General features: G+C 42.9%; 4 protein-coding genes and 1 pseudogene across 4 annotated transcripts in view; all 5 read right to left on the reverse strand.

Moving 5' to 3' along the window:
* Positions 1 to 13,483: 13,483 nt before the first annotated feature.
* On the reverse strand, positions 13,484 to 14,519 carry LOC129640228 (melanoma-associated antigen B4-like; annotated as a pseudogene).
* Positions 14,520 to 23,951: 9,432 nt separating this feature from the next.
* LOC129640229 (melanoma-associated antigen B1-like) lies at positions 23,952 to 26,507 on the reverse strand. Its single transcript, XM_055565435.1, has 3 exons — positions 26,460 to 26,507; positions 24,167 to 24,804; positions 23,952 to 24,102 (listed from the first exon to the last, which is right to left on the reverse strand). The coding sequence occupies exons 1-3, from the start codon at positions 26,505 to 26,507 to the stop codon at positions 23,952 to 23,954; spliced, it is 837 nt and encodes a 278-aa protein (XP_055421410.1).
* Positions 26,508 to 33,794: 7,287 nt separating this feature from the next.
* LOC129640230 (melanoma-associated antigen B5-like) lies at positions 33,795 to 34,936 on the reverse strand. Its single transcript, XM_055565436.1, has one exon. It carries the CDS (start codon positions 34,934 to 34,936, stop codon positions 33,890 to 33,892), a length of 1,047 nt encoding a protein of 348 aa, XP_055421411.1. The 3' UTR covers positions 33,795 to 33,889.
* Positions 34,937 to 39,858: 4,922 nt separating this feature from the next.
* Positions 39,859 to 50,448, reverse strand: LOC129639500 (epidermal growth factor-like protein 6). Its single transcript, XM_055564652.1, has 4 exons — positions 50,223 to 50,448; positions 48,043 to 48,135; positions 44,141 to 44,260; positions 39,859 to 40,836 (listed from the first exon to the last, which is right to left on the reverse strand). The coding sequence occupies exons 1-4, from the start codon at positions 50,248 to 50,250 to the stop codon at positions 40,607 to 40,609; spliced, it is 471 nt and encodes a 156-aa protein (XP_055420627.1). The 5' UTR covers positions 50,251 to 50,448; the 3' UTR covers positions 39,859 to 40,606.
* A 12,330-nt stretch (positions 50,449 to 62,778) lies between these two features.
* Positions 62,779 to 71,059, reverse strand: part of LOC129640231 (ADP-ribosylation factor-like protein 13A) — a 20,554-nt gene continuing 12,273 nt past the window's right edge. Inside the window, exons 4-8 of the mRNA XM_055565438.1 lie at positions 67,485 to 67,740; positions 66,521 to 66,626; positions 65,836 to 66,020; positions 64,853 to 64,943; positions 62,779 to 62,823 (exon numbers count right to left, since the gene is read on the reverse strand). Coding sequence (XP_055421413.1) covers positions 62,779 to 62,823; positions 64,853 to 64,943; positions 65,836 to 66,020; positions 66,521 to 66,626; positions 67,485 to 67,740 — 683 coding nt within the window. The remainder of the gene's footprint in view (positions 62,824 to 64,852; positions 64,944 to 65,835; positions 66,021 to 66,520; positions 66,627 to 67,484; positions 67,741 to 71,059) is intronic.

A 71,059-nucleotide genomic window follows, 5' to 3' on the forward strand; every position in this document is an offset into this window, starting at 1 on the left:
AAGTAAGTCAAATCCTCAGCTGACCTTGCCAATCTCAGGAGGGTGTGTGCTGCTACCATGCACTCGTCACAGTGGCAGAATCTCCTATACGCAGAAGTGCTAACTTACACAAAGTGACAAGTCTCAATGTGTCATATCTGAAAATTAAAAAAGCTTATCTTTTAGGAGATAAAGTAGGTATTTGTACTTATTGTGCTTTCAGATGCCCCATTATAGCCAAGATGGTTTTGCACAATCCCAGGATCTTCATATTGACTGCTGGCAGGACCTGGAAATCATTCCCTTTCTGGTGTGAATCCACCCCTGTCCCCAACCATGCCCCACACCATCCCAGCAGAGTAAGTGAAGGGGCTCCTTAGCCTGACGGTTCTCACTACGGGCTTAGTTGACTGCAGGGGCATTGCTCCAAAGTTCTGAGGTGCATTTCTGTCCTTCGGTACAATTTTTGGGGTACTAAGTTTTCCCTTTTAGTCCCTGTGTGATAGTCTTTACCACCTCCTATACCTTGTTCTGAACCATCATCTTTTTAGTTTTTCAAGCAGTCTTCCACCATATCATATCCCTTGAAACTATTCCTCACCTCCACTGTATAATCATAAGGAACTTGATTTAGGTCATATCAGAATGGCCTAGTGATTTTCTCTACTTTCTTCAACTTAAGTCTGTATTTTGCAGTAAGGAGCTTATGATCTGAGCCAGAGTGAGCTCCGGGTCAGGTTTATGCAGATTATGTAGAGCTTCTCCATTTTCAGCTGCAAGTTATTCCTTTACTTCCTACTTTTCCATTTCAGTCCCCTATTATGAAAAGGACATTTTGGGGGGATGGTAGTTCTAGGCTGTGATGTACATCTTCATAGCACCACTGGACTCTAGCTTCTTTGGCATCAGTGGTTGGAGCACAGACTTGGGTTACTGTGATGCTGAATGCTTTGCCTTGGAAATGAGCCAAGATCATTGTGTCCTTGTGCACACTGCACCCAGTACCTGCAGTTCACACTCTTTTTGACTATGAGACTGCTCTATTTCTTCTAATGGATTTTTGCCCACAGATACAATGGTAATCTCAATTAAATTCACCCATTCCTGTCCATGTTAGTTGTCTGATTTCTAAAATGTTGACGGTCACTCTTTTTTTTTTTTTTAGTTTTATTTTATTTTTAAACTTTACATAATTGTATTAGTTTTGCCAAATATCAAAATGAATCCGCCACAGGTATACATGTGTTCCCCATCCTGAACCCTCCTCCCTCCTCCCTCCCCATTCCATCCCTCTGGGTCGCCCCAGTGCACCAGCCCCAAGCATCCAGTATCATGCATCGAACCTGGACTGGCAACTCGTTTCATACATGATATTTTACATGTTTCAATGCCATTCTCCCAAATCTTCCCACCCTCTCCCTCTCCCACAGAGTCCATAAGACTGTTCTATACATCAGTGTCTCTTTTGCTGTCTCGTACACAGGGTTATTGTTACCATCTTTCTAAATTCCATATATATACGTTAGTATACTGTATTGGTGTTTTTCTTTCTGGCTTACTTCACTCTGTATAATAGGCTCCAGTTTCATCCACCTCATTAGAATTGATTCAAATGTATTCTTTTTAATGGCTGAGTAATACTCCATTGTGTATATGTACCACAGCTTTCTTATCCATTCATCTGCTGATGGACATCTAGGTTGCTTCCATGTCCTGGCTATTATAAACAGTGCTGCGATGAACATTGGGGTACTCGTGTCTCTTTCCCTTCTGGTTTCCTCAGTGTGTATGCCCAGCAGTGGGATTGCTGGATCATAAGGCAGTTCTATTTCCAGTTTTTTAAGGAATCTCCACACTGTTCTCCATAGTGGCTGTACTAGTTTGCATTCCCACCAACAGTGTAAGAGGGTTCCCTTTTCTCCACACCCTCTCCAGCATTTATTACTTGTAGACTTTTGGATCGCAGCCATTCTGACTGGTGTGAAATGGTACCTCATAGTGGTTTTGATTTGCATTTCTCTGATAATGAGTGATGTTGAGCATCTTTTCATGTGTTTGTTAGCCATCTGTATGTCTTCTTTGGAGAAATGTCTATTTAGTACTTTGGCCCATTTTTTGATTGGGTCATTTATTTTTCTGGAGTTGAGCTGTAGGAGTTGCTTGTATATTCTCGAGATTAGTTGTGTGTCAGTTGCTTCATTTGCTATTATCTTCTCCCATTCTGAAGGCTGTCTTTTCACCTTGCTAATAGTTTCCTTTGATGTGCAGAAGCTTTTAAGGTTAATTAGGTCCCATTTGTTTATTTTTGCTTTTATTTCCAATATTCTGGGAGGTGGGTCATAGAGGATCCTGCTGTGATGTATGTCAGAGAGTGTTTTGCCTATGTTCTCCTCTAGGAGTTTTATAGTTTCTGGTCTTACGTTTAGATCTTTAATCCATTTTGAGTTTATTTTTGTGTATGGTGTTAGAAAGTGTTCTAGTTTCATTCTTATACAAGTGGTTGACCAGATTTCCCAGCACCACTTGTTAAAGAGATTGTCTTTAATCCATTGTATATTCTTGCCTCCTTTTTGACGGTCACTCTTGCCATCTCCTGCTTGACCAATTTCCATTGATTCGTGGACCTAACATTTAAGGTTCCTATGTAGTACTGTTTGTTACAGCATCGGACTTTACTTTTACCACCAGACACATCCACAACTAAGCGTCATTTTGACTTTGGCCCAGTCTCTTCATTCTTTCTGAAGCTATTTCTTGGCTCTCCCCCAATAGCATATTAGACACCTACTGACCTGGGGGGCTCAGGTATCTCCCCCTGGTATGATCTCCTGGTATCATATCTTTTTGACTTTTCATGATGTTCATGGGGTTCTTGAGGAAAGGATACTGAAGTGGTTTGCTATTCTCCTTTCCAGTGGACCGCATTTTGTTAGAATTCTCCACCATGACCCGTCCATCTTGGGTGGCCCTGCAAAGCCTGGCCTGTAGCTTTTGAGTTACACAAAGGTGTGATCCACGTGATCATTTAGGTTAGCTTAGTGTGATTGTGGTTTTCGTTCTAGAGGATAGGGCATTGTAGTTCTTCTGTCTGCCCTCTGAAGAATGAGTTTAAGAGGCTTGTGGAAGCTTGCTGATGCGAGGGACTGTTTATGAGGAAACCTGGCTCTTGCTCTATTGGGCGAGGTAATGCTCAGTAAATAAATAAATAAAGCTTAGAAAAGCATAAAGAAATATGTAATTATATCACTATGAGTAAAATCATCAATGACATTCATAGCTGTTAGTTTGTTATTGAATACCTCATTAAGGAGTTTGAACACAGAGAGAAATATGTGAGATGTAGCTAATATAGAGGAGGATGAAACTTCCCTCTGCCCTTCTAGGTTTTTGTGGGTGGTCGAAGAATTAAACTGATGTGAGACAGATTAATAGGATAAAATAAATGTATAATAACACAGAGCCATGAGAGAGACCTAGGAACTGAATAACTGAATAACTCATCAACATGGCCAAAGCCCAGAGCCAAAGAGAAAAGATAATTTTAATGGTAGTTCTTTGGGACTTGAAAGGATAGGAAGGCAGTTCACATGGAGATGGGAAAGGGAATGTTGGTAAACGAATGTTTTCTGTGCCAGGCAGAGACCCCGGGCCACAGAGTGGACTCTCATCTCTAGGCCCTGCCAAGACTTTGCCACCACACCTTGCCCATAATCTTTGCAGCTGTCTCTGGTCATAGTTCTCTTCAGGGAACAGGACCTTTGTCTATGTTCTTTCAGGCAGTTAGGCCAAAGGTCAGATTCCTTTCTGAATCTTTGGCCTTGATTGTTTTCAGTTAGAATAATCTGTGTATCAAAAGAGACATTTTGAGAAGGCATGTTTTGCTCTCCCATACTAACTAAGATAGTAAAAACAATTGCAGTAAAGAAGAGAAATTTAAAAAGTTATTAATCCTCGTTTCCTTTGTATGACATTTACATTTTGAAAGATACATGTTAACATATAAAAACACTGTGAAATAACAGCCTATGAAGGAAAAATCTGGTTTACTTTGCATTGTTCTTTGGAAAGTCAAGGAATATTTAAATAAAAGTACATTTACAGTCACTGTTTAGAGCCAAAGGCAGCAAATATTTCTTTCAATATGTTGCTTTACAATGTTGTGTTAGCTTCTATTCCACACTAAAAATAATCAGACATACATATACATATATCCTCTCACTTTGGATTTCCCTCACATTGAGGACATCCCAGTGAATTAAGGAGAGTTCCCTGTGCTATGCATTATATTCCCAACAGTTGTCTATTTTATACATAGTATCAATAGTGTGTATGTGTCAATCCCAATATTCTAATTCGTCCCACCCTAACCCTTTCTCCCTGGTACCATACATTTGGTCTCTATATCACTGTCTTCATTTCTGCTTTGCAAATAGGGTCACCTATGCCATTCTTCTCAATCCCACATATATACGTTAATATTCAATCTTTGTTTTTCTCTTTCTGACTTCCTTCTCTGTATGACACTCTCTAGGTCCATCCACCTCTCTAACAATGACACAGTTTTGTTCATTTTTATGGCTGAGTAATATTCCACTGGGCTACCCTGGTGGGTCAATGGTAAAAAAATCTGCCTGCCAATGGAGGAGCCATGGGTTCAATCTCTGGGTCAGGAAGAGACCCTGAAGAAGTAAGTGGCAACACACTCCAGTATTTTTACCTGGGAAATCCCAAGGACAGAGGATTCTGGTGAGCTACAGTCCTTGGGGTCTGAGAAGAATTGGATACAACTTAGCAACAAAATAACAAGAGCAATATTCCATCACATATGCCTTCCACAGCTTCTTTATACTTGCATCTGTCGATGTACATCTACGTTTCTTCCATGTGCTGGTAGTTGTAAACAGTCCTGCAGTGAACATTAGAGTGCTTGTCTCTTTTTGAATTATGGGTCTGTGGTCTCTATGGCAGAGTTAATGCTGACCTGTAAGAAGGCTTACACCAAGGAGGACCTCTAGGACTGCTTCTGCCAGTGCCCCCATCCCTGGGGTGAGCCCCAGCTGACCCATGCCTCCACAGGAGACTGTCAAACACTTGGAGGTAGGTCTGATTCAGTCTCCTGTGGAGTAAATGCTCCTTTTCTCTGGGTCTTGGTGCATGCGAGACTTTGTTTGTGCCCTCCAAGAGTGGTATGTCTGTTTCCCCTACTTGTCTGGGAGTCCTATAATCAAGTCCCACTGCCCTTCAAGGTCAGATGACCAGGGAATTCCAAGTCCTTTGTCAGAACCGCAGGCTGGGTTCCTTGATGTGAGGTGCAGAACTTTCACAATCATGGGAGAACTTCTTTGGTATTTTTGTTCTCCAGTTACCTACTCAGGGGTATGGGATTTGAATTCATTGTGATTGTACCCCTCCTATTATCTTGTTGGGACTTCCACTTTTTCTTTGAATGTGGGGTATCATTTTTGGTGTGTTCCAGTGTCCTCCTGTTGATAGTTGTTCAACAGCCAGTTGCAGTTATGGTGCAGGAGGAGACGGACAGACATCCTCCTACACCACCGTCTTGAAACAGAAGCCTCTGAAATACAGTTTGGAGTAGTGAGATGACAGGAGAACTGAAGGACACTAGGTCTGCCTCAGGCTGGGAGGAGTGGAACAGTGTAGCCTCTCGACAGATGCAGACCAAATGTCTATTTCCAGCTCTGTCACAAATCTTGTGAACTTGAGAATATTACCAAATTCATAATCTGCAAAGTGAGTCTTCTAAACCTTATTTTGTAGAACTATTGTAATATATGTGATATTTATAAAGCTCTTGCAATAATGGATTTCAAAGAATGACATTTATTCCTCTGATAATTATGACCACAGACCAAAGTATCAACTTTTTGTGATTTTTTTTTTTTACTTGCATGAGGTATCAGAAATATGTGGCACTTTTGGAATGAACCCAGTTCTGCTTAGCAAAACTAAATAAAATTTCCCCATTTGTAAGTATGCCATTTGAATGTAGAGGAATCTCCCGTGCCTGGATGCTACTCAGAACTTCTAGAATTTGTGTCAAGGACAAAGATCTTCCCTTCCAGTTGTCTTTTCACCCATTCCACCACCCCCCATTTTCATTAATTTCACCAGCACCAAAAGTGTAGCCTTCATTTGAAGTTCCCCAAATTATGCTTAAAATAGGTAGTAGAACATTTCTGTACCATAGTGGCCTCTGACCCCAGTGTGGAGAGTGCTGTTACAGTGGGTATTAGATATCTCAGTTCAAGGAAATACCATCCTTTTTTCTGGCAAACACCCTGGAGGCAGTGGGGTTAAATCCCCAGTTTGTGCACTGTGTTTCCCTATACTGGGGCAGGAGCACAGAACCCATTTTATTCCTGTCCCAGGTGGAGAGTCTCTCTGTTTTACCCACAGTCTCAAAGTAAGAATCAAGGGTAATCTTCCATTCCGTTCTTCAACTTCTCAACTTAAACCCCGCATTTCAGGGTCACCCCCCCGCCCTCAATTCACTCAACCTCATTTAGCCCACCAAGCCACCTAACTTCCAATTACATCCTCAAGGGAACTGCAGTGTTCTAAAGCGCCCACATTTGTCACCTCAAAGCATTTACTTTTGACTTGCTCTAATCTGAAACCTCCTCTTGTTCTCATTCCTTGTTTCAACTTGTCACATGTTTAGGTCGCAAAGGGTGTCTCCCCATCTTCTTGATATGGCAGCAACTTATAGACACTTAACTTTTATGGACAGTGGCTCAGGCTTCTTTTTATTACTACCCCCAGTTCTGCCATGGAGCTTTCCAAGGAGTAGATACTCAATTAGTGGTTGGAAATACGAGTGACAATGATAAAGTTGTCTACTTTATTACTATTTAATTTCTCCCACAATCTTGAATAAACTCAGGAAATACTTTTACTAAAAAGGAGTATTAAAAGAATTTAACAAAACCAAAAACTTACCAAAATTTACTTTTTCTTTTCTTTTTTACTTGACCTAAGTTATTTTACCACAGAGTCTCTTCAAATTTGCATGAAAATCCCCCTTCCATTGCTGTGTTTTCTTGTTCTAGATCACACAGCAATCAAAAGTTTCTAAATTTGCATTATAAAATATAAAAACTTTAACTGGAACTTGATAAAGAGTAATAAATATGTGATCCATATTTTCACCAGCGGAACACTGATTTCCTGTTTTTGTCCTCCCAAAGAGAAAGAATTTATTGGAGAGACAGGGCAGTTTTAAGTAGCAGTTTTATGAAACAGCAAAATTACACACCTGAGAAGGATGAGAGCAGGCTGTTGAAACCAGAAGCGGTCCTGCCATGTGGTAGGGTCACGTGTGTCCTGTGACATTTGACTGACAAATTGATGGACAGTTTTAGGTTATATAACTTTTCTCCTAGTGTGCAGGCAGTTACCCATAAGGACCCAAGCAAAATCCATGGAGTGGGAGGGAAGACAGAAACCACAGTGCTATTTTTTTATAAATATGGCATCATGAACCCTGGGTTACATTAGTCACCATTTAGGTCTTGGTGCACCTGTGACACCCCGTGCTGGCAGTTTTGTCTTGCTTGGTCCTGGCATGGCTGGAAACCTAGTGGTGGTCATTGGCCAGAACAGGGAGCCTCTCTGGGTGTGCTCTGATCACCAGTGTTCAGGTGGGGAAGAGGAAGACAAAGCATCCCTGGCTGCTAACCTGGTTCAAGTATTATACTCCCAATTAGATTCTGAACAGGGACCAGCCATCATTCCCATGGGAAATGGTTGGGAGTTTGTCATGTGATAGCTGTCTCCCAGCTGAGTGCTGAATCTGTATATAGTTGTCCTTTCTGCCTGAGAGAGTGTCTGAGCAAGGATGATATAAATGTCCTTCTGGGTTAATTCAAAAGTCATAGATGTCTAAACGTGACTAGATATTTTTTGGGGTCATCTGAGAATTTTCCCTAATCTTGTTTTATCCAACTGAGATCCTGCATGGAGAGGGGAACTCAGATTCTTATGGAAGTCTGGTGGGCCCTATGACTTCCTGAGGTGGATAGAGTTTAAGGAGTTCTGGAGCCCCAAGTTAGAGGGCAAAGCATTGGTGATGGGGGCCGGGAGTAGTGGTGTTCAATGCTGAGTACAAATGAAGAAGAGGTCTGTGGTCCAAGAGGCTCCTTCTTTTGTCCAGAAAGAGTTCCTGTGAACAGGGCTCAGTGGCTGACTGATGGTTAGTATCATCTGGAGAAGGGGAAGGGCTTTTGTAGGCAAATTTAGCATTGCCAAGCCAGCAGAGTCTACCTGGCAAGTCTTTCAAAGTTCAGAATTTTTCCTAAAGGCAAGGAAAACATGGACATAAGGGACCTCGCTGGAATCCTAAGGGCAAATCTTCAGCAATGGACAGTCAGTTACCCATCTGAAAAGGAAATGACGAATGCTCATAAGGGGCTTCGGGTGTCACTGAATTCCCTTATGGACTTTTCCTGGCTGTGGCATCCCTCACCTGTGATCTTGCTGGGCAGAATGTGGTTCAGTTCTCACCCCAGGGGCCGTTGTGGCTTCCCTGAGTATTTTTTTAAGAGATTATTTATGTGTTTAATTTTGGTTGCACTGGCTCTTCATTGCTCCATGTGTGTTCTCTAGTTTCGAGGAGCAGGGGCTACCCTTCATTGGGGTGCACTGGCTTCTCATTGTGGTGTTCTCTTACTGTGGAGCACAGGCTCTAGGGCGCATGGGCTTCACTAGTTGCAGCAAGAAGTGGTAAAGTAGAAGAAGTGTTAGGAGATTGCTGTTGTTGTTCAGTCTCTAAGTCATGTCTGACTCATTGTGGCCCCATGGATTGTAGCCCTCCAGGATCCCTGTCCATGGGATTTTCTGGGCAGGAATACTGGAGTGGGTTGCCATTCCCTTCTCCAGGGGAACTTCCCAATCCAGGGATCGAACCCCGGTCTCCTGCCATTTCAGGTAGATTCTTTACTGTCTGAGGCACCAGGACAGCCATATTTCAGAAGGTAGCCAGAAAATTTTTAGCTCAATGTCTTTTCTTTTCTTTTTTTGTCCATTCTCACCCTATCCTGTAGACACTCTCAGCTTGAATTTTATAAACACAAAGTGGAGGCATTCATGGCATAGAGTGTCTGGATTTGGACACCCAAAGGCAAAGATATTGGGAGTCTAGGTGCAGAGAAATGCAGAAGAAAGTGACTTTCATTCTAGCCCTATGAGCCAGTTTAACAGGCCATAGTTTAAAATTTTCGAAAGGGGTGGCATGGAGACCTCCTCTAGCTGAAACCTATCACATCAGGTTTTGACTCAAATCCACATGGCCAGGACTCCAACCCCCCAAAAATCCAGTTTGGGACTTGAACCATGGTCTTTTAATTAGAATCACTCACCTGGTAGTTGGACTTAGGGCAGCTCAGGTTGTGTCTCAGCACAGAAGGAATTCAGCAAGAGGCAAAGTGTTAGGCAAGAAATAGATTAATTTATATAGGATGCTTGTAAGAGATGCAAGCAGTCAGGTGACGGAGCTCTGCCTGGAGGATTAAGTGGAATACATTCTATAGTCAATGGAAAGTGGAGGACTAGGAAAGACTGCTTTCTTTGAGTACAGGTCAGGCTTACATCACTGCCTCCCAATTCATTTGGAACAGGAGAGTGTCTGACCTTATGAGGTCAAACTTGGATTATTATAGAACTTCTTCAAATGGATAGAAGGGTCGTGACATTCCTCTTTTACCTAAAGGCCCAGGGAACATCTCATGTATTATTTATGGCTTTATATTTAAACAAACCTGCCTTCTTCCACTACATTCTGATTCCTTTCTTGAACAATGTTAACTTACAATGGTCTACAAATTGTTCCTATGTTTCTCTACCTCTATTCACCTCCTAGACTTCTAGATCTACCAGTCTGTCTGTCTGTGGTCAAGGCCTCATTCATGTCTGACTCTTTGCAATCCCATGAACTGCAGCACTCCAGGCTCTCTGTCCATGGGATTCTCCAGGCAGGAATACTGGAATGGGTAGCCACTTCCTCCTCCAGGAGATATTCCAGGACACAGATCAAACCTTCATCTCCTGCATTGCATGTGGATTCTTTTCCACAGAATCACCTGGGACAGCTACCTGTATCCTATGCTATTCTATCCCTGTCATATGGAGGCAGGCTCCCCGAGCCAAGAGCTGTCGTTTCTCTTGGTGGGAGCCTTCTAATGAAGGTCTCCAGCTTGGACTATTGTCTGGAATTTAGTGAGCAATTTTCTTCCAAACAAGTGGAAGGGGAAGCTATGCATGTGCAGAAACATCAAAGGTAAACTTTCCTAGCAAGGACTTGAGGGGAGGAGCACGCCACTTGGTTTGAAGCCTTCCTTCAATTCCCTTTATCATGGAGGATTGGAAGGACAAAAGCCCAGGGAAATCAGTCTGCACAGAGTAGCTGACCCACATATGAAAGAACTGTCTTTCCTGCCACATCAAGGGTTACCTGAAGCTCCTCTGGAGAAATGACCAGGGGTCCTCTGGGAACTGTTGGGAGGTCTTGAAGTTCCTATTTACCTGAGGACATGTGCTCAGAGTAAGGCCCCCAACTCTCTGAGACCCAATAGAAGAAAGTAGAGGTTGCCTAACTTACCACATCTACCTGTGGTCTCAGGACAGAAAGCTGTGACTGGAAATTGAGGCCTTCTGATGGCTGGCTGCACCTGTCCTGTCAGGCTCCTAGAAGACCTGTATTACCTCCGTCTCTTCACTATTACTGTCCTCTCTCCAGGTCCTCACACTGACTTCCCATCTCCTAACGAGACCTGTCCTCTCATGCGACAGCCTTAAATTCCCTGAGACCTCCTCGGAGGATGTGAGGGCTGCCAACCTGTGGTCACTCATGGCTGACCTGAGGGGAGGGATTCTATAAAAGTGGTATAGTGTGAGTGGTTCCTTTAGTCCTCATGGTCCTCTACTTACTCTTGGCATGACCTGGAATTCGTCCTGAGGTTGACCCCTGAGCCCCAGCACCTCACCTCCTGAGATGCTCTAAAAAGAAATGTGTGGGGGTGCATCATGCCACATTCCCAAATTTGCCAGTGCGAGGTGTAGAGGGGCAGGGCTGTGTTCTAGGTGCAGTCCCTTTATTCTCACTTGGAGTCAGTAGCTTCCACTCTGTACTGAAGTGAGGCTTCTCCCAGTAGACCAAGGCTCTCACCTCCCTGAGACGACTCCAGTGGAAAGAGAACACTTCAGCCAGAAAGCTTTCTTCTGGGTCTCATAGGGCTGATATCAAGGGTGGGCCTCCACACTCTCCCTTGTTCTGGGCTGAGTGGTCCTCTTGCCCCTCGTTCAGAGACCTCATCCTCACTCCTGACCAGACCTAGACTGCAGCCTCCACTCACCTGAGGCTGTGCTCCTCAGAACAAAGGCATTACTTTCTTGGAAGTTCTGGATTGGAAGACAGGATGAACCAGATGTGTGCAAAGCTACTGGGGCCTTCTGAGGAGGAGAACATTCTAGGGCTCCCCTCTCTTCTGGATTCAGTGGTCCCCCTGTCTTAGATCAGGTTTCTTAGCTTGACTTCTGGTAGCATATGGGAATCCACCCTCTCTACTGGCTGAATCAGCTGGCCTGTGGCCAAGGCTTTCGCCTTCTTGAGACAACAGCAGGGGAGATGAGAGAGCTACTCCGTGGCTACCCCTGCCTGTTCCTCTGTGCCATCCTCCTTGCTATGGAGGGGTCCACTCATCAGCACCCAGTGTCCTGACTGTAAATCCTATGAAGGCCTGTTAGGATCTCCTACTTGGGCAGAATTGGAGCTGCTGCTGCAAGACCAAGATGCTCAACTCCCTGAGAACCCCTCCACCTTTGCCCTGCAGGAAAGGAAGGCACACCTCAGACAGACTGCTCTCCCCATGGCCACACAAGGCAAGAAGCAGGATATAGTTTGTGGGACCCCTAGTGTCCTAAAATCTTCCCCTTGATAAGTATCAGAGGCTGGGACTCTTCCATCCATTGACCTGAGGACACAGCGCTTAAGCTAAGGCTTTTATGTCCCTGAGAATCAAGAAAGATAAATGAGGGCATATTGATCTTTTCAGGGTATCTGATATTGCATGTGTTCATGACCACATTGTCCCTGAGTAGTTTTGTCTTCTTTCATACCATTCATTTATCAGCATTTTTTAAACTTTATTCCAAATCAGTTCTTTGGGACAGGGCCCCATGTATCCAACGAGACACATTTTTTTGGAGTGTTTAGAGGAAAAATGAATGAAAAGACATGATGTCTGGCTTAGGCTGGGAGAAGTGGCACATTGTGGGCTCTGCACTAATCCAGATTGGGGGACTAGTCCTAGGAAGGTCACTTCATCAGTTTGTGAACTTGAAAATTTGCAAGTTATCCATGCATAAATGGAGTCTGCTAAATCTGATCCTGCATGAATGCTGGAATGCATGTTCTACATATAAAGCAGTGGCATACTGATTAAGTATTGGTTTGTAATAAGTGGAAGTTATGATTACTATGAACCCCTCAAATACCACCTTCCCCTCTCAGTTTACTTTTAATCCAGGAGAGAGCAGAGAATATGCAGTGAATTAGGACAAAAGAAACAAATATTCTTAAATGAGCTAAATAAGTCAAAGTATTTTTTTTTATTTTTACTAAAAGAAAGTTTAAAAGAAAGAAGGTAAACCACAACTTAAAGACTTTTTACTGTATTCTTTTCTCCATTTTCTTTGTGATTCTCTAAAGTTTCTGTGGTCTTCATTCACATTAGCATGAAAATCACACTTGCAGTGCTATGTTACCTACTTTCAGATCATAAAGACAATACAGATGGATCCTGAATTTCTTTTATATCTACCAAAACTGTACCTTTAAAACGTTTAAAACAGCAGTGAATATAACAGCAGTATCATTACCAAATTAATACTCTGAGTAAAACAACCTCTTAGAAGTAAAAATATTTGGGAAAAAAAAAAAAAACAATGAGACAAATAATATGTAGAAGTTACTCGTGTGAAACAGAAAGAGAAATGTGATCGAAAGAAATGTGATCTAACCCCCACTACCATGCACTCTTTAGAAGCTTGACTAGTCTTCAAGAAAAATTCTCTTCTAATGCCATGTTATCTTGTTTGCATTGTGAACAATATATTCAGTACTTTCAGTGTGTTTTACAAATACCCAAACTTTTAAAACATTAAAACAGCTGGAAGCTATGATTTATATGATTCATACATTTGAATTCTGAAGCACAATAAACCTTATCAAAAGTAAGCACATTTGAAAATACTAAACACCTCCTTCACCTCTTTACATTTCTAATTTAAATCATCGTTCATTAGGTATTTCTCATGTGAATACAAGAAAACAGATATATATTTTGTTAAAACTAGACCTAAACTTGCTTACCATTTAAACTGTAAGAAGTTATGGGTTTTGTTCCCTCCACCCCTACTACTCTGCACTATTTAGGAGGTTGACTGCTCTCTTCCAACACAAAGGGAACAAAGTGCCCTGCCCCCCTCCCTAAATATGGGAGGAGCTGCAGGACTTGGCCCTGGAAGGGGCACTGGCCTCAGCCATGGTGGGAGCCCTGGCCGCACCTCTCCACCTTGCTCTCTCCGTCTGATCTCTCAGAGCCTCGTCATAAAGGTCTGGGAAGGAACTAGGGACCCTACCGTGGAACTTGGCTAGAACCTCCAGTACCTTCATCTTACTGGTCTCAGCACAAGCTCTTGGGCCCCACAGGAGCTCGTAGCGTGGAAGATCACTATTGGGTACCCGGCGGTAGTTCAGGTACTCCTTCTGCACTAGATCTTTGGTGATGAGCCTTCTGGGCTCCCCAAAGATGCAGTGCCTCCTCCCAGCATAGATCCCCAACATACTGAGGAATTCCCAGATCTCCTCCTCAGTGGCGCGGTTACCATTCATGAAGATGACCCCCAGGAGCACCAAGAGGAGACGGGACTTGGGCAGCGCCCCCTCATCACGCCAACAATCGTTTCCCCCGAGGTTGAGCTTCCTGAGGAGGATGTAGATGTTCCCTCTATGTAGGGTCGACTTCCTTCATCTCCAGGCCAAAGACCAGCTCCACACTCTCATGGGCTGTACTGAGTATCTCAGGGAAGTGCTGCCTGTACTTCCTGCTGACGATTTTCATCAGGGCATTCTGAGTGATGGGCTCCTGCTTGGTGTACTTCTCCAGCAGGAACTCCACGAGTATCCTGGCCTTCCTGGCCAGAGGATCTTTGCGAGTGCTCTGAGTGGCAGGGGCTGCCTGGGAGGCACCTGCACTTTCCTCCTCGGGGCCCTGGGCACCTTCATCAGATCCTGCACATGAAGGCCCTGCATCAGGAGAGCTAGGGACCATGGCTCCCTGAAGCTCCTGGCCATCGCCAGCAGCAGGGGAGCTCGGGGGAGAACCCTGAGGGGCAGAAGAGTGGGAGGAGGGGCACTCCTCCTTTGGGGCTGCAGCAGCACTGGCCTGGGCCTCCTGAGTGTCCCCCTGGACCTCGTGGCATTTCCCGCGGGCATGGGACTTGCTCTTGTGCCTCCGAGGCATGGTGACAGCAGGTCAGGGACCGCAGGTGGGAGTGCGGGCAGGAAAGCAGGCAGGAAGGCACCTGGAGGAGGGACAAGGACATGCTGTGAGAACCTTCAGCAAGGAGAGTCCTCCCTGGCTTGAATGGAAGCCGCCTCTGAGGGGTCCTCGAGGCCAGTGCTCTAGGACCCACAGGACTCCTGTTCTCCTGGTCAGCCTGTCCCCTGAGACCACTGAGTAGCAAGGGAGAGTGAGCCCTGGGGCGCAGCAGACAGTCCTGCCTGGGCGTTAAAAGGGGGACCAGTGGGGGCTGGCAGGGGAGGCAGGTCCTCTCAGCTGACATTCAGAGTCAGGAGGAAAATCCCATATCGAATGCCCCCTCTCCCGCACCCACCCTGTTCCCTCTCCTGTCTGAAATTGACGGTGCCACCTTCCCTGTCACCCCAGACGAGGAGAGGACGCCATACTCAGCCCCCCACTGAAGGGTCCCAGGACCTTCCCTTCTGCTGTCTCGTGGTTGCCCCTTCACAACGAGGCTCCAACCTCCCCTCTCAGACCGCGGCCCCTCTTCCCGATGTTTGGCAGGGGGGAAGCGCTGAGCACAGGGGAGGGTCCTGAGTCGCCCGTTTGTTGGGGAGGATGGCCCTCATCCTGAATCTTCCCGAACCCTGACATCCTCCCTCTACTGACCAGCTGCCAGCCCCTCAGACCAAAGTCCCCTCTTCTTCGAGTGTCCCGTGTCCAAGGTCGCAGTGAGGGAGCCCCTCAGCCTTTACAGCTGCCCGGCGGCTGCCCTGATAATCTGCAGCTAAATTGCGGTGAGTGGGGGTTACACGTGGCTGCCGTTCTGGTGTATGGAGACCCTCAGTCCTCCCGAGGGTCCCTCCTTCACTCCACAGGGCTCGTGGCTCTTCCTCTACTGAACAGAGCTGGGGTCCAGCAGAGCCTGACCCAGGCATTCTTTCCCGAGACCCCGTAGGGGTCAGTGGATGGTCTTGGGGCCTAAGAGCTAGGCTGGATCCTCTGGTCTGAGTGCAGGGGTAGGGCGGCCGGAGGCTGTGTGGCCCCCTCTTTTCAGAGGAAAAAGGGAATGGGGGTACAGAGACTTGTCCCTGCACTCGTAACTCACGTCACCTCTGATCTTGACACCCGATGACACTTGGGACTGCTCCCTCTGGCCACCGTCAATGGCAGCTCTCAGAGATAGCGGCACTGTCAAGGATGGCGTCACTCCCCCAGCGTGCTTAGGAGGACGGCACTTCCTGTCATGCGCATCTGGGCTCCAGGAGGACAGCAGGGGCGGGACCTGGACAGGCGGGGTTCTGGGGGAGCTTCTCACAGGATTGGCACATGGACTTTCCCTTGACTCTTAAGGGGTCCTGGGACGTCCCTGTCCTGAACTGTCAGCTGGCTCACTCCATGCCCCTCACTTGTGTCAGCACTCCCAACAGGAAGAATTGGGGAGCCCAAGCCTAACAGCTTTCCTGGAGCCCATGAGACCAACGCCGAAGGCTCTCTTGGGCTCTCTCTTCTATAGTACGCGATGCTCTGTCATTTTCCATGCCTTCCCTTAACCCCTTGAGATGCTAGGCTATGTCCCATCTGCTGATCTGAGGCCAAGGCCTCATATCGAAGATGTGAACCCCCGAGTCTCCTGGTATGAAGCGCACATATGTCTCATCTTGCCATTTCTACCCGAGGGTTCCTGGAAATGGCTGCTACAGGTAAGATGAGCTGAGAGGGAGCGATGGGAGACTGTCTTCTGTGGTGTGGAACCCCTCACATCTCACTCAGAAACTTCATTCATATTGACTGCTGACAGGGCCTGGAAATCCTTCCCTTTCTGGTATAAGTCCACCTCTGTCCCCAACCATGCTCATACAATTCCAGAAGAGTAAGTGAAGGGGCTCCTTAGCCTGACAGTTCTCACTGTGGGCTCTCAGTCGACTGCAGGGTCATTGCTCAAAAGTTCTGAGATGATGTTCGTCGTTTTGTACAATTACTGTGATACTAACTTTTCTGTTTTAGTCCCTGGGTGATAGTCTATTAAGGTGATCATTTAAAAGGGCCAGTTCTCATCCACTAGCATTCCCTGGTGGCTCAGACCGTAAAGAATCTGCCTGTGGTGCGGGAGACCTAGGTTCAATCCTTGGGTTGGGAAGATCCCCTGGAGGAGGACATGGCAACCCACTCTGGTAGTCTTGCCTGGAGTTTCCCCTTGGACAGAGGAGCCTGGTGGGCTACAGTCCATGGGGTCGCAAAGAGTCAGACAGAATTGAGTGACTAAGCACACACACAACAAACTTTGTGCTGGTTATTTCATGATCTGGGCCGTATTGCCACATCCAAGCCAAACTTTGGTGCCCCATGGTCCTGGCATGGGGCCTCGGAGATGCCTCAGATTCCTTCAGTGAAGCAGTGGAGATTCATGATCCCAGGGCAGAGTGAAAGAATCCAGGGCTGAAGTTTAAAGCCTTTTGCAGCTGATCCTGTTGTCTGCTTCCCTTGCAGCCTGCACATCTGTGCCAGTCTCTTAAGTACTCCCCCACTTGGGCACACATAGGGTCAAGTTCAGTGGAGACTTACTGTCCATCAGGGATTATTTGATTTTATGTTTTCACTTTTGTTAATAGTTTTCTTTATTCCTTCCATAAGAGTTCTGTGGTTACTTCTGGGTACAAAAAGCAGCAGACAGTGTTTCATTGTGGTCTCAGCTATTCTGAATGTGGTACTAAATCTGTAAAGGAGTTACAGAAAATTGACAGTCTTACAATATCTGTTCTTCATGAGTATACATAACATACTATTCTGTTTGAGCCTTCTTTTTCCTAAGACTCTCAGGAAATTCTTCTTGTTGCCTCCATGAAGACTGTATACATTTTTCTAAAGTTTCTTTGTAGGTAAATTTTTTCTATGGTTGCTTCGGTTTATGGTGTATTTTCTGTTACTTGGTGTAAGTAATTGTTGATTCTTCCAGACAAAATGGATGATTTTGCTGCGGTGATCTTTTTTTTATTCCAGATTTTTGAAGTCTCTTACATGTTTGAATATTTCCTGTCCTGTTTTCTAAGATTTTTAATTCGAGAATCAAGTTGTTACTGTGATCTTTTGCTTTTCATTACTTCTGACTTTTATTCATTTGGCATTGTTGTATATAACTCTAGTGGTTATATGTACTTCTCCAGATTTTTTTCTAGTTTTAAAATTCATAGATTTTTAACAATTATTTTTAATTAGAAGATAATTAAATGGTGTGTCAGGTTCTCTTGTATGAAGCAGCTATAAGTATACATATATCTTCTCCCTCATGAACCTCCCTCCCACCCCTGACCTCACCCCTCTAGGTCGTCACAGAGCTGATTCCTTGTGTCACCCAGCAACTTCCCCCTCATGCCTGTCGTCCACATGGTAGTGCATATTTGTCCACGCCACTCTCTCAATTCGTCTCACTGTCTGCTTCCCCCGATGTGTCCACATGCCCGTTCTCTACGTCTGTGTCTCCATTCTTGCCCTGCAAATAGATTTATAACTACCCTTTTGTGGCCTTTCTTTCTCATTCTCTTATTAGTATATTTTTCAGATAGAAGTTTTTAATATTAACAAGGTTCAGCTTATTATTTTCTTTCATGGACTGTGCTTTTGGTGTTGTGTCTAAAATCTCATTACCAAACTCAAGTTTTGCCCCTGTGTTATCTTCTAGATTTTCTTGCCTATTGAAAATGGCATGTAGAATCCTAGTCCCTGACCAGCGATCAAACCTCTTCCCCCAGCAGTGGAAGTGTTGATTCTTAAACACTGGACTGCCAGGGATGTCCCTGCAATTTTTTTTAAATAGCAAGTTTTTCATTTAGGTCTGTGATTCCCTTTAATTATTTTGAAAGGTTTAGAGTTTGTATCTGGATTTATTTTTCTTAGATATGGATGTCTAGTTATCCCAGGACTGTAAGTTTAAAAGGCTGTCCTTTTCCATTGAATTGCCTTTGTGCCTTTGTTAAAGGTCAGTTGAGTGTTTGGGGTGTCTGTTTCTAGATTTTCTGTCCTGTGGCATTGATCTGTCTATTATTCTGTTAATAGCATACAGTCTTGAGTATTGTAGCTTTAAAGTAAGTTTTGAAATCCAGTAATATCTATTCTCTAACTTTGACCTTTAATATTGACTTCAGTGGGTATGGATCATTTCATTTTTGACATAAAATTTAAATTGTTCGCTGCTATCTACAAGCTATCTTGCTGGAATTTTAAACAGAATTGCATTAAGTATCTAGGTTAAGTTGGAAATAAGTGACATCTCAACAATATAGCATCTCCCTATCTATGAACATGGTGTGTCTATTTATATAGATCTTCTTTAATTTTTTTTTCAGTGCAGTTTATGAGTTTTACTCATGTAAATCTTATACATATTTTTTAAAGAATTATTCCTAATATATGTTGGTGCTAATGTCAATGGTGTTAGGTTTTTAATTGCAAGTTCCATCTCTCTATTGGAAAAGAATTGACTATTATGTATTAACTTTATTAATATATTAATTATATAGTAGGTTAACTTTATTAATATATTAATTATATAGTAGTTATATATTGATAATATGTTAACCTTATTAACATATACTCCTGGCTTATTAATGCCAGGAGTTTTCTTATTGTTGATGATTATAATTCCATTTTTCCCTTTCAAATATCTGTGTCTTTTGCTTCCTTCCCGTATCTCATTGCATTGGCTAGAACTTTCAGTACAGTGTTGCATAGGCATGGTGAGAAGGGATATCCTCACCTTGTAGCTCACCTTAGTGTGACAGCATCTGTCTTCTCACTATAAAGTATGATGTTTTACCTGTATTTCTTTTCAGATGTTGTATATGAAGCTGAGGAAATGCCTGTCTGTATCTAGTTTGCTGAGAATTTTTATGATGAATGGGTGTTGGATTTTATCAGATGATTTTTTTCCTTCATCTGTTGATCTCATCTTGTGATTATCTTCCTTAGACTGTTGTTATTATGATTTATGATTACTGATTTTCAAATGTTGCACGTCTGAAATGCATCCTACTTAGATATAGTACGTAATTCCTTCTATGGATTGTTAGGTTTCTTTCCTTATATTTTGTTGGGGATTTGGCTTCTATGTTTATGAGAGGTATTTGTTTCAATTTTTTTCCCTTAATTTCTTCATCTGATTTTGATATTCGAGTGTAATACTCACCTCACAGAAAAGGAATTAGGAGGTGTTCCTTTTGCTTCTATTTTCTGGGAGAGATTGTAGAGAATTGTTATCATCCTTAAATTTTTGTTAGAATTCATCAGTGGAAACATCTGGGTCTGTTACTGTCTTTACTGGAAGCTTATGAGTTATAGATTAAATTTCTTTAATAGATACAGACCTATTCCTAGTATCTATTTTTCTTTGTGAAAGTGGTGCTAAGTTATACCTTCAAGCAGTTTCTCAATGGAACCTTTCCTTTTTGTAGGCACAGAGTTGTTTATAATATTCACTCATTATCCTTTCAATGTCCATGGAATCAGTAGTAATGGCCCCTCCTTCATTTCTACTATTAGTAATTTAATTTGTGTTTTCTCTCTTTGTTCTTGTTTAGCCTGGGGAGAATTTTATCTTCTTCTTGTTTTGTATCTTTAAAGAAACTTCTTTGGGTTTTGTTTTTTTCTGCATTACCTTCCTTTTTTCAGTGTCATTGGTTTCCGCTTTGATTTATTCTTCCTCTGCTTTTTCTTTTCTTTCACAAGTTTACTAGTATAGAAGCTTAAGTTATTAATTGTAGGGTTTTTTTTTTGTTATAGGCACTCAATACTGTGTATACCTCTACTGATTTTGCTGTATCACACACCTTCTGATAAGTTGTAATTTTGTTTTCATTTTGTAAAAATATTTTAAAATTTCTCATTAGATTTTCTCTTTGGCCCATGTGTTATTTAGATGTTTATTGTTTAGTCTGCAAAGAATCTTTAATTTTCCTGCTGTTTTTTTGTTATCAATTTCTAGTTTATTTCCGTCACACTTTTCTTGTAATCGTGAGGGTTTTTTGTTTTGTTTTGTTTTTGATCTTTGTTTTAAATAGACACTCTCAGTAAAGGAAGATGAGGGGCTTATGTCAGATGTTGGCTGGAACAGATTCCTTTGGTAGCCTTGAAATTTTCTAAACAGGAACTCAGGGGTAGCCGAGTTGTCCTAGAACGTGGCCTTAGGTTGCTGCCAGAAGCCATGCTAGAGGTCAGTCAAGGTTCTTAATGTAGATATTTGGACAGAGTTGTTCATGCCAATAGTTTTTGCAGTTCTCTGTTCCTAACCTCAACTTGCAGTTCCAGGACACATTGCCCTTTTTATGGGTAAAATCTACTTGAGATCCCCAGAAGGGAGGGGATCGCCCACAGTGTAAGGTCAGGGTGTGGTGAGTTATGCCAAAAATCTAGAGAAGGATGCAGAGTCCCCCAGTTTTGGCCCCTGATGCAGTTCTGATCCCGGAACCACACTGGGATTAAGAACGTGTAGGGAGGGAATTGGGCTCGAGGATTTACAGAGAAGAAACTCACCCAATCAAGTCCCTGATGATTTGTTCGGTCTTAATTTGAACATCATACAGTTTTCTCGGTTAAACTTCTCACCTCAAAATGGGTAGAGCCATAGAGGAAATGATAAAGACTGAGAGGAGAAAAGTCTTGGCCTCAGTAGGTGCCTTCACTATTGGAAATTCTGTGTCTACCAGGCCTAAGACAGTGTCAACTGCCACCCAAGTGTTCTTTGGGTATGCACAGCCTGGGCATACTCCTTGCAGCTCTTAATTGAGGGGAGCCATGACACAGTGAGCTGACCCAGACCTTGCCCTGTGGGTCATGGAAAGAGAACAAAGCAGAGAGTGACAACAAGCAAATTTTCATGGGAGAGATAGAGCAAAAGTCAGGGGTCTCCAGCCAGCAGTTTGGGCCAGACCACTGGAGTTCACCATGGCAGCAATCCTAGTCACAGTACCAAATATGTCACTGGTGAAAAGAGATTTCCTCAGTGCTTGCTCTTGCAAAGAAAGGGAAGGACTCTGGACTAGTGCACATCAGGGGACTTGTCTGATGAAGGTCGCTTTATCAGTCTTGTGAACTTGAGACAATTGCAAGTTATCCATCTATAAATGGAGTCTGCTAAATCCTATCGTGCATGAATGCTGGAATGCATGTACTACATATAAAGCAGAGTCGTGCTGAATAAGAAACACTGGCCTTTAATTTAATGGAAGTTATGATTATTATGAACATCCAAAATACCACCTTCCTATCTGAGGTTATTTTTATCCAGTAGATAGCAGAGACTATGCAGTGCACTGGGACAAAAGAAATAAATACTCTTAAATGAGCCAAATTAAGGCAAAGTATATTTTATTTTTACCAAAAAAATGGTTAGAGGAAATAAGGCAAACTACAAATTAACAGCTTTTTCCTTTATATTTGCTTAATTGCTTTTTGGTTTCTCAATATTTTCTGTGGTCGCGTTTCACATTACCATGAACATCTCTCTTTCAGCGACATATTACCTACTTCCAGATCATAAAGATAATACAGATGGTTCATGAATTTCTTTTCAGTTCAGTTGAGTTCAGTCACTCAGTCGTGTCCAACTCTTTGTGACCCAATGAATCGCAGCATGCCAGGCCTCCCTGTCCATCACCAACTCCCGGAGTTCACTCAGATCACGTCCATCGAGTCAGTGATACCATCCAGCCATCTCATCCTCTGTTGTCCCTTTCTCCTCCTGCCCCCAATCCCTCCCAGCATCAGAGTCTTTTCCAATGAGTCAACTCTTTGCATCAGGTGGCCAAAGTACTGGAGTTTCAGCTTTAGCATCATTCCTTCCAAAGAAATCCCAGGGCTGATCTCCTTCAGAATGGACTGGTTGGATCTCCGTGCAGTCCAAGGGAGTCTCAAGAGTCTTCTCCAACACCACAGTTCAAAAGCATCAATTCTTCAGTGCTCTGCTTTCCTCACAGTCCAACTCTCACATCCATACATGACCACTGGAAAAACCATAGCCTTGACTAGATGGACCTTTGTTGGCAAAGTAATGTTTCTGCTTTTCAGTATGCTATCTAGGTTGGCCATAACTTTTCTTCCAAGGAGTAAGCGTCTTTTAATTCATGGCTGCAGTCACCATCTGCAGTGATTTTGGAGCCCAGAAAAATAAAGTCTGACTCTGTTTCCACTGTTTCCCCATCTATTTCCCAGGAATTGATGGGACCAGATGCCATGATCTTTGTTTTCTGAATGTTGAGTTTTAAGCCAACTTTTTCACTCTCCTCTTTCACCTTCAGCAAGAGGCTTTTTAGTTCCTCTTCACTTTCTGCCATCAAGATGGTGTCATCTGCATATCTGAGGTTATTGATATTTCTCCCGGCAATCTTGATTCCAGCTTGTGCTTATTCCAGCCCAGCGTTTCTCATGATGTACTCTGCATATAAGTTAATAAGTAAATAAGCAGGGTGACAATGTACAGCCTTGACATACTCCTTTTCCTATTTGGAACCAGTCTGTTGTTCCATGTCCATTCTAACTGTTGCTTCCTGACCTGCATGCAAATTTCTCAAGAGGCATGTCAGGTTTCTTTTACATCTACCAAAACTGTAACTTTAAAATCCTAAAACAGCAATAAGTAAAACTGGAATATCATTACCAAATCAGTATTCTGAAGAAAAGGAATCTGGTTGAAGTAAAAAATATTCGATAAAAATGAAACAAATAATTTGCAGAAGTTGCTAGTTTAAATCAGGAAGAAAATAGAGATCTAAACTCGGTTTGCTTGACCCCTACTAACCTGCACTATCTAGGAGCTTGACTACTCTTTGAGAAAACTCTGTTCCAGTGTCATCTTACCTTGTTTAGATGGTGAACAACATATTCAATACGTTCATTGTGTTTTACATATACCCAACCTGTGGCTTTCAAAACTTTAAAACAGCAAACAATGTGATTTATACGATTAATACATTTGTATTCTGAAGCACAATAAAAGTTATGAAAAGTAATTAACATGTGAAAATACTGAACTCCTCCCTCATCTCCTTAATCTAATCAACTTTCACTAGATATTTCTCCTATGGATAAAGGAAAAATGATATATATTTTAAAAAAATGAGTTATACTTAAACTCCCTTACTACATAAAACAGTAAAGAACATACAAGTTTTGTTCCCTCCACCCTACTACTCTCTACTGTTTAGGATCTTGACAGCTGTATTCCAACACAAAAGGGAAGAAAGTGTCTGGGCCTCCCTCCCTAGATGTAGGAGGAGCTGTAGGACTTGGCCCTGTAAGAGGCACTGGCTTCAGCCATTGTTGGAGCCCTGGCCGCGCCTCTCAGCCCTGCTCTCTGCGCCTGATCTCTCAGAGCCTCGTCATAGAGGTCTGGGAAGGAAGTCCGGATGGTATTGTGGATCTTGGCCAGCACCTCCAACACCTTCATCTTATTGGTTTCAAACCACCTCTCGGGCCCCACAGGAACTCGTAGTGTGGAGGATCGGCATTGGGCACCTGTCGGTACTTCAGGTACTTCTTCTGCACCAGATCTTTGGTGATGAGCCTTCTGGGCTCCCCAGAGATCCAGAGCCTCCTCCCAGTATAGACCCCCAACACACTGAGGAATTTCCAGACCTCCTCCTTGGTGGCGTGGTTACCCTTCATGAAGATAATGCCCAGAAGCATCATGAGGAAACCAGACTTGGGCAGACCGCCCCCCCTCATCACTCAGACCTTCATCGCCCCCAAGGTTGAGCTTGTTGATGAGGGCATAGATGTTCCTGCTACGGTGAACTTCCTTCAGCTCAAGGCCAAATACCAGCTCCATGTGCTTAGAGGCTCTCCTGAGGATCCCAGGGATGTGCTGCCTATACTTGCTGCCAACAACCTTCAGCAGGGCGTGCTGCGAGATGGGCTCCTTCTTGGTGTACTTCTCCAGCAGGAACTCCAGCAGCATGCTGGCCTTCCTGGTCAGAGGATCTATGCGAGGGCTCTGAGTGGCAGGGGCTGCCTGGGAGGCACCTGCATTTTCCTTCTCTCGGCCCTGGGCACCTTCATCAGATCCTGCACAGGAAGGCCCTGCATCAGGAGAGCTAAGGGCCATGGCTCCCTGAAGCTCCTGGTGATCTCCAGTAGCAGGGGAGCTCGGGGGAGAACCCTGAGGGGCAGAAGAGTGGGAGGAGGGGCACTCCTCTTTGGGGGCTGCAGCAGCACTGGACTGGGCCTCCTGGGGGCAATGTGTGTCCCTCTGGACCTGGTGGCATTTCACATGGGCATGGTACTTGTTCCTGTGCCTCTGAGGCATGGTGACACAGGTTATGGATCACAGGCGCATGCGGGCAGGGTGGCAGGCAAGGAGGGCACCTAGAGGAAGGACAAGCAGATGTTGTGAGCAACTGCAGTGAGGAGATTCCTCCCTGGCTTGAACCAAAGCCGCCTCTGAGGGGTCCTTGAATCCAGTGCTCTAGGACCCACAAGTCTTGTGTTCTCCTGGTGAGCTCCTCCCTTGAGACGACTGAGTAGGAAGTGAGAGTGATCGCTGGGGCACAGTCAGACAGACCTGTCTGGGCTTTAGAGGGAGGCCTGTGGGGGCTGGCAAGGGAGGCAGGTCCTTTCAGTTCACATTTCAGAGTCATGATGAAAACTGGGGAAAGACTCCCTCATATCCCCCTGCCCCCAAACCCACCCAACCTGTTCTCTCTCTTGCTTTGAAGTTGACGCTGCCACCTTCCCTGTCACCCCAGACGATGAGAGGAGGGAATGTTGAGGACTCCAATGAAGGGAGCCGGGACCCGCCTTCTGCTGTCTCGAGGCTGCCCCTTCACAACGAAGCTACAACCTCCCCTGACAGACCACTGCCCCCGTCCCCGTGTTTGGCTGGGAGGAAGTGCTGGCCACAGGGGAGGGTCCTGAGTCGGCCGTGTGATGCGAAGGATGGTCATTACCCTGACTCCTCCCGAGCCCTGACTTCCTCCTTCTGCTGACCTGCTGCCAGCCCTTGGGAACGAGGTCCCCTCTTCCCCGAGTGTCCCGTGTCAGTGATGGCAGTCAGGGAGCCCCTCAGCCTTTAGAACTGCCCAGATGCTGACCGGTTGCTTTCTGGCCAAGTCACGCTGGGTAAGGGGTTAGGCGTGGCCGCCAATCTGGGGTGTGGAGACACTCAGTACCCCCGCGGGTCCCTCCTTCACTCCACAGAATCCCGGACTTCCCTCTACTGAACAGAGCCAGGGTCCAGCAACCCCGCACCCAGATCCACCACCCCTGGACCCAGGTTATGTCCCGAGAACCCACGTGTGTAGCTGATGGACATTGGACCTAAGAGCCAGGTCTGAGCCTCTGGGTGTAGGGCAGGTGCAGGGTTGCCAGGGGGCTGTGAAGTCCCCTCTTTTCGGATGGAAAAGGTGTTGGGAGTGCCAGGGCATATCTTTGTACCTATCCAGTGCACTTGTAACTCATGTCACCTCCGACTTGGACCCCTGATGAGACCTCAGACTCCTCCCTCTGGTCACAGCTACAGCAGCTCTCAAAGATAGCAGCCCTCTCAAAGATGTCATGGCACCCCAGCATGGATAGGAGGCTGTCACTTCCTATCATGCGCATCTGGGCTCCAGGGGGACAGCAGGGGCGGGGCCTGGGTTGGCGGGGTTCTGGGGGAGTTTCCAGCAAGAGGGGGGATGTGGTCCCTTCTTCGACTCATAGTGGGTCCTGGGATGTCCCTGCTGATCTCAGTCAACTGGCCTCACTCCTTGCCTCTCACTTCTCTAAGTAAACCAAGCAGGAAGAATTTGGGAGCCCGAGCCTGACAGCCTTCCTGGAGCTGCTGAGGCAGACAGTGAGAGCACTCTGGGGCTCCTTGTGTGCTGAGTGATCCTCTCTGTCCTCTATCCCTGCCTTCCTCCGACTGTAATGCTGCATTACTTCCCGTTTGCTGACCTGAGGGCAAGACCTCACCTGGAAGATGTCAAATCCACAGACGCCGGGTGAGAAGTGCACCGGCATCTCATCTGGACGCTTCGGCCTAAGGCTTCCTGGAAATGGCTGCTGCAGGTAAGATAAGCGAGAGGGAAGGATGGGTGAATGCTTTCTGTGGTGTGGAACCCCTCACATCTCACTCAGGATCTTCATATTGACTGCAGGCGGAGCCTGGAAACCCTTCCCTTTCTGGTATAAAACCACCCCTGTCCCCAACCATGCCCCACACAATCCCAGCAGAGAAAGTGAAGGGGCTCCTTAGCCTGACGGTTCTCACTGTGGGCTCTTAGTCGACTGCAGGGGCATTGCTTGAAAGTTCTGAGATGAATTTCGGTCCTTTTGTACAATTACTGTGATACAGGCTTTTCTCTTTTAGTGCACGTGTGACAGTCTCCTAAGCTCATCATTTACAAGGGCCAGTTGTCATCCACTAACAAAGTTTGTGCTGGTTCTTGCATGACCTCTGGGCCATACTGCCATGTCCATCCCAAACTTTGGTGCCCCATGATCCTGGCATGGGGCTCTGAGATGCGGCCTCAGGTTCCTTCAGTGAAGCAGTAGAGGTTCATGGTCCCACGGCCCAGTGGAAGAATCAACCGCTCCAGTTTAAAGCCTTTTCCAGCTGATCCTGTTTTCTGTTTCCTTTGTGGCCTGCACACCTGTGTCAGCCTCAGAGTACTCCCCGACCTGGGCACTCGTTGGGTCAAGTTCAAAGGAGATGTATTGTTCCTCAAGGATTATTTAGTTTTGTGTTCTTGCTTTTGTTAGTAGTTGTCTTTATTCCTTGTATAAGTTTTCCATGGTTTGTTCTGGGTACAGGAAACAGCCACCCACGTGTGACTCAGCTACTCTGGATGTGGTACTAAATCTGTAAAGGATTTAAGGAAAATAGACAGTCTTACAATATGTCCTCAGGAATACACAAAACATAGTCTTCTGTTTGAGACTTCTTTTTCCTTAGGCGCTCTGGAAATTCTTCTTGTTGCCTTCATGTAGACTGCATACATTTTTCTAAGGTTTCTTTGTAACTACATTTTTCATATTGTTGCTTTCGTTTATGGTGTGTTTTCTATTACATGGTTTGAGTATTGTTGATTCTTCCAGACCAGTCTCTTGATTTTGCTGTGTTGGTCATTTTATGCCAGATTTCTGACGTTAGTTATATGTGTCAATGTTTTCTGTGCCTGTTTCCTAAGAATTTTAGTTCGAGGATCACATTCTTACTGTGATACTTTGTTTTTCATTATTGCTGACTTTTATTCATTTTGCATTGGTGCATGTAACTCTGTACTGGCTATGTGTTCTTATCCTTATTTTTTTCTAGTTTTTAAATTAGTAGACTTTTAAAAAGTTGTTTTAATCCACAGATCCTTGCTTTATAATGTTGTGTTGTTTCTGCTATACAACAGGATGAATCAGCTCTACCTATACATATTTCTCCTGCCTGATGAGACTTCCTCCCACCCCCTCTTCTCACCCCTCTAGGCTGTCACACAGCACCAGGCTGAGCTCCCTGTACTATATAGCAGTTTCCCACCAGCTATCTTTTGTACACATCAGACTCTATATTTGTCAGTGGCATGCTCTCAATTCGCCCTACACACGCCTTCCCTTGCTATGTCCACAGGTCCATTCTCCACGTCTGTGTCACTATTCCTGCCCTTCAAATAGGTTCTTGAGTACCATTCCTACTTTCCATGTATATGCGTTAATGTACGTTACTTTTCTGTTTCTAAATTACTTCGCTCTGTAAACAGGGTCTAGGTGCATCCACCTCACTACAAGTGACGTAAATTAGTTCCTTTTTATGGCTAATATTCCATTGTATGTGGCTACCACAACTTCGTTATCCAGTCATCGGTCAGTTGAAGTCTGCTTTGCTTCCACGTCCTGTCTATTGTAAGCAGTGCTGCAGTGAACACTGGATATAGGTGTCTTTTCAACTATTCTTTTCTCAGTGTATATGCCCAGGTTTTCTATTGCTGGGTCATATGGTAGTTTTAATTCTAGTTTTAAAGGAATCTCCCCAGTGTTCGCCATAGTGGCTGTAGCAATTTCCATTCCCACCTTTTCTTAAACTCTCCCCAGCATTTACTGCTTGTACAATTTTTGATGATGGCCATTCTGACATGTATGAGGTGACACCTCATTGTAATTTTGATGTGCATTTCTCTCGTGATGAGCGATGTAGCTCCTCTTTTCATGTGTTTATGAGTTTGTTGCCCCTCTGTATTTCTTTTTTAAAAGAACAGATTTAGGATTGCAGAAAATTCAGCAGATAGAATAGAGAGGTCCCATACAGCCACTCTCTTCCTCCACTTGGTATCTTCTATTATTAACATCTTGTATTGGTTCAATGGATACAAGTTTGTTGTTTACAGTTGATCAGCTAATGTCAATATGTTATTATTAACTATTGTCCATTGTTTACAATACATTTTACTTTTTGTGTTTTACAGTTCTTTAGTGTTTGACAGATGCATGATAGTATCAACTCAGCCAACACAGTGTCATGCTGAGGAGTGTGAATGCCCTATGGATCTCCCATGCTCCATCTGTTCATCCCTCAAAACCTCACTTGGAACCCCTGACAACTACTGAACGTCTTTCTAAAGATTTGCATTTTCCAGACTGTAACACTGATGGACTCATACAGTATGTAGGCTTTTTGTACTGGCTTCTTCTGCTAATCAATATGCTTTGAATTTTCTCTATAACTTGTTACGGTTTGAAATGTTTTCTCCAGGACTGAATAGCATTCCATGTAGCTTACCGTAGTTTGTTTACCCACTCGTGTACTGAAGGTCATCTTTGGTGATTTCAGTTTTTGGCAGCTATGACTTATTCTGCTATTAAAATTTGGTTGAAGGTTTTTGGATGGGCTTAAGGTTTCGGCTCTTTTGAGTAAATACCTTAACGTTCATTTGCTAGATCATATGATAAGACTATATTTAGCTTAAAAGAATTTGCCAGACAGTTTCGAAAGTATCAGTATCACTGCATTCCCTTTAGCAATGAGTTCATTTTCAGGTAGTTTGCCTGTTTCCTCTTCACTTATTTGAACTTCTGTGTTTCTGGTTTGTTCCTTCATTTGTGTAGTATTTCTTTTCCTTTTTCATCATTATTATTATTATTATTTTAATTATCATGATTGAGGTCTCCTTTTCCCAGGCTTCAAGGTTGAATTCTTTCTTCCTTTTTGTTTCTGCCCTCTAAGGTTGTTCCAGTGGCTTGTGTAAGCTTCTTATAGAATGAGATTTGTGCTGAGTTTTTGTTTGTTTCTTTGCTTTTTCCTCTGATGGGCAAGGCTGAGTAAGGTGGTATTTCTGTCTGCTGATGATCGGGTTTGTATTTTTGTTTTCTTTGTGGTTTAGATGAGGCATCCTGCACAGGGTGCTATCAGTGGTTTGGTTATGCTGGGTCTTGTATTCCTGTGGTTTCCTTTGTGTCAGTTCTCACTATTTGATATCCTAGGGTTAGTTCTCTGGTAGTCTAGGATCTTGGAACCAGTGGATCCACTCTAAAGGCTCAGGGCTTGGCCTTGAGTTTTGCGTGGGTCTATACATTCTTTTCTGCTGGTCATGTACTCCTGTCAACTCTCAGCTGGTATTCTGCATGCACTTCTGTGTCAGAAGGTGTATTCATGATGTATCCGTGGAGAGAGATTTATTCCATGTCCACCAACTCCTCTTGCCATCTTGTTCTTCCTGGGGAAGATTCGTGAGAGTCCCTTGGACTTCAAGGAGATCTAACCAGTCAATTCTAAAGCATATCACTCCTGAATACTCATTGGAAGGACTGATGCTGAAGCTGAAACGCTAGCATTTTGGCAACCTGATGTGAAGAACTGACTCATTGGAAAAGATATCGATGCTGGGAAAGATTGAAGGCAGGAAGAGAAGGGGGCGACAGAGGATGAAATGGTTGGCATCACCTACTCAATGGACATGAGTTTGAGCAAGCTCTGGGCATAGGTGATGCACAGGGAAGCCTGGCGTGCTGCAGACCATGGGGTTGCAAAGAGTCAGACACGACCGAGAGACTGAACAGAACAGATGAGTCATCAAAATAGTCTTGTCATTCCTATATTTTCTGGATGAGTTGAAGCCTTCCCTTGCTGCAAGGCTGATTCCCTTACGGTGGCAAAGAAAGTGTGAGAAAATGTGTTCTCTGCTTGGTTTATCAAGTGTGATCCAGGCACACATTTCCCTGGGCAAATTATACGAGCTTTAACCAAAACCTTGCAGGCTTCTTGAAATGATCATTGTCCCTGTGAGCCACAAACTTCAGGGAGGATTGACAGAAACAGTACAAAAACTGGACTCTGGCAATATAAGAATTAGGAACATGGGGCTTAATGAATTACAAATATGATGATAATTTTCCTGAATTTTTTGAGAGATTACTCTCTTTTAAAAATCTTTTATTTTCTAGATATAAGGAAATTTTTAACACAGCAATTTGATAAATTGTACCTTTGTCATTACAATTGAAACATTAATTTTTCTCTCCCTACCATATCACTCCAGAAATTAGAAACTCTCAGTGCTCTTATTTTCTTAGGAAAATTGTTATTTTTCAAAAGTTCAGTGAGAATCGTTCTTGTAGTGGGACACAAGTGGAAACATTGATTACACTACCAAAACTTTGACTGGAATGTCATATTTGACAGACACAGGTAGACTTGGATATGAGCAGATAACTTGAGGAAACTGAGGTTAACAATAGGGAGCCATAAAAACCCGTTGAAAAACAGCCTGGGACCTTGCTGACAGAATTCCCATCAGCCTTACCAGGTGAGTAAGGAAGATCACTTCTGGCAGGCACAGGAACTTTAGGATGTTTTGGGGACTTCAGGAAGAGAGGGATTCATCCAGATCTCTAGGTTTGACAACAAGTCTTTGCTGTGGCTTCCTAGCCTCAAAAGGCTATTAAAATTTCCTTCTGGAGACTCCTTATGAACCATTCCAGCAAAGCAGATTTAAAAGCGCCTATTGGCAAATTGTTATTCTTACTGTACTTAGATAAATAATCAGGCCAAGTTTATTGAATTTAGACTTCCTTTGCAAACAAATTAGGTCTTAGTTTTCCTGTCTTCAGTAGAAATGAGGGAGATGATAGACGGAAAAAATTGGTTCAATAGAAAGTGTACTACACATGTGTGGGTATTAGGTTCTAGTGGTATTACGCTTCCTTGAAGTTTTATTATTTACCTGCAAACTGGGTTGGATCCTGAATTTTTCTAGTGTCCGCCTGCATCTAGCTGAAACTTTCTTACTAAAATTCCCAATTTCTCCCATCCTTTTGATGTGTCTGTGGGAAGACGGTAAGCTCCAAGCGATACAACTCTGCCATTTGATCTGCTCACTCTCCCATTCTTTTGACTTGAATCACTGAGAACTAACATTGCCATTTTCCTGAAGTCCTGCAACGTGAAGCTAGATGACTTGATGCAAAGATCAGAGAAATTGTCACAACACCTTATGTTCAAATAAACTTCATGCCTGTTGCTGTACGAGCCACTCAGAAAGTTAACCTGATCACCCAGAGATATTGCTAGCTGTGATAGAGACATTTCAAACTGCAATAGTTGCTTCGATCCTGACACCTAGAAAACTTCTTGACGGACTACCCCCTGGGCTCAGAAACTGATTTATAACCAGCTCCAATCATTAACGTCTGCTTTTATTTTGTTTCCATAGAAATGCCTCTTATTAATAACTGCCTGATACCGCTTGCACCCTAGCCCTAGCTTTGGGAGCCCACCTGCATCACTACCTATTGAAATGAGATACCTCTCTTTAAATGAACTGACCTGTTCTCAGAATTATGCAACTGCTGCCATGAAATGGAGGACTCCACTAATCCATTCTCTCTCCCCACAGTGACCAGATCAGCTTTTACCATGTGAGACTTGCAGGCAAGTTTCAGAGGAGGGACCTGTCAAGGCTTAGGGCACTCTGCCCCCAAGTCTACCACAGTGGCATATTGATTATTTTGAATTCAAGTTACTTAAGAAACAGCCAACAGAGGAGGGACATTCCGCCGCCCCCTGATATCTGCCTCCCTGAGAGCAGGAAATACATCTCATAGGAAGGATGTACTGCCTGCATCTGGAGGCAGAGGGAAACCCTTCTAACCAGAAATAGGCAGTTCAAGCAGAGACGCCTGTATACACACACCTTGTTAAGTCTTTCATTTACTACCCTGGGTACAGATTCAGTTTAGATTCCTTACTAGTTGAGTACCTAAAACCTAAGTTGATTTGTCCTGTCGATTCCTCACAAATTGTTTTGTTGTCTACAAAATAAAGAAGCTGCCTGCTTTGCCCACTTCTTAGGTCCCGTTTCTATGACACTTCTTGTGCACATGAATTGCAGTTTGTCTCTTTTTCTCCTGTTACCCTGTCTTGTGTCAAGTTTACTAGTAGTCTAACCACAAGAATTCAAAAGGGGTAAATGGAGTAATGTCCTTCTTCCCTAAACACCTCAAGGGAGTTCACCCTTACATCTCAGAAACTCCCTGGAGACGATGTGCTTAGAATACCAGTCTGTGCCCTGGAATCTCCTACATTGAGATTTCTGTCTGTTAGGGGCCAGATTGTGTCCCCTCCACAAATGCATATTGAAGGCATAACTCGGAGTACTTCAGAATGCAACTGTAGTTAGCAATAAGGTCTTTAAAGCGACGGTTGAGTTAAAATAAAGTCATTAGGATGGGCCATAACCCAGTGTGACTTTAAGAAGAAATTGAGACACAAAAGGAGGCACCAGGGATATATGCACTCAAAAGGAATGCCAAGTGAAGAGGGTGGCCACCTGGCAGCCAAGGGGAGAGGCCTCAGGGCAAACCAGCCCTCATCTTGGACTTGCAGCCTCTAGAACTCTGAGAAAATAAATTTCCGTTATTTCAGCCACCCATTCTGTGGGGTTTTGTTGTGGAAAGCCTAACAAATCAGTACGTTACCCCAGGTAGAGATTTCTTCCTGGATAGTCTTTTTACTTTCCTGTCATTCCTAAAGGCTATCTCAAGATCTTGCTTATGTGATTGCAGCTCCTTGTTTCTAAAGTTGATGGGCATAGGGGAGGTCTTGATCTTAGCCTCACCAGAACTAGCACAGAGCCTTTCAAAGAGCAGATGCTCAAAAAATGAATGAAGACAGTAAGAGGTCTAACTTGTTAAGATTTAATACCTCCTGCATCTTTCAAGAAGCATATCGAGGTATAAATTATTTAATTTTACAAAACAGAAGACAGAAAAGATGGAGAACAATCAAGGTTGATCATGTTTTGAACTTCTTTTCATTTTATTTTTTCATTCCATTGTCCCAGCAGTATTATTGTGGGATTGCTTCCCATTTCGGCAAAAGTCCCTATTTTGATGTCAAATTTTCTTATCTGGATGATTTTTTAAAAGTCTTGGTCTTCAGTAGGGGTGGGAGAAGCTGCTGGACGTGGCCGTGGAACATGCCTGGTGGTGCCGGGCCTGGCTGGAACTGTGGCTCGAGCTCTCTCCTCCTCATCTCGCAAAGCTTCTTCATATTGTGATGAGAAGGCACTGGGGACCGTATCATTGACTTTTGCCAAAAACTCCAAGACTTTCATTTTGCTGGTTTCCGCATGGGCTCGTGGGCCCCACAGGAACTCGTAACGTGGAGGATTGCTGTTGGCAACTTGGCGGTACTCCAGGTACTTCATCGTCACAAAATCTTTGGTGATGAGCTTCCTGGGCTCTCCGTAGATGACGTGTTTTCTCCCAGCATATACTCGCATCATATTCAAGAATTTCCAGATATCTTCCTCAGCGGCACAGTTGTCCTTCACGAAGATCACACCCAGAACTGTCATCAAGAGACCGGTCTTAGGTAAGCCCCTACCATCCCACACTCTCCCATTGTTGGGCAGGTTCAGTTTGCTGACAAGGTCATAGGAGTGGATGGTTGAATCAACTTCTTTCAAGTCAACTGCAAAGACAGCCTCGATGTGTTCAGAGGCTCTCTTGAGAATCTCGGCAAATCGGTTATGGTATCTTGGGTGGATAATCTTCAGCATGGTTTCCTTCATGATGGGCTGCTTCATTTTATATTTATGCAGAAGGAACTGTTCCAACAAACTTGTCGTGCTGTTCAGAGTATCACTGTAGGCGTTCTCGGTAGAAGATGAGACATTGGAGGAATCTGACTCTTCCTCATATTGACTGGTATCTTCTTCATCCGATTTTGTGTCAGAAGTAGTTGAAAAAGTGCTGGTAGTAGATGGGGCTTCCGAAGACCCCTGGAAAGTGCTATTTGATCCAGTAGCTGATGAGCTCTGTGAATTATCTTCTAAAAGAGAAGAGGTAGAAGGAAGCTCTTCCATTACTGCAGCGGGCTGAACTTCCTTTTGACTCTGGGGCTCATATCGGGCCTGGTGGTGTTTCTCACAGATGCAGAGCTTATGATTCTGACCCCGAGGCATGATGACTGCGCTGGGGGACAATGATTAGAAGTGTGAGTAGGAGGGCAGGTGATAAGGGCACACAGGAAGACGAAGGTTGAGTGTGCAGCCTCAGCAGGGAAATACCACGTTGGTTATCAGGAAGGCTACATTTGTGGTTTTCTTGAGGGCACTATTCTGAAAACCCCCAGGGTTCCTATTCTAATCAGCTGTCCTTTGGGAAACATGTTGAAGGAAATTAGAGTGATCTTTAGGCTTCATCCTGCTACCCCTGCCTCAGGCACGCTGGGGTGACAGAAGAGGCTGGTAGCCTCCTACACAGAGGCATCTGTTATTTCGCATTCAAGACCACCACCCAACTAGTGGCCAGTCATAGGACCCATTCCCTCTGCTGTTCTCTAGTTGGGATCACAAAGCTCCCTGGGATTTCTGAGAAATGAAGAGGTCCTCAGCTTATCACCCCAGTCAGCAGTTATCACCCAGTACTGAGTGCTCAGGGGGAAGTTTTCTGTCCTGGCCTCTGGAGTCCTCAACATGAATTAAGAGTGCTTCCTTTGGTTCCCCATAGGGCCTGGTGTCCCCACCCCTTTCTTGGAATAGTATCTGCACCTTCATACTAAGGGTTTCATTTCCTACACACCTGATATAAATAAATGTTGGTGGAACTTCAGCTTGATAGCTCTGCCCTGGTTCTTCAAGGGCTACAAGGAACAGGGCTGGATTCATTATCACTTCTTTTTATTGGTAGATGATCCCTCAGTCCTTGCTTTGACCTCTGTTGTGGCCTGAAAGTCTACCCTCCCTTCCCCTTAGGTCCACCCCGTCTACTACTATACTTTCTTATAGTAGGGCAAGCATCTCCGTGAGACCCCTAGGAAAAAGTAAGATTCTCCTCATCCATCCATACCTGTCCTTGGTCTTCTGAGGTGCAGAGGATGAGATGAATCATATGGTTATGGGGTGTGTGGTTCCCTTCGTCTTCAGGGTATTCAGTTGGTTTCTGGAAAACCTGGAAATAAACTCACTGCTGGCCCTAGGCTATACCACTTGGACAATGTCCCAACCCCACTTGTGACTTCATAGAAGGAAATGGGCATGTCATGTCAACAATGAGCAGGTATCCCAGGGATGCCAGGAAGGGCAGGGTTCTGTGCGGTTTCCTCAGAGTTCTGAGGTCAGGGGTTTCATAAGTCCAAAGCTTGACTCCTGGCAGGGTGTGGGGCTCCTTTCTCTGTTTATGTAAGGGAGCTCTCTCAGCCTAAGGTCCTCACTCCCTGTGGTTCCAGAGAGGGAAAGTCTGGGAATGCCACACGAGGCTACTCCTACCTGTGCCTTCAGGGACGACATCAGGATTCAGGCTTCTTGGGGCCCTCTGTGTTCAGTGTATGGGTATGCCCTCACTCAGGTGCCTCACCTTGACTCCTGGGGGACTCTGGATTTCCTCTTTCTTTCAACCTAAGGTGACCCATGTAGACCAAAGACCATGTCCTTGCAAGCCCTGAAAAGAAGTGAGGGAATGCACAGCCTGGCAGCCCTGTCTTGGCCTTCTGAGAGCAGACACAGGCCAGTCTCTCTGTGACTTCAGTTCCTCATTCATCTGTCTTTACCTTGACTCCTGTCTCTTCTATGAAAGACTTCTTGGGAAATGCCACGTCTTTGAAAAGTCTTAGTCTGCCTGCAACAAATCTCACAGAGAATGGGTAGAGTCCCAGGAGTGATGGGGAAGCTGCAGTCCCGTAGGGGCCCCAGCATAGGTGGTGTGCTATCAGAGAAAACACGCTGATCTCTTCCTTCTCTTCACTGACCAGACACAGCCTCTTGTAGAACCTTCACTCTAACAGATTTACTCTCTGAGAGGAAGGGGCTGAATTAAATGATTTTCTGCATCCCTGATCTATTGCGGTTTACTGACCTTTCCTTTGTAGATAAATTGTCACTGAATGCTGTCTCCTTCCTTATACATACTTCACTTTTATTTTCATTTTTTGTTACTTATTTCTGGGGCCTTTTATTCCAAAACCGTGTTTGGGGTATGAAATTCTGCTATTTAACATGTGAAATACCTTTTGGACTAATGTTCAGAAAGAGGAAGTGACCCAAGATTGGCCTCATCCTGGACGAGTGGCACAGTATGGGCTCTGGAGGAATTCAGTGCCGGGGTTCAGTCCGGCTCCTATCATTTATGAGCTTTGAATTTGAGCTTCTTTATTCCAGCTTCTTTATCTGCAAGTTGTGTTTGAAAGAGTCTATAGTGTAGGACCACAGACATGTGTGATGTATGTAAATCACCTGGCACAGTATGAGACAAGCTTTGGTACTTTGAATGAATGGCAGTTATTACAAAGGTGATTTTGACCCTGAATGATAACAAACTTCCATCACATAATTTTATTTCCAGGCTAGAGAAGATGCAACTCCAAACAATAATCAAATCCACATCAGCACTAATGCTCCCAAGCAAGTAAAACTAAGCAGTATTTCCCTATTTGAGCACTTGTTTTAATATGTGTTTGGGGTTATCTTCTCCACATGGATGTAAGGACAAGTTCATTTGCCTCAAGGACCAGCAACTTCCCTCTCAGGTGCTTGTTTTTGTCCAAACCACCCCTAATTTAATCCCACTGACAGTAAAAATTGAGCCCTCCCTTAAAGTTTGCCAAATTACACTAAACATAACCTAATTAAACTGCCCATTTAACAGAGCAAGTTCTGGTGCTCCCATCCCAGAAAAAGAGAGACAGTCCAGTGACGTCTTGGCATTTCGCTTCAGTGGGTATCACCCTTATTTCTCAGAAACTCTCTGGACAGCTTTTGATGAAAATGTGTATTTTGAGAGTTCACTTGCCCTGGCTCAAGTGCACAGGGCCACTTCCATTCCCTATGATTTTCGGATATCCCCAAATAATGGTGAACATGTGGTTTAGATATATTCCAGGTTTACAGACTCACCTCTGAGAACCATCATATGAGTGTCTGGCATCACTCCCACAGCTTCACCTAGCCCATCATGCATCTGGATTGAAAATGACCTCCCACCGAGGAACTAGACTTTTCCCAAGACCCAATGCCGCCTGAATCAGGTAACTTCGACTTGCTTGCTCTCATCTGGAACCTCCTCTTCCACACCTCCCCCATTTAAATTTATGATTTGTTTATTCCTTAGAGTTAGCTCACCACCTTCCTTATATGGTACCTGCTGCTAGACTCAAAATTCCATGGGCAGTGGCTTGGGCTTCATTTTCTTACCAACCCAGTACTATAAGACAGCCTTATAAACAGAAGATGGTCAATTAATTTGGGAGAAAAGGAAATGATGAGCAAAGACTCTCTTTTATTATGATTTAAGTGTCATACAGTTTGAATAAACTAAGCAAATCTAGGTCCATGTTATTAACTTTTATAAGGAAAGAGGACAGATAAGAAGACAAAGAATAAACCAGCGTTTACTCTGAAAGCTCTGTGATCCCAAATACTTATCTCTAGGATTCTTACACATTTCCAAGTAAAATTCTATTCCAATGTTACGTTACCTTGTTCTGGACCATAAAGAATATATTGAAGTCTTTTCAACTTGTTTACAAATAATGAACTCCTAGTCTTAAACCTAACAGCAAGAAACATGACATCCATGACATTAATAAACCTGGATTCTGAAGCAAAATAAACCTTATGAAGGTTTATTTAAACATTTGAAAATACAAAACACCTCTACCTGCCTAACTAAATCATCTATTTTTGAGAGATATTATTCATATGAATAAAAGGAAAACATGCATATTTTGTTAAAACTGTACCTAAACTCCCATACTACTTAAAACTGTGAAGAACATATGGGTTTTGTTCCCCCCACCCCTACTACCCCGCGCTATTTAAGAGGTGGACTGTTCTCTTCCAACACAAAGGGAACAAAGTGTGCTGACCCCTTCCTAGATGTGGGAGGAGCTGTAGGACTTGGCGCTGCAAGGGGCACTGGCCTCAGCCGTAGCTGGAGAAATGGGAATGCCTCTCAGCCCTGCTCTCTCCACCTGTTCTCTCAGAGCCTCCTCATAGAGGTCTGGGAAGGAACTCGGGACCGTATCCCGGATCTTGGCCAGAACTTCCAACACCTTCATCTAAGTGGTCTCAGCATAAGCTCCCGGGCCCCACAGGAACTCATAGCCCGGAGGATCACTATTGGGCACCTGGCGGTAGTTGAGGTACCCCTTCTGCACCAGATCTTTGGTGATGAGCTTTCTGGGCTCCCCAAAGATGGAGTCCTCCAACACACTGTCGTGCCCACACCCAGAGCACACAGCATGCACACACACGTGTGGTTTCTTCACTGGAAAACTCTGATTATTCTGCTACCAACGTCCTATCCTCCGGGAAGAGTTCTGGATCCCTGAGGCACATTCACTGGATTTCTATCACTTTGTACAGCTTATTTTAGAGGTATTATCTTGATGTAATGGCGTTAATTCTATTCACATTTTCTCTCTCATTAGGCCCTGCCTTTTCTGGGGCAGGGAGCATACGGTGGCACTTGGTACACAGACACTCCATTTTGCTGAAGGAATCAATATTCTTCCAGCTATGGATATTGCATGGCAAACCTAATAAACATCCAAAGCTTGCATTTTACGAAAGAATTATTTCATGAGCAACCGCCTCCAAATCCTGTCATATTGTCCCAAATCAGAAACACGGTATCTAAAGAATGTACTGATACATAAACCATGGGTCAGGTGGAATGAAGCCATGATGCAACTTAGGAGACAAGAGGCTTCCTTCCTTTGCTGCCATGGAAAGTCACATCACAGAGGGGCTGACAGTTATGCTGACCAAACCATTAAGACTCACACTTTGCCTTAACTTTCAGATGTCAAAACAAGTAAATTTGGAACCATCATTATTTTGAAACAGTGGTTAAACAAGAAATTTGGTGCTGGCTTATTGTTCTTTTTGCATTCTTGATATAATTAACGAGTAAGTGTTGGACTGACCAAAATTATTTTTCAGGGATCACTTTCATGTACATCAAGTTTCTCCTCCAATACAAATGGCACTCGACAAATCAAAGAGGTGGGTGAACACTTGGATTCATTTGGTCAAGAATTAGCCTTGACATAAATCTGATTTTACTGAAGAGCACGAAACCCTGTGAATTTAATTAAATAATTGCCTGCTCTCAAAGAGCAGAACCAAAATTTTAATTTATGCAGACTTCTATTAAAGTGGTTAACTGATTTAGGATCTATTTGAGTGAGATTTCTAAATGTGATTTATCAAGTTATGTATCAATACTTTTACAGTAAGTAAACACCAACCACCTCAACTGAAAAATATTTCTATTGTAGTCCAGAAGTTAGAATATCAAATCATAGTGCTATTTGCTTGCTTCCATCAAAAAAGATTAACAACTCTTTCAACATTCTGTCTGGTTTGACATCCCATATTACTGCTATGTGTTAACTTGGTCATAATATTATCTATCTTTAGTGCAATATAGTTAAATACACTAAGAGTGTATACAACTTGGTGGTTGAAGTAAAAAGTGCAGGGTAAATACACAAAAATAAAATTACTTGTATCTTTTTCCATTATGGCATCAGGCAACCCAACAAATTATAGAAAAGTGTTTCCTCTAGCACAGCAAAGTGCATCTAGAACATTCGTGCTATAAATGTTGTCATGGAAATGGACATAAATCTGTCATTTCAGGAACTTTCGATGTCTAGTCAACAAGTAGGTTGTGACGGAAGAAAAAGGAGGAATGGAGTAAAGGGAGAAGTCAGGGGAGGAGGTAGCTCCAGATACTCTACCTAGACAAGCTCTTCCATTGGGGGCCAAGTGGAGGCCCGGAGATGGACACAGACAGCGTGGCCCCTCTTCCATGTCTTTACAGCTGTACTGGCAGTTGGTCATGGCACACGTCCTAGAGTCTGTGAAAAGAGGTACAGGTTAGCCTTTTCCCCAGAAGATGATAAAAAATGCTCACTAAAGAATGATCCCTGAGACATGAAATGTAACATGTGGAATGGTATCAGAGGATAAGCTTCATCATCTGAGTCCCAGATGGAGATCCAAATGGAATCTGTGCAGGGGTGGTGTCTTGTGGGCCCCCTGGTTGATTCTGCTGGCCAATGCATTGCACCTGACTGTCTTTAGGCAGAGCACGCACCCCTGAGTCACCAAAGATGGCATCTCTCTCTCTTCCTATACAAGATCCTTTACGTCACCTGGCTGGTCTCTACTACTGGCTGAAATGCACCCTCTGATAGAGATAATTCATTTGAATAAATAGGGTAAAAAAGTGCCAAATCTACCCATCTCTCCATTCATATCTAGCCTCCTTGAGAGTCACTCAAATCATTAAACCTTGTCTTTTAGGTGCATATATTAAAACACACAGCAGATAAGGCTGATCAGCTACCCAAAAGCCATTCCCATTACTGAGGCTGAAAAGCCAGTTACACATCTTTTTCCTAGCTTCCCATGCAGCAACAAGGGAGTGGCCATATGATTCTGTTATAGCCAAAGAGATATTAAGATAAGTCTGCTGGGGTTTCTGGAAAAGATGCTGCTGCATGACAAAACGGATGGACACAAAAGAGGCGTTTGTTTCCCGGCATCGCTCCTTTTCCCTTGGTCTTGCCTACCTTTGATGTGTGTGTGATATCTGGAGCTAGGGCAGCCATATTGTGACCACAAGGCCACAAGCATGAGGATGAAATCAATACCCTGAAGATGGCAGAGGCGGAGTCCTTGCTGACCTGTTCTGGAACTGCTTGCCTCCAGCTTTTAAAAGTAAAGATAATTTAGTTTGATTTTTCTGTCACGCATTGCTAAATAGACCATGTCTCACAAAAACACATATCCCGAGTAGGGTTCCAGTATATATGGATCAAAAGTGCCTATAACAGGGGAGCACAGTGAATGTCCTCCCTTTATACACCCTCATCTATAACATGCCAGTCAACCAGCTGGACGAAAGAGACTGCAAAGTGCTGGGTAAATAAAATCAGCATCCGTGAGAGACATTCAGGGCCACCTGGCCACTGGAAGCTATAAACAGGGAAGCAGAGGCAACCCTCATATGTATAGTAATAGACAAAGAGGGTACCAGGACAGACACACAGGCCACGGTAATGTAGCAAACACTGACCAATGGTTATATTTCTAGTTTATTCCTTTTCTCTTTAATTGTCTCCTTTCAAAATTAATCTTCAAAATTTACCTCATTTTATTCTTCCATTTGGAGAAAGATATCTTTTTTGGCACTAAAAAGGCTTTCGTGGAATGTTTCAGAAACATCCATTAGCATATATCTTTTTTAAAATGTTACATGATGACTAGAAAACCCTGGACAGTTGTTCCCAAGGGGCTGGGGGGTGACGGGGGTAGTTCTGGCAAAGTTCTATTTGGTAGTGGTTACATGGATGCTGACTTTATAAGGATTCATTAAGCTACGTGTTTGTTTCTTGGGGGTTTCTGTTTAATGTATAACAAATATTTTTTAAATATACTCAAAAAAAAAAAAAAAGACTCTCTGAATGCCTGCTTTATTTCTTAAACATGCTTGCTAATGGAGACTCTAGTGGTGTTGGGGCATTTTGCCAAGTGGAGCCAGCAGCTCAAGGGTGAGGCAGGGGTGGGGGAAGTGAGCTATGCAGGAGCCCGGAGTTTACAACCAATGGAGGGAGAGCCCAGGATAGGCTGGGGAGTCAGAGGACCCTGCAACCATGGGAACTGGCAGAAGGCACAAGCTGCAGGCTTGTTGGGGGTGGCAGGGCAGATGGATTTGCTTTTCAGCTGCAACATAAAACCTGAAAAGACTTCCTTCTCAATAAATGAATGGATATAGACATTTAGGCCCCACAGGACATGGATTCTCTTTATCAGAGAAGGGCTTTTCTTTCCAGGAATGTGAACTGGAATGGACTTCCAAAAAGAGTCACTAATCTTTGAGCGTGGGACATGAGAAAGGATAGCTGGTGGGAAGAACTGATGTCCTGAGATGGAACTGAGATTTATCACCTTGCTGAAACAATATGCTTATATTTTCAGTATGCTTATTTTTTCATGAAGAATTGAGAGACTCAATGTATCTTTCCCCACGGTTAGTCTTTTTATTTAAAAACAACGAGGCCAGAACAGGCAAATCCAAAGAGAGAATGCAGGGCTGGGGTGGAGGAGAAGATGAGTGGAGAGTGACTGCTAATGGGGACAGGGTTTCCTTTTGGGGTGATGGAGATATTCTGGACAGTGTGATGGTTTGCACAACATTGTGAATGTATAAATGAAATTAAAAGACGCTTACTCCTTGGAAGGAAAGTTATGACCAACTTAGATAGCATATTCAAAAGCAGAGACATTACTTTGCCAACAAAGGTTCGTCTAGTCAAGGCTATGGTTTTTCTTGTGGTCATGTATGGATGTGAGAGTTGGACTGTGAAGAAGGTTGAGCACCGAAGAATTGATGCTTTTGAACTGTGGTGTTGGAGAAGACTCTTGAGAGTCCCTTGGACTGCAAGGAGATCCAACCAGTCCATTCTGAAGGAGATCAGCCCTGGGATTTCTTTGGAAGGAATGATGCTAAACCTGAAACTCCAGTACTTTGGCCACCTCATGCGAAGAGTTCACTCACTGGAAAAGACTCTGATGCTGGTAGGGATTGGTGGCAAGAGGAGAAAGGGACGACAGAGGATGAGATGGCTGAATGGCATCACTGACTCGATGGACGTGAGTCTGGGTGAACTCCGGGAGTTGGTGATGGACAGGGAGGCCTGGCGTGCTGTGATTCATGGGGTCGCAAAGAGTCGGACACGACTGAGCGACTGATCTGATCTGATCTGTGAATGTATAAAATGCCTGAAGTACACTTAAAATTGTCAAAATGGTGAATTGCACAATATACATATTTTACTACAATTAAAAATAAGTCCTAGAAGGAGGGAATATATATATATATATATATATATATATATATATATATATATATATGGCTGATTCATGTTGATGTTTGGAAGAAATCAATACAATTCTGTAAAGCAATTATCCTTCCATTAAAAAATAAGTAAATTGAAAAAAAATGAGTGCACAAAGATGTTTTAGTCTACGGTGATGTGAGAGTCTTTGGGGTGGATGTTTCCCGTCCAATAACTTAATTTAACTTTGCCCCAAGCATTAAATGGCAAAGGTCAAGCCTCTGGATTGACTGAGAGCAGGCCAGCTGTTGAAACTTACTGGAACATGTTGCGTTCGGCAGGAGCATGTGGCTGCTGAGGCAAAAGCACTTGTAGCTACTGTGTGTATTCACACATCTGTGTTGGCACGGCTGGGGTTTGAATCCACACTCCTTCACATCTGCAGGGGGCAGTCAGGAAATGGAGAAAGGTGAACTGAAGGAGGAAACACCCAGATGTGGAATGGGGTTGGCCTCCCTGGATGCCAGCTGTGGAGGTAGGTACAAATGGTGGTGACTCGCCTCTTCTCCGACCATCATTAAAGCGTTGGTGAGAATGTGGACCAAACTGAATCATCTTACACTGCTGAAGGGAATGCAAATATAGGCACAACCACTCTGGAAAACTGTGTGGCAGCTAGATACAGACACTCATGAGCCAGCCATTCCACTCCTGGGCAAATGTCCAACAGAAACATGGGTACATGCCCACCAGACTTCCCTGGTGGCTCAGTCAGTAAAGAATCCGCCTGCAATGCAGGAGATCCGATTTCGATCCCTGGGTCAGGAAGATCTCCCGGAAAAGGAATGGCAGCCCACTCCAGTATTCTTGCCTGGAGAATCCCATGGACAGAGAAACCTCGTGGGCTATCACAAAGAGTTGGACATGACTGAGCAACTAAACCACCAAAAAATCTCTTGCTAAAATGATCACAGTAGCACTAATTTGAATTGCCTCAAACCAGGAAGAATCCAAATCTCTTCTCCACAAAGGATGGATAAATGACTTGTACACTCACGCAATAGAACACTGTACAGCAGTGAGGCTGAGCAAACCACAAGTACAAACAACTGTGCATGAAACTCACAAACATGATCCCGACTGGGAGAAGCTGGACACAAATGCGCACACTGAAAACCAGGCATGAGTGAAAGAAATGAAACAATCCAGGCACAGTGACTCTGTGGTGTGAGAGACAAGGTACAGTCCCTTGTTGGGGGCTGGGGGCAAGTGATGGAGGGGAGCATGAGGGGTTTTCAGGGAGGCTAAGTTTCCATTTCTTGATCTGAATGCCAGCTACATGGGTGTTCTAGAGCATTCATGCAGTTGTACATTGTTGACAGGTGTACAATTTTGTGTTTCCTACGGGAATGAAAAGTTAAAACATAATCTAGATACTGCTGCCTTTAAAGCTCTTCCAGGTAGTCTGTGACAGATGCCAACAGCACAGTCTCCTTTCAATTATTATTTTGAGCGGCCTCATGATGGCCAAATGGCCTTGTCTCACACCTTTCCTGAGCGAGCCCTGCTAGGCCGCTATTACTAGTGGTCAGGTCACAGGACAGTATTTAATCCCATATCAAGGTGCTCAGAGGACGCTGGTACACAAAAAGGTTACAAAAATATGTATATAGATACCACATTTTAAAAATAAGCATAGGAAAAATTGCCAAGGGAAATTCCCTGGCATTCCAGTGGTTAAAACTCAGCATTTTCACAGCTGGGGTCTGCATTCTATCCCTGGTTGGGCAACTAAGATCCTGCAAGCAATGTGGCACAGGCAGGGGAAAAAAACCTTGGGAGACCAGGCTCTACATGTTTATAATGGTTACCTCCTAGGAAGATTGAGAGGGGCTTTCTTCTCTGAGCTTTTCAGGGTTTAAAACATGAAACATGAAACATTAAGAATGAAGTAGCTTTTATTAAAATAAAAAATGATACATAAGGAAAAAAACTTGTAAAGCCATCATGGGTTTTGTCTTTGGTCACGTGGTGATGTGGGTGCCATATGTCATAACACTCCCAAGGCAGATATCGAAAGGAGAAAAGAACCAAATTCCATGTAAGACCAAAATTCAGCACAGTAACAGGTAAAGGCCATTCTGGAAAATAAGTAAGTGGCTGCTTTCACCTCTGAAAAGAACCTTACATGGAGATTTTTCCAGCACATTAGCTGGACACTTGAACCCCCTTGTCCACTGCCAGTCCCCTGTACACTACCATCTCCTGTATGGATCCTAACTGCTTCAAATGCATGAATCAAATAATGCTGGTTGGACATAACAGGAAAGCCAGGGATATTCCATCACTTGGCGCTAAGTCAGAAGTGTCTCTTGCAAGAAGCATTTTGGGGAAAGACATCAGTTGGGTTGAGGCCTGTGGCCATCAGTGGATATACATGGACTTTGATCAGGCGACCCTGGGGCAAGGAGGCTGTGGGGAAAAGCCAGACAGTCCCACATCTGAGCCACTGGACACTCCCTCAAAGTGAATACTTTGCCAGGACTTGAAAAGCAGCATGAAAAAACACCTTCTCCATTCCAACTCTCTTGAGAAGGTATCTTGGTACAGAATCCAAGACATATGGAAAACCAGGTCTTCTGGTGGGAAAAGCTCTTCTAAGGGACATGGTTGAATTATTACTTCTGAGAACATGGCTCCTGCCGCACTTCCCTCAAGCCTTGTGGACACGGTTCTAAGGAGCCCCTTGGCGGTGCTGGCCCCCGTCCTGGGGTGGGGACAGGAGAGCTAGAGTCTCCTCCCTGAACCTGCAGGTCTGCCAGCACAGAGAAAGGCTATGTGAACATGTGGCCTTGGCAGTGAGCTGGGGGTGGGGGCACAGAGTGGGGCAGACCCCTGGCTTTCTCTGGAATTCCATTCTCCCTTCTAGAACCCTGGCAGGGCTCTTTCCTAAGGGCAGCTGAACTGGATTTTCTGCTTGTTGCTTAACTGTGTTATAGAACTGGGGACCCTTTCTTAATTAGCGCAGGTTTCTTGGTGCCTGGGCTGCTCCACACTGTGGACATCTGGGGCCACATCACCCTTAGCGGGGGGCTGCCCTGTGCACTATAGATGTTCAGCTGGGCTCTACCCACCAGATGCCAGTAGTAACCCCTCCAAATGTCTCCAGGCTCCGCCAGATAACCTCGGGGTTAAGACTTCCAGATTTATCAAATAAAAATACAAGATGCTTGGGTAAATGTGAATTTCGGAAAAATGACTAATATATGTTCAGTGTACATATGTCCCATACAATATTTGCAACATACATACACCATAAAATTATTTATTTTTTATGTGAAATTGCATTTGAAAATAAAATTTAAATCTAACTAGGGATATGTATTGTATCTGGCAAGTCTTCCTAAGGGACAGAACTGGCCACCTTAAGAACCACTGTTCTTAATATTATAACTGGTTTAATATCTTCAGATAAACAGCCTATGACAAAAGTCATAAATTGCCTTTCAAAATATATAAATTACAATAAAAATATGCATGTCATTCAACCCAACAATTCCATTTTTAGATAGTCACCCTATAAAAATACTCAAAGGTGCAAGGATATGCATAGGATAATGACTGATATAGTGCTATTTGTAGTGGCAAAACGTTGAGGACAACTTCTATAATAGTGGTTAAAGTATTTTTACGTAAAGGACACAAGCATTTGCTCTAGAGACTAGGATACAGCCTTAAAAATTATGAGACAGCTCTCTGTGTGCTGACATGCAAAAATGCCCTTGAGAAATATCCATATTTGTAAGTATAACAGAAAAGAAACTGCAGAGATGGAGGTCAAACTCTTAGCTATGGGTGGAGGATGGACTGTGGGTGTTCACATTCACTTTTTAATTTCTATCCTTTTGTTTTGTTGGATTTTCTTAAATAAAATATATGCATTGCTTCCTTAGCTTAAAAAAACAATAAACATTATTGTTCAGAGGAAAAATAATGTTTTTCATCTGGCATCCTAACAAAAGCATCGGAATGACTTTGACGTTTTTCTAGAAGAGATTGATTGAAAAATCTCATTCTGAAACCACTTTCATTTGAAGATCGGAGTTACAAACTACAGAATTCTGAGTGGTATACTGTGTCCCAAACACCACTGCACTGCCTGTGTTGATTCTGAAAGCCCTGGGGTAGGTCTGTATCACCACCGTGGTCTCTAGTACTGACCTTGGCTGCAGGTTTTCCCGGTGTATCTTGGAAAGCATCTACATTTGTTTGGTCCCACACACTCACCAAACTTGCATCCAGGTTCACACATAGCTGTCGAAAGAAAAGGTATTTTGACAATTAAAGAATAGGAGCCAATAGGTATATGAGAAGATGTTAAACATGGCTAATGATCAGAAAAAGGCAAATCGAAACTACAATGGGGTATCATCTCACACCAGGCAGAATGGCCATCATCAAAAAGTCTACAAATAATAAATGCTGGAAAGAATATATAGGAAAGGGAACCCTCCTACACTGTGGGTGGGAATGTAAATTGGTGCAGCCACTAGAGAGAACAGTATGGAAGTTCCTCAAAAAAGGTAAAATAGAGTTGCAATGCCACTATTGGGCATTTATCTGAACAAAAGTTTAATTTGGAAGGATACATACAGGCACTATCAACAATGGCCAAGACATGGAAATAACCAAAATATCCACTGAAAGGTAAAAGGTGAAAAAGACATGATACATATATACAATGGACTATTACTCAGTCATGAAAAAGAATACAATAATACCATTTGTAGCAACATGGATGGACCTAGAGAGATTATCATACTAATTAAAGTAAGTCAGGAAGAGAAAGACAAACACCTTATGATACCACTTACATGTGGAATCTGAGATATGAGACATATAAACTTATCTGCAAAACAGAAATGGACTCACACACATAGACAACAGACTTGTGGTAGCCAGTGGTAAGGGAGGATGAGAGAGGGCAGGACCGGGCGTTTGGGAGTAGCAGCTGCAGGCTAGTATTTATAGGATAATAAACAATAAGGTCCTACAGTAGAGCACAGGGAACTATATTCAGTATTCTGTGATAAACCATAATAGAAAAGAATATTAAAAAGGAAACATGTAAATATCATGTATGAAATGAGTTGCCAGTCCAAAAAAAAAAAAAAAAAAAAAAAAGGAATACAAATATATATATAACTGAATCACTTTGTTGTGGAGCAGAAATCAACACAACATTGTAAGTCAACTATATTTCAATAAACAAATTAAAAAGAACAGTCAGCCCAGTGAAATGCACACGTGTTGAACTTAGCCGCCTTCTGTGTGGCAGAGAAATCCATGGTGACATACAAAACAGAGGGTGATCTGCTTTCTCTCCAGTTTATTTTCACCTTGAAAATTCTGAGTAGTGCTTCACTTCTGAACTACATCACCGGCCCCCATCTCCTAACCCCCTTCACCCAACAAGTACAAGTTGACCATAACTTTGCCTAGCACTTCCACACCTCCAGTGGCATTCAAAGAAAAAAAAAAACCTCCTACATCACAATTAGCCAGTTTTGTATGTAAACACAAAAGATTTAACGAAAGGAATATGACTTGTGAGCTGGAAGAAACTCCAGAGTTATACTGGGCCAAGGGCCTTCTCCCTCTTTCTACTGTTTTTTTTTTTTTTTTTTTTTTTTTTTTTTCCCTCTCTTCTGTATTATTTCCCAGTTTCTCTTTTGAATGATCAAAATTTTTACATTCTGTGTGTTATCAGCCAAAATGAACAAAGCACAGGTTGGAGGCAGGGAGACGCTGCCTCCGGTCCCGAGGATGGGAACCACAAGCATGATGGTGATGGCAATCGTGGTGGTCATAGAGACATGCCAAAGGCAGGATTTGGTTGTCTGTTTTATCCACTTCTGTATCCAGACATCTGACACATACTAGGAACTCAATAAATATTTGTTGGATGACTGAAGTGGCAGGAGAAACAAGGATGGGATGGGTAACAGATTGGATTAGGCAAGAAAGCATAGTCAAAGATGGTGGAAAGTTTGAGTCTGGCTCATAAGGAGGAGACAGAGAGAAAATGCTGTGGATAGGAAGAAAGGAAAATGGGAGAGCCCAAAGACATAAATGGGAATGAGAGAAAAAGCAATGAATGAGAGAGAAACTAGGCAGGTAGGGAATCCTGGACTCTCACATTTTCTGTATCTACTAGGAGTCCCAGAAACAGCCAGCAATAAAGACAGCTAAGAAATGGACAGAGAAGAAATAGGAACACCAGAAAAAAAAAGAAAAAGAAAAGAAAAGAAAAAAACCCGACCTGTTCTGGAATAAACACCTTGGGAAGAAGATGTGTCCAAAGCCAGAAGAATCAAAAGAAGGAAAAGGTTGAAACAAACCTGTTGAGCCTGGTGTCCAGAATTTCATTGGTGACCTTTGATAAAAGGTCAGTTCCTTAAGTAGATTTAAATGAAGTCAGGAACTTAAGACAATTTAAAATTCTTCATCATTAGGTTCCTTGTGTTTGTTGTTGACTTCTTCCTGCAGGGAACGTATTCACTTGCAGTCTTCCCTTGGTAACCCCTTCAGTGTGACTAGTTTAGTATTCTGATGCTCTTCTGTGACCCTTATTTGAAGCTCTGTGAATTAGGTAGGATGCTTCGGTGAAGTTAAATGGCTCAACTGGCAATTCACACCCAAGGCAGTTTATCTTCTCCCCAGTGACCTCTTGATGTGCCAGGAAATGAGAAAATGAGAGGGGAGTTGAACTAATCATCTATAACCCTTTTATCTGATTCCATGGTGGAATACCTCTCCCTTTTGCTCACCTAACACTACCTCAAATATCAAAACCACCCAGTTCAACCAACCAGATCCCTGAAACAGCTTTGTTGTTGTTCAGTCACTCAGTTGTGTCCAACTCTTCATGACCCCATGGACCACACACTTCCCTGTCCTTCACCATCTTCCAGAGTTTGCTCAGACTCATGTCCATTGAGTAGGTGATGCCATCCAACCATCTTGTCCTCTGTCATTGCCTTCTGTTTCCCAACATCAGGGTCTTCTCCAATGAGTTGGCTCGTTGCATCAGGTGGCCACAGTGTTAGAGCTTCAGCTTTAGCATCAGTCCTTCCAATGAATTCCCTGGTGGCTCAAACAGTAAAGAGCCTTCCTGCAGTTTGGGAGACCCAGGTTTGATCCCGGGGTCGGGAAGATCCCCTGGAGAAGGAAATGGTAACCCATCCCAGTATTCTTGCCTGGAAAATCCCATGGACGAGGGAGCCTGGCAGGGTACAGTCCATGGGGTCTCAAAGAGTTGGACATGACTGAGTGACTTCACTTCTTCACTTTTCCAGTGAATATTCAGGGTTGATTTCCTTTAGGATTGACTGGTTTTAAACAGCTAAACAAAATGATATAAAATGATATAATTGAGATATTTGGAAAAAGCACATGATGGGGTTGATGTGTACCTGCTTCCTTTCCTTTCAGTGAGTCCTGTCGCATTGTCTACTTCTCTACTGGCATGACTTCTAGCATGGCATAAGGCCACGAACCTTTACTTAGATTTGAAAAGCTAAGTCATTGGGAAGTTGCAAGTTGAATTTGAGCCCTGACTCCATTGCCAATAATATTTCCACCATACCATGCTACCTTGACATAATCTTTCAAGTTTTGCTTTAAGAATGGATAGTTAACATTTTCTTCCTGCTGCCTCCTATGGTACATAAATACAGTTAAGAAATAAGGCCAAGAAAACGCATACTAGCTAACTGATTATGTATGACCCAAATGCTTAGGAATGAAAACTTTAGCCTTATGCCCATTCATACAGCATATGCAGCTAAGAACAAGTCCTAGTTTCTTAATGTACCTCTTGATAAGCTAAAAAAGGACCATAATGAACTTATCTTCTATAACACATCTCTTATGTTTTAAATATTTTATATAATGTCAATTTGTGGCATTAAACTTCTACAGCCAGATCATGAGATCTGACAGATTCCCTCTTTGTAAGGCGAAAGTTGAAAATGTCTAATTCAGAAGCATCATAAATTACTTATACATAAGTTAAAGTTTTTAAAGTCTCATTTTTGGATTGTCCTCATTTTCAGAGAGGGAATGAGTTTGGAGAGCAAGTTGTAAGTATAGTTTTATGAGCTATCAACTTATTTCTAGATATGGGGATGTGGAATACCCATAAAGCATGCTGGGGAACTGTGTGTTCTTTCTGGATTGGAAGGTTGTAAGGCATGGGCTAGGGTCAGGTTGAAGACACCAAGTCTAGGGAAAAATGAGAGTTGGGTAAGGTATGGGAATGTGTCCAGGTAATGTGATCTGGCTGCTGGGTCAGAGTGATAGTCACTGAGAGGACAAACGTCCTGGTTGTAAATGAGTCCCCCAGAGAAGGCTCTGGGTTTATGGGAAATGGCACCCATCAATCACTCAAGGGACAGAGTTGGCGAGAGTTGGGAATGGGTAGGGATGGCAGGATAGTTCCAGGCCATCCCAGTGGAGAAACCAGAGGATAAAAATGATGGCTGTAATGGGAATTATGGGAATTAGGATGGCCAACAATTGGGTTACACTGTCTTCCCCTGGTGGTAGGATTTGGTACTCTGTGACTACATTGTCACAGAATCCCCACAGCATTGAGCCTACAGTGTTAACCCCAGCTACAAAAGGCTGAGAAAAAGAGAAGCTGACAACTTCAAGTCTGTTGGTCTTTGATCCTGTAGTTCCACGGCCACAAATACTTTTGTATGTGTTTGTGATTAGGTCTCCCAGAAGTCAGCAAGGCATTGTGAATATGAGCATAGACTGCCTGGGTTCAGTCGTGGGCCCTTAGACAAGTTATTTGACCTCTTTGTTGTTCAGTTTCCTCAACTGTAAGTTGAGGATGATAGCACCTACATCATTAGTTGTGAGGACTAAATGCGTTAATACTTGTAAAGTATTTGTAACCATGGCTGGCCTACAGTGAATTCTGTCGTTATTGTGTTGTCAGAACTAAAAATAAAACTTCATCTGGGTTAGTTGGTCCATTTGTATCAGCCTGTCTCCCAACTCATTGCTTCTCTGAAAATGAGGACAATCCAAAAATGAGACTTTAAAACTTCAAATAGGGGCATTGTTTAAAATGCAGGTTCTGGGATGTTATACCAGACTTAGTCAAATTTTTAAAGGTGATTCTAGGAATCTGTTTCTATTTCAATATATTTCTAACAAGTCTGCCAGGAAATTCTATTGATCAAAGTCAGATTTGGGAGTTAAATAGGCCATGTCTCTGGTTCACTTTATGTTTAAGGTCATTAGCAAATTATTTTTTGATTCACTTCTTAAGAAAGACCTCAGTACATGGGACCAAAGCTTGCTTACTTAGTCCAAATCTTATTTCTTTGGTATAAGAAAGAATATAAGCAAACTGAACTTTCTCCCTCATCCTAGTCCAGGTGCAAATATATCACTTATGAATTGTAGAATCTAGTCTCAAGCAACATTTTGGCACGTCAGTTACTGAAATTAACCTGGACTTTGATTTGGATTATAAGTGTTTTTCAGTTCAGTTCAGTCACTCAGTCATGTCCAACTCTTTGCAACCCCATGGACTGCATCACACCAGGCTTCCCTGTCCATCACCAACTCCTGGAGCTTGCTTAAATTCATGTCCATCGAGTTGGTGATGCCATTCAACCATCTCATCCTCTGTTGTCCCCTTCTCCTCCTGCCTTCAATCTTTCCCAGCATCAGGGTCTTTTCCAGTGAGTCACTTCTTTGCATCAGGTGGCCAAAGATAATATAATAATAAAGGAAATGTAGTTATTCTGTATGTTAGAAGTCTCTAAGCAGATTGCTTTTTGCAGTGTTGTGTTTTCTTTTAGGAATTAGGCAATTGCTAATTTTTCATGGGTACATTTGTGAAAAGTATAGTCATGATAGAAAATCAAATGATAGAGCCTCTACAAAGACTTGGCTAAATGTACCTGCAAGAGAGTAACATTGAATTTTTAGCAATAACGTGGCATGTTCCTAGTTAAAAGAAAAACAAAAACCTGATCTGTTCTTCTATAAATGAGTTCAGTAGAGCAGTAAGATATAAGTAATTTACTTGGAAAGAAAACAGAAAATAATTTGCTTCTCCTGTTACATGAGTATTTGTAGGCCACCTTTATTTAGGCAAAGAAAAAGTCCTGATGTATCTATTTTTTTCCTGATCTTTAATAGATCATGTGCTAGTGGAAATAGAATTACACCGAGCTATTCTTTTTATTGTCTGGTTGCCCTTGTTAGCAGTATCATTTATTTTCAAGGTGACTGGCGCTGGTTAAGGGCTTACTCCATGACCTTGAAGCAAAGCAGAGTTAATTGATGTAGCGAAGGATTTGTTAGCACTTGTAGCTCAACCATGAAACCAGATGGGCAGGGTAACCTAACTGAGAAATTAACTGTATCTTTTCTTGCCTGTGGACTTTTCACACACAGATAAAGGAAGCGTTTCTTCTTCTTCTTCTTTTTAATGTAGGAAGGCAGGTATGGCAAATTCTGTTTTGTCGAACTATAGTCCCACACATGGTCCTCTAGAACCATGCCATAATCCTATCAAGAGGTATAATCAATTTCTCCTCCTCTGAGCCTGAGTAGAATTTTGGATGGGTCGACAGATAGAATGTAGTGGAAGGGACACTGTATGAGTTCTGAGGCTAGGTCATAAGTAGTGTTATGACTGTACCTGGCTCTCTCTCTTCGGGACAGTGATCCTTGAAACCCAGCCACCATGGTGTGACGATGTGTCAGCCACACGAGGAGACCATGTGCTCATTCCTGACTTGGCAGCACCAGCCGGGACCTCTGCCCCAGCAGCCACCAGAAACGTTAGTGTCCTAGCCTCCAGATAATTCCATATCCCAGTCCTCAGCCTTTGAGCAGTCCCAAGTCGAGGGGTTCCAGGCAAAATAAGAGTTGTTATTGCTTAAGATGCAAAGTTTGGGGATAATTTGTTAATCAGGATGACAGCATTCTGGAACCTCAGGGCTTCCTCTCTGGAGGTGTGTAGGTTTTTGCTTCAAGGGACAGAGAAGAGGCCCTTGTTTTGAGAAGTCAGGGAGGACAAGATCAGGGCTCAAAGAGTTGAAGAAGTGAGGCAGCAGTCCAGCCCTGAAGGAGCAAAGTTCCCAGCTGTGTGGGCTTCCCAGGTGGTTAAGTGGTAAAGAATCTGCCTGCCAATACAGGAAACTCAGCTTTGATCCCTGGGTCAGGAAGATCCCTTGGAGGAGGAAATGGCAGCCCACTCCAGTATTCTTGCCTGGGAAGTCCCATGGACAGAGAAGCCTGGCGGGCTACCGTCCATGGGGTTGCAAAAGAGTTGGACATGAGTGAGCAACTAAACAACAACAATGTGGATAAGAGCTGGGAATTCTGAGAGCAGTGGATAAGGTGTCCCACTTCCAACTGGGCCTTACGGGAGTGGCAGAACCTCTGACAGAACTGGCAATGTGGGAGCCTGTGGACCAAATACCGAGCTCAGTGATCTTGGAAGTAGTGGTAAAGGCTGTCATGATCTCTTAGGTGTGCGTGTAGGTGTAGTGGGCAGAGGGTGTCAGAAAAGCCAGCTGCCTTCAGATGTGAGAACCAGAGCAAAGAGAAATGGCAGAGATACAACCAAATACTGAAAGATGAATTCTTTTCTGATCCTGAGAAGTGGTAGGGACTCTCAGAATTTCTTTTTCAATATTTATTTATTTGGCTGCACCAGGTCTTAGTTGAGGCATGCAGAACATTTAGTTGCAGCATGTGGGATCTAGTTCCGTGACCAGGGATCAAACCTGGACCCCCTGCATTGAGAGTGTGGAGTCTTAGCCACTGGACCATCTGGGAAGTCCATCAGAATTTATTCTGATGAAGGCTTTATACATATGTATATAAAAATTATTAGTTATTTGTTATAAAGTCATTTGTCAACTGGCAAATTTGCAGGTTAATCCTTTTCTTACAATTTGAAAGAATGGATTATCATATACCAAATATTTTTATATATTTGATTTTGCTATTTTCACTCCATTAATTTATCTGTAACCACTAAAATGACTCCATTTAGGTAATTATGTACTTATTTTTTTTTCCTGAAAGTCTCTTGACTCTCTCATGAGTGTATTCCTCCAGACAGGCTCTCAAATCAGTTGGAGAGATTATCCTTGCAAACTCTGATTGTGATGGTCTTCTATGCAAATAATTAAGAATGGCAGATTGAACACATACGTACTTTCATGGCTCTTCTTCCCAGAATCCCACTGAATGAGAGGAAAGGAATGTTAAAAAGAAGATATGAATAGACAAGGACAAAGAATGAGGAGACAATAGCGACAAAATCTTAGAGGCCAGTAGGAAGGTAGATGGGAGTTAAATGACTTCCCAGACATGAGAACGCTGAATCCTGAGCTGGAAGTTGGGAAAGGAGAGAAATGACCTAATGTCCACTGCAGAATCTTCCAAAGGAGCATTATTTGGCAGGTGGAAGAACTGGTTGAAACACTGTTTAAGAATTTAGCCCCTCATATCTCCATTCCAAATTTCGGCAGCTGAGCAAACATCCCTCTCCTGTTCTGGCCAGAGGCTTGAGGTTTATTCTGTAAAGGAGATAAACAGATGATCTTTGAATGAGACAATGTGAGGCACATGCTAAAACAGACCAAGTAGAAAGCATGGGGATTAAGATAAACCTTATATATGAGACTTGAGATCTCCAGCCTTCTTCCCTCCCATGGCTCAAGGGTTTTGGCAGCCAGACATGTACTTTCAATGCAGGAGGTCAGAAGTTTCTTCTCTGGAAATCTAAGTTGCAAAAGAAGTGAACAGAAGATACTCAACTCAGAGATCTTCCAAATATCACCATAGAGACAAAAGCACCATTGACAACCATTGTCCCCAAGAGCTCCCAGTTATCTTTTTAGTGCCTCGTCCTTAAATATGACCAGATAGTCAAGGACTGCCAGTTACTTTAGTTACTTTTTAAAAAATAACTTGAAATACCAATAACAATGGAAAGAAAATATGCAAAATGACTTTTATTAATATCTTCAGAGAAGATATAAATCTATGAAGCAAGAAGTGGATACTATAAAAAAATTTAGTGAACAGAAAATCTTAGACATTAAAAATATGGTAACACACACTGTTAGAAGACAAAATCAAGGGAACTGTCCAGAAAATAGGATAGAAAATACAGAAGAAAATAAGACAAAAATTTTAAAAAGATAGAGATCCATATAGGGTGTTCTAGAATAATTGGTGTTCTATGACTTGAGGACAGATATCAGAGAAAAAGAAATCATCAATAACATAATTCAAAAAATTCCCCCAGAATTAGAGAACTTGAATGTTCCAGTTGAAAGGGATGTCTAAATGTACAGAACAAACGATGAAGCAGACCAAATCCAAGGCACATTATCAACAAGTTTCAGAAACCCAGGGACAGAAAATAGATTCTACAAATTCTCAGGAAGAAACAAATTTTTATACTAAGTATTAAGTATTTGAAGACATTAGAGTTACTACTAGCAACAGTAGAAGCAAAAAAGCAGGGTAGTAACACACCGTGAAAATTCTGAGGAAAAGCAACTTCAAACTGAAAATTCCACTGCCAGTGTCTGCAAAACAGAACTTAGCTTCCCAAGCAATCCTTTTCAGGAAGCTATTTGAGACATGCTTCTGCAAAATTAGGGAGTTAATCAAGAAAGAAGTCAAAGGGCCCAGGAAACAGGGACTCCAACCCAAGAGAAAGTCTAAGGAAATTCCCATGATAGTAATGAAACAGGTTCTTGGATGGCTTCCAGTTACTAGGTGTAGTAGTAGACAGAATTCTAAGACACCTCCTGTCCAGGATTTCCAATCCCTGATAGACATGCTCTGAATAGTCCCCTCCCTTGTATCTAGGTATGACCTGTGACCCTAATGTCACTTTCATGATTAAGTTTTACGGTGAAGGTGAAGAGATTTTGCAGATGTAATTAAAGCCCCTAGTCAGTTGATTTTAAGCTCCTCAAAATGGAGGTTATTTTTGGTGGGATTGACTTGATCAGGTGAGCCCATTCGGAGGGTACAGAGATCATAAAGTGAAGAAGTCAGATATGAGGTAGCAGATTGACTCTGCTGTTGGCTTTAGAGAAGCAGACAGCCATTTTATGGAGAGGATCACATGTTAGGGATTGGTGGGTGGTCTGTAGAAACCGAGGGTCTGTTTTATAACCTTAAGGAAATGAATCCTGCCAAGAGCCACATGAGCTTGGACGAGAACTCTGCCTCAGATGAGAATGCATCCCTGACCACCATCTTGATTTCAGCCCCCTAAGACTGAATAGAGAATCAGTTATGCCACGCCTGGACCCCTGACCTAGAAAAATGTTGTGGTAATGAATGAGTATTGTTTTAATCTAGTAAACTTATGTCAGTAGATAAATAATGAGGGTAGAGTTAGAAGTGGATCCAGATTGGAGCAGCTCAGAACATTCTGGAGGGATTTAGCCAGAGGCGTCAGTATGTCCTAATGTCTGGAAAGGTGTACACAGCTTGAGGATAATTAGATGTGCTGATATTAAGTACATACAGAACTAAGCAGTCAACCACAAGACCATTAATAACTTTAAGAAAAACAAAACGTTGCATGGGAAAGCAGTCATAGTATATAACATGACTCAGTTATAAATAGGATTTACAGAGACATAATAATCTAAAAAGCACATGACAGTCTAAGCAAAATCACAGGATGAATACTGTTGAGGAGGAAAAAGTTTTCCTCCATCCTCTTTGGGTCCCTGGCTGGGTCTGAAAATTGGACAAAAACAGGTTGACAGGAGAACAGCATACAAATTTATTTAGCATGAGTTTTATATGACACAAGAGCCTTCATAAGGAAATGACCCAAAGAAATGATTGAATGGTGAGTGTTTTTGTGCCAGGTTTGATGAAGAGTAGACAGTTGTGGAAAGATATGGGAGGACAAAGGGTATGAAATTGGTGTAGTGAAAGGAGGGAAACTGAGCAAGACATTGATTCAGATTCCTGTCTTGGTCCCTTTGACTTTGGAGATAGGGATGCTCTTTTCAGTGGCACTAGGGGTCAAGAACCTGCCTGCCAGTGCAGGAGATGCAGGAGATCTGGATTGATCCCTGGGTCGGGAAGATCCCCTGGAGAAGGAAATGCAAACCCACTCTGGGATTCTTGCCTTGAGAAACCCATGGACAGAGGAGCCTGGCAGGCTACAGTCTATGGGGTCACAAAGACTTGGATACGACTGAGTGACTAAGCACACTTGCACGCATGCGTAGGGAGGTTATGTCTCACAGGAGGGTTTTCTGACCTGCTCCAGGGCAAGGTCACAAAATTCTTCGCACATTTGCCTTTCCTCAAATCCCTTCAGCTGGAAAATGCACTGTGATAAGGTGCCATGTTTGGGGGTAGCGTGTCCTGAGCCCTCTGAGTACTTTGAAGGGTTGGAGATGGGAGCTGTCTGGGGGTGGGAAGAGGTGGGCAGAGGAGAGGCAGGAACCAAAACCTTCGTCTTCCATAATAGATAATGACTAGAGTGAAAATATTCAGAAGTAGCAATACATGTGTCTATAGGAAGGAGAAAATTGGAGTTGAGAGACTTTTCAGTGAATCGGAGACCTTGTTAAAAACTTGTGGAGGTACCTGACTCCTTATGTGATTGTACAGATGGGACAAAAATGAAAGTGAATCTGAAAGAATTGAAAGTTCAGTAGATGAATTTTAAGGTACCCAAGATTGGTTCTTGAGATGACATTTTCATATAATTGCACTTTCAAATTCCTCTCCCTTATGGGTTGTTGATAAATGAACAAGATTATAAGCAGTGAAATTCAACTAGCCTCTTCGATGTGTAAACAGATACCACAAAATAAAAGGATTTCTTTTTCTCCCAATTACATGCAGTGCCCTTGAAAAATGACCTTCAGCAAGCTAACCTGACAAAATAAACAAGAGCTGCCACGTCTCAATTTTTAGCCCATCATAGAGTGAAGGGGGTTGTATCTGTTTACCCATTTGTTCCTGAGAGTAGTTAAAATACTTGTGATATATTAACAAGCTCTGGTGAAAGATAGAACACTTCTTCAATGTCTGCCTTTTCGACAATCAGCTTCTTGTTTGAAATAGCAGGAACTCTAAATTCATTTCTTTTCACTTTGTACTCTCCAATGGACATGAATTTGAGCAAACTCTGGGAGATAATGGAAGACAGGGAAGCCTGATGTGCTGCAGTCCTTGGGGTCACAAAGAGTCAGACACAACTTAGCAACTGAACAACAGCAGTAACTATCCAGGAGCTGTGATTCAGCTAGATCAGGAAGGCCATGTGTTGTGGTTGTTCCTATGTTTTCTAGTGAATAGTATTGACTGGCTGTGCATCAGCAGTTTATACCTTTTACTGTTATACACAGTTTCTGTGCAAGTTTCTAAACTCTGTTACACAGCTATTGCTGTTTTCATCTGAAGGATATAGTGATAGCATGTAGGATTCTTGACCGGCTTAAATGAGGTAAGGGTGTGAAGGACTTGTTAGCGCAGTGACTCACACAAAGTAAGCTTCACTGGTGGCTCAGACAGTAAAAGATTTGCTTGCAATGAGGGAGACCCGGGTTCAATCCCTGGGTTGGGAATATCCCCTAGAGAAAGGAATGGCAACCCAATCCAGTATTCTTGCCTGGAGAATTCCATGGACAGAGGAGCCTGGCAGCCTACAGTCTATGGGTTACAAAGAGTCAGACATGGCTGAGTGACTTTCACTTTCACTTTTCACATAAAGTGAAGGTGAGAAATCAATAAGTGTTAGCTGTTGTTATCATTGTCTTTCAGGGGAACAGAATAGTTAGTGATAAGCATTTGTATTTGTGTTAAATAAGTTTAAGAATGAAATTCTAACTCTAATCCAATAGAGGCTTTTCAGTTCTGTAGACGGAAGTTTTCGCACCCACTCCAGGAGATAAACAGTGAATAGATCCATTTCTACCCTCTTTCTGAAACTAAATTAAACCTACAAGGCATGGTAATTCACATGTTATGGGAAAACTTGAAGGAACTTTTGGGCCAACTCAATACATTCATGAAAGATGGAACTTTGCAGACTTAGAATTTAGTAACAAATTTTGTTTAAAATCCTCATGTTCTTCAGGAAGCTGATAAGGAAATTATGTTTAGATATCACTGATTTCTAATTCTTAGCTGATATAAAATAATTATTTTATCTCATCTAGAAAACCACAGCACTCACTATCTGAGACCACTATTTGCATATGGAAAGCAAGAAGAAAGTGCTAAAGATTTATCCTTGTGAAAAATGTGACTCTTTAGTTATTAAATAAGGCTTTGTTCAGGAAAAGAGAGAGCAAACATGGATACGAATGAGTTTCCAAGTTCAGCTTTTCTCATCAATTTTACCCATTTATTTCTTGCTCAAAAACAAAATTTAAAGCACAGATACAAGGGGTTTCATATTTCTGAAAAAAAAATTAAAAAAAATAAAAATTCACTTCAGCAGAATGGTCATTTCTCAGGAAAGATTCCTAATATGAATGTAAAGAGTAAGAACCTGCAAAGACATATTAATTTTTGTTCTGATTTATTACTGTTGTTCCATTGCAATCCCATAAAGACACATGACTTAAGAACTTTTGAGTTAGGGACTGCTAAGTTGAAGATGTCTCTTGAATAGTTTCTTCCTTTAATAAGCCCATGGAGCCTAAATGCAAATATTGCTACCACAATATCTATGTGCACAGTTCAGTTTTTAGAACAGTTGTCAGGAAATTCCAAAAGTTCTCCAGCCCAATTAAGTGGGAGTTGTGGCCTGAATGTAATTTTTCTACTCCTCTCTCCCTTGTAAGCTTATACTTTCAGTGCAGTTCTGTTCATGTGGTAAAAACTGTGTCATAATTTACCCAGACTATATAATATGTCCAAATTCTCATTGTTCCTAAGATCCTTAACTAGGCATTTCCTGACTTTTGATTCTTCACCCTTTAAACACTTTTGCATTACTGCATTCCATACAGAATATCAGCTTGAGAGAATAGGACGTAGGAGGATAAGTAGATTTATAAACGCATGGCGTCCACAAAAAACAGTTCAGTAAGACCATGTTTGCTGTTAGAATAAATACGCTTTGTGGGGCAGTCACCTGGTCCTTCTAAGCATAATGAGAGGAAGAGAAAGACATCGTTATTTTGTATTTTGTACAAAAGCTAGACTAGACTTGCCTCATTTATCATCAGATCAGATCAGTCGCTCAGTCGTGTCCGACTCTTTGCGACCCCATGAATCGCAGCATGCCAGGCCTCCCTGTCCATCACCAACTCCTGGAGTTCACTGAGACTCACGTCCATCGAGTCAGTGATGCCATCCAGCCATCTCATCCTCTGTCGTCCCCTTCTCCTCCTGCCCCCAATCCCTCCCAGCATCAGAGTCTTTTCCAATGAGTCAACACTTCGCATGAGGTGGCCAAAGTACTGGAGTTTCAGCTTTAGCATCATTCCTTCCAAAGAAATCCCAGGGCTGATCTCCTTCAGAATGGACTGGTTGGGTCTCCTTGCAGTCCAAGGGACTCTCAAGAGTCTTCTCCAACATCACAGTTCAAAAGCATCAATTCTTCCGTGCTCAGCCTTCTTCACAGTCCAAATCTCACATCATACATGACCACAGGGAAAACCATAGCCTTGCCTAGACGAACCTTTGTTGGCAAAGTAATGTCTCTGCTTTTGAATATGCTATCTAGGTTGGTCATAGCTTTCCTTCCAAGGAGTAAGCGTCTTTTAATTTAATGGCTGCAGTCACCATCTGTAGTGATTTTGGAGCCCAGAAAAATAAAGTCTGACACTGTTTCCCCATCTATTTCCCATGAAGTGGTGGGACCGGATGCCATGATCTTCGTTTTCTGAATGTTGAGCTTTAAGCCAAATTGGTTTGAACAACTCCCACTTCTGAGTGGTCAACCTGAAACCCAAAGTTTTTAGAACTTAGAAAAAAATTTAAACAAGATAAGAAAGTTTTATTTGGAGATTCAAACCATTAAATAATGGGGATCTTGAAGGGGATTGGCAATGAAGAGAGATCAGAGCTGTCCACAAACCACAGTTGAAATAAAGTAGTTCTGATGTGATGCAAAGGTAAACTGATGTTATCATAATTAGTTCGTATCAAACATGAGTTTGAGCAGACTCCAGCAGATAGTGAAGGACAAGGAAGCCTGTTACCTAGCCTGGCATGGTTAGCAGGTTCCCACACTCTTGGGTGATCCCAGACTCCCAGTTTTGTTCCATGAGACTTAGGAGACTGGCAGAAGTTCTGCTCAATTTCTCAGCTCCTCATTCCCTTCTCGTGGACTTGACAAATGTTCCAAAGGGAGAAAGAGCACCCAAAAGGCAAGACTACCACTTTGCGACTCTCTCTCTAGTTCTTGGTTTTAAAATGGTTTTCTCCCTTGTTAGTTGCTGAATGCCATAAATCAGCTGTTTCAAATACTCTCACCACTACGATTCAACATAGTTTTGGAAGTTTTAGCCACAGCAATCAGAAAAGAAAAAGAAATAAAAGAAATCCAGATTGGAAAAGAAGTAAAACTCTCACTGTTTGCAGATGACATAATCTTCTACATAGAAAACCCTAAAGACACCACCAGAAAATTACTAGAGCTAATCAATGAATATAGTAAAGTTGCAGGATATAAAATTAACATGCAGAAATCCCTTGCATTCCTATACACTAACAATGAGAAAACAGAAATTAAGGAAACAATTCCATTCACCATTGCAATAAAAAGAATAAAATACTTAGGAATAAATCTACCTAAAGAAACAAAAGACCTATATATAGAAAACTATAAAACACCAATTAAAGAAATCAAAGATGACACAAATAGTTGGAGAAATATACCATGTTCATGGCTCAGAAGAATCAATAGAGTGAAAATGAGTATACTACCTAAAGCAATCTTTAGATTCAGTACAATCCCTAACAAGCTACCAATGGTATTTTTCAGAGAACTAGAACAAATAATTTCACAGTGTGTATGGAAAGATAAAAAACCTCGAATAGCAAAACCAATCTTGAGAAAGAAGAATGGAACTGGAGGAATCAACCTGCCTGCTTTCAGACTATACTACAAAGCTACAGTTATCAAGACAGTATGGTACTGGCACAAAGATGGAAATATAAATCAATGGAATAAAATAGAAAGCACAGAGATAAATCCATGCACCTAGGACACCTTATCTTTGACAAAGGAGGCAAAAATGTACAAGTGGCTCATGCAGGTCAATACCAGAAAAATAAACGACCCAATCAAAAAATTGGCCAAAGAACTAAACAGGCATTTCTCCATAGAAGACATACAGATGGCTAACAAACACATGAAAAGAGGCTCAACATCACTCATTATCACAGAAATGCAAATCAAAATTAAAATGAGGTACTATCTTAACACTGGTCAGGAAGGCTACTATGCAAAAAAACTAAAAGCAATAAATGCTGGAGAGGGTGTGGCCAGAAGGGAACCCTCTTACACTGTTGGTGCGAATGCAAACTAGTACAGCCACTATGGAGCACAGTGTGGAGATTCCTTAAAAAACTGGCACTAGAACTGCCATATGACCCAGCAATCCCACTGCTGGGCATACACACCGAGGAAACCAGAATTGAAAGAGACATGTGGACTCGAATGATCATCACAGCACTGTTTACGATAGGCAGGACATGGAAGCAACCTAGATGTCCATCAGCAGACGAATGGACGAGAAAGCAGTGGGACATATACACAATGGAATATTACTCAACCATGCAAAAGAATACACTTGACTCAGTTCTAATGAGGTGGATGAAACTGGAGCCTATTATACAGATTGAAATAAGTCAGAAAGAAAAACCCTTCTTTCTGTATATCAGCAAGATGGAGGAGAAAGTCAGTTGGTGCCCAAAGGGTTTGGAGATTGGTCCGTGAGGTAATAACATTTAATGAGCCACTTACTAGCAGGATTGACTTCAGAGGCTTAGGTTCCACTGAGTGTTGTCCTACATGCTGTCTGTTTTCTTTGGACATTCCCATCTGGGTAGCAAAGCTGGAGAAGATAGAGAGGATAAAGCCATAGTGAAAACAGATGAGAGCTCCTTAATCAAATTCAACTATCCCCCCATCCCTGCCATGTGTCTTCAGACAATTAGAGGAACAACAGAGGAAGAGGACATTTACTCTTTTTATTCCTCAAAACCTTGATCACATCCTGTTTCTTTTTCTTCTTCTTTTCTGTATTCCTGTTCTCTCCCACCTTGCTGTATTATTGGAATGATCAGAGAATGGGAAGCAGAGAATGTGAAGCTGTTCCAGGATAGTTATCCATAGAATATTGCCAATAAGCTCCTTAAGGGGCTTGTGTTCCTTTTCTCCTCTGTGTAACAAACCAGAGATTATGGCATTGAAACATGTATAATATCATATAAGAAATGAATCGCCAGTCCAGGTTCGATGCAGGATACAGGAATCTTGGGGCTGGTGCACTGGGATGACCCAGAGGGATGGTACGGGGAGGGAGGTGGGAGGCGGGTTCAGGATTGGGAACACGTGTACACCCATGGTGGATTCATGTTGATGTATGGCAAAACCAATACAATATTGTAAAGTAGTTAGCCTCCAATTAAAATAAATTTAAATTAAAAAAATATATACAGTTCAAAAAAAAAAAAAAAAAAAGAAAAGAAAAGAAACCCTGTTTTGGAGAAACTCTACTACTGATGATTTAACTCATCCCACTCAAATTGTGCCTAGGGGAGGATGTACCTAACAGTGTTAGGATGTTTGTGGTCACTGCCTTCACCCCATTTGGGCCAACTGATCTTGAGAGACTTGCTCAGCACCTCACAGAATTCATGCTCCTCCCAGAACTCCCTGCTTATGTTGAAGATTAACTCCCGCATCTGTTCTTATCAGTCCACCTAACAGAGGCAGCTCGGTACCTGTCTGCTGGGGATCTTTCCTCAAATCCTCTAGTGCTACTGGAGGCTGCAATGGTTGGTGGCAGTGGCTGTTGGCGAGTACACAGCTCTTCATATTTCTCCCCAATGGCAGATAACAGCCAGTACAGGCCATCAATTATAGGCTGACGGCGCCTTTGGAGTTGTTTGACAACTGAACAAGGTTCCTGTGACAAAAAGAGAAGACTCTAGCCCAGGAGCTTGGGACCTCTGGGGCCCATAGTCTCAATCACCCTCAGCACACAGGTACACAGAAACTCTGCTGTACCTAGAGAGGCTCTTAAGACTTCCTAAGAGATACTCAACATTTACTCCTGAGAAGGTAAATGAAAGGTACAAAAGCTAGGTCCTTTAATCAAGTGTCACGTCTTGGATGTATAACCTTGGACAAGGCACACAGGGTCTCTGAGCCTTGGCTTTCTTAACCATAAAATGAGACTATTGAAACTTCCAGCTTTAAAGAGCTGTTTTACAGGCCTAATGAGAAAACAGATGCAAAAGTGCTGTAAGTGAGTGGTACTTATTATCACCGTTGAGTCAGAAATCATTACCATACTTGTGTCAGGGAGAGGCTTTGCCTGAGATCTGGCATAGGAGACTGATTATGGGCTGTGGAAGGCATCAGCCTTGGTTGAGAGGACAAGGGAAGGGAGGGCAGGACACTTACCACTCGGCACGGAGACTTGTTCTCATTCATTAGTCTCTCCAGCAGCAGATATTCAATGATCTCACCAGACGTCAGGGCATCCATCTTATCCTGCTTGTTGGCCAGGCTAAAACCAGGCATTGGAAGATTTTGAGGGAAGAAGAGAGGATGAGTGAAACTGAGATAGAGACCAAGGGCAAGAAAAGAAAGGAAAGAGGGGGATATCCAGTTCTGGTACAGCTGCTCCATATCCAGGGACTAGCTTTTAAGCCATACCCAGTAAGGTGATCCAGACATTTTTCTAGCCAGCTCTCAATGGAGGAAAGAACAGCACAAGTAATTTGAATCCGAGATAATCCCCAAGCCTCATTTCTCACTTCTACACTACACCATCAAACTTTAATTAGAATTTCTAACTGGGATAGGAACAAATTTGGAGCTTTTACACCCTTCCCTAAACTCTGTTCATGCTTGAGCTGGGGGTGCTAACAAGGAATAAAAAAGGCTAAAAGGGCATGGGGAGGATTGACAGGCCACCTGAAATATCACCCTGGAATAAGAGGTAGTGGCATAAGTCTCGGGCACTCTGCCAAGGGAGCAGGCCACTGGCATTGAATATACAACACAGGAGTTTTCTGCCTTCATCTCAGGGTCAGAGACTGAAGCCAGAAAAGAGAAGCAAATGTAGGGAGGCAGTCTTCAGGAAGAGTTGACAAATGGGTGAGGAGGGTGTGTGCATTTCCCTTTGATGCTTGCCTTCAAAATTACCTTTGCACAATTAGATAATAGGTTCCCCCATGGCAGTGTCTGGTAGAAAGTGGCTCTTGAAAACAGCCCATAGAGGACTGGGCCACTACCCCTCAGCCAAAGAGGAGAGGCGGTCGAATTGGACGTGATAGAGGGACCACCTAGCCCTTCCTCTGTCTACCTCTCTTCTAAAGGCTCAGAATGGAAGGGAAAATTGGACACAAAGGTAGAGGCTTACAGTAGGATGGGTTTCCCAGCCACTCTTTCATCAGACAGCATGTTGGGTAAGATGACCTTCACTTCCTGCATGCGCTCCAAGTCACTGGAATCCAGAATAAAAACCAGCCCATGTGCCTGAGCATAGTAGTTTGGCCAGATTTCGCAGCCCTGCATGTCTCCTTTTAGATCATAGATGGAAACTTCAAAATTATCCACCAGGAGTGTGGTTAGTTCAGAGTTTGAACAACTGTCCATCCTACTCCTACTAGGGAGTTCTATGCATAGGGGAAGAGAGAATGAAAGAATTTGTTAAATGATTATCTGGACCTTGATTACAGCCTGCCCTCAGGAATCCTATGGAGGTGTCCTGGCATCCTGCTCATGCTGATTCATCTTCCTAAACCAGCACTTTGCCCACACTACCCTATCCTGGCTCAGTAACCTTCCTTGAGTGCCTGCTGCTCTGAAGACAGAATACAAACTCTTTTACCTCCTAACCTGCCAGATCCATTTCTTCCCTGACTGGTATCCAGGGTCTCTGGTACCCAGCCTCTTCCTCCCTCTGCTTCTTGACTCGTGTGCCTCCCTATCCCCCATTCCACATGCATGTCAGGCTCTCCCTTGCCCCGGGCCTTCACAAGATACTATTCCTACTGGTTAGAACACTTTCCCACTACTCTGCTTGGTTAAAACCTATTTTGTTTTTAAAAGGTCAATTCAGATCTTGTTTCTTCTAGAAAATTTTCTTAACTCACACTACCATCCCCAAGTGCGGATAAGGTGCCTTTCTTCTGGGCTTACCACTACCACAGCACATGTATGCTTAGTCGCTCAGTCATGTCTGACTCTTTGTGACTCCATGGACTGTACCCTGCTAGGGTCCTCTTTCCATGGGGATTCCCCAGGCAAGAATACTGGTGTGTGTTGCCATGCTGTCCTCCAAGGGATCTTCCCAACTCAGGGACTGAACCCAGGTCTCCTGCATTGCAGGTGGATCCTTTACTGTCTGAGCCACCAGGGAAGCCCATGTTACAGTGTTATAAATTCTGTGATTTATTTATCTGGGTTATAAACTGCAACAGGATAGAAACCCCTTCAGTATTTGCTATTATATATTCACAATGTCAAGCACAGAAACTGGCAGACAGGTGTTCAATAAATATTTGTTGAATGCATCTGATGAAGCTCTTCTCTCCCATCCTTTCTTTAAGGCCCAGCTCAAGTACCACTTTCTTTAGGAAGCCTCGCTGACTGGCCCAGCTCTCACTTCGATCTCTGGTTAAGCACATGATGTGTTAAACTGGTCCTTCACCTCATTCTGTGCATATCCTGCCTCCCCAGTGAAAATATAAGGTCTGTGAGGGAGGGGCTCTGCATTCCCTTACACATAGTAGGTGTTCAGTAAATGTTTATGGGGCCTGTTACTGTGGAGGAGAGTATGAAGTCCTCTTCCTCTCATATCTCCTAGAAACCATGCCAAACTCAGACACCTTTGCCCTTTCAAGGCTATGGCCAGACCATACAGTCCCACAGGGCATTCCACCTCTCACTCAGCCCCCAGAGAAATGCAGTTCAGCATTTCTGTAGACACATTCCAGTCTATTAAACCGACAGCCTGGCTTAGCTCTCTGCCCACATTAGTAGCAAGATGATTTTTACAGATTCTCTACACTCATATCTGGGAGTTCTAAGACCAGAATCAGTAGCTTCTTATCTCTAGTTTCAGATTTACATGCGACATTTTCTATAGGATTGCTAGAATAAGTTGCTTAGCTGAGAAGTTAACAGGATGCTTTCAGATCTTTGGAAATGTATGGCTATACACACATGTATGAGTATACATAATATGCCTCTATATGTGTGTATATGTACATATTATTACATTTTACTATCATCTCATAGTGTCCTCTTCTGATTTTATGTTAGTCAATGATTTAATTATAGCTTTCACAGAACATATAATTTTCATTCACAATTTTATGTTATTTGTTATGTCTATATTAGACTATTTAAAAATAATAAGTGAATAGGTTAAAACTCTAAAGGTAATTTTTAAATCGTGTTTTCTATATCAAAGCAAACTTTATGTTTTTTCCCTGTTATTTCTTTGTATTTGCAGCCTTACCAATTCTCCAATAATTCAATCTATTGTTGGCAAACCCTAAAAACCATCAGAACTTGCTCTCTGACAATGTACATTTCTCTTATTCCCTCTATTAATTTATAAACACTCTGAGGACAGGTACTGAGTCAAATCCATCTCTATATCCCTAGCAGAATGCTACATAAAGCATAGTTTGGGGATCATCTGCTTTAGAGTTACATGGGGGTGATGGTTAAGTCCCCCCCTGTGCCAAATGAATAAGAATCCATACATTTGGGACACAAGCATCTGTATGTTTAGCAAACTCCTATGTTTAACAAAATCCCTAGGTGATTCTTCTCACCTTATATTTTGAGACTCACTGCCTTAAAGAGCAGTAGAATGTATGCCTGTCTCAGAATTATCTGGTGCACCTGTTAAGATTTTTGATTCCCTGGGCCTTCTCCAGGCCCAAATATCTGAACCTTCAGGTCCCCTGTGAGTTGGTGTGATTCTGATTTTTGGCTCTCAGTACCCACTCTGCACACCAGGATCACCTGTGGAGCTCTTAAAACCTATGACACTAGGCCTCATTCTTTGAGAGAGAGAGAGATCTGGGGTGGGGCTAAGACAGCGTTTTCTTTTAAAGTTCGAAATATATATCTAGGTTTGAAACTGCTTTAAACGCCCTCACTTGCCCCATATGACCATGCCAGACAAAATAGTTATAGTGAATGATGTTGTTGATGATAATGGCTTATGTCCCAAAATATTTTATAGCCAGTGTCTTCAAATGTTTACACAAGTTACTGCTTATAGATTGGAACTTCCTCCCTAGGCTATCATCTGTTTTCAGCAATTATAAACATTTGCAGGAGCTTATAGGGGGCAAGCTATTGCATTTTGGGTACAGAGGAGTCTACTAGTCTCTGGAAGTCTTACAGGGACAGAGGTGGCCTGAGATAATTCTTCAGAATGTGACATCAGTGGAAATTTGCTTCTTAGCCATAAAAACGTCTCTGTGAATGAAGTTTATGAATCAGCCCCAAGTTATTCATCAACCACAAGGCAAGTTAAACAGTAGCAAATTAGACTGCAAGCTCGATCTTCTAGGAATTAGAATGGAAAGCACATGCTATTCTCATAGGCAAAATAGCATAAGGCTAATTACAGTTGAGTGCTTCCCAAAGATGGCTATTAGAAAGGCCTGGGGTGTTCTTCATATATTCCCAGGCCCCACCCAGACTGGATGGGAATCTAGGGGTGGTGCTGAGTTGGGCTTTAAAAATCATTCCCTTTATCAGTAACCTTGTGATTTATCTTGGTTCCTTGATTTTCTTGCTGCTGTTTACCTTTTTTTTTTTTTTAATTATCATTTCTGCCAATCAGAGATTTGGGAGAGGCAGAATCAAGTTTGCTGCCTGTAAGGTGGAATACCAGGCTGAACCACTGGCTGAAATGTCAAGGTATTAAACTGGAGATTTGGTATTAAACTTGCCTGTCTCTGAACT

Source organism: Bubalus kerabau, chromosome X (genome assembly GCF_029407905.1).
Source record: "Bubalus kerabau isolate K-KA32 ecotype Philippines breed swamp buffalo chromosome X, PCC_UOA_SB_1v2, whole genome shotgun sequence".
NCBI lineage: Eukaryota > Metazoa > Chordata > Mammalia > Artiodactyla > Bovidae > Bubalus > Bubalus kerabau.

Excerpts from the sequence above, each read along its gene's own strand:
- LOC129640229 (XM_055565435.1), bottom strand. The coding sequence starts at position 26,507 with ATGCCGGTGCACTTCTCACCCGGCGTCTGTGGATTTGACATCTTCCAG. Across the intron at positions 24,805-26,459 it reads GTGGATTTGACATCTTCCAG|AGGCACAGGAACAAGTACCA; the intron begins GTGAGGTCTTGC and ends ACCATGCCTCAG. Across the intron at positions 24,103-24,166 it reads GGGCATTATCTTCATGAAGG|GAGGCTCTGGATCTCTGGGG; the intron begins GTAACCACGCCA and ends CTATACTGGGAG.
- LOC129639500 (XM_055564652.1), bottom strand. The coding sequence starts at position 50,250 with ATGAAATTCTGGACACCAGGCTCAACAG. Across the intron at positions 48,136-50,222 it reads CTGGACACCAGGCTCAACAG|CTATGTGTGAACCTGGATGC; the intron begins GTTTGTTTCAAC and ends TTCTTTCGACAG. Across the intron at positions 40,837-44,140 it reads GCCGAACGCAACATGTTCCA|ACTCTAGGACGTGTGCCATG; the intron begins GTAAGTTTCAAC and ends CTCTTTTCACAG.
- LOC129640230 (XM_055565436.1), bottom strand. The coding sequence starts at position 34,936 with ATGCCTCGGGGTCAGAATCATAAGCTCTGCATCTGTGAGAAACACCAC.